This window comes from Ictidomys tridecemlineatus, chromosome 5, assembly GCF_052094955.1.
Source record: "Ictidomys tridecemlineatus isolate mIctTri1 chromosome 5, mIctTri1.hap1, whole genome shotgun sequence".
Taxonomy (NCBI): domain Eukaryota; kingdom Metazoa; phylum Chordata; class Mammalia; order Rodentia; family Sciuridae; genus Ictidomys; species Ictidomys tridecemlineatus.
This window is the reverse complement of record NC_135481.1, coordinates 136,130,015-136,200,104: the sequence shown is the minus strand read 5'-3', so window position 1 is coordinate 136,200,104 and position 70,090 is coordinate 136,130,015. Positions and strand designations below refer to the sequence as shown.

Genomic DNA, 70,090 nt, shown 5'->3' with positions numbered 1-70,090 from the left:
ACAACCACATGGAGGAGAAACAGTATCAACCTCCTTTGGGGAGGAAGAGGGCAAGAGTCCACTCCCTCTGCACAGTTCTGAGGCCCATCCACTTCCTAGGAGTGCCTGGTCCAGGAGGCCCCTCTTCAGCTTGCAGCTGTCAGCAAGGTCTACCCTTTGTGGATCCTGGCAGATGGATGTCTTCCTGCGGCTCTGATCAAAACCTGGCTCTGGATCCCAGAGATTGGGCCTCTTGGATGACACTAGGCAGAGGGAATAGGCAGTTGGGAATTGGCAGTGTGTGGTATGCCGGGGTGGGAAGGGGTGCAGAGAAAAGACCACGTGGGCTTGAGAGGTGAGATCTCTGTAGGCTCTGAGCACCCTGTTATTCAAGGACTGCCAATCTTCTGAATGTACCCCCCTCAATTATTATGGCCAATAATTGAGAAAATTCAGAGTGGCCCAGCACTCATGTTTTATTGTCTTATCTTTGTTTATGTGAGAATATAATAAGTGTATATAGTCATATCACTAGGTACAGAGGGCATAACAAGTCTCTTTACTAGACTGCCTTTGCAGCTTCCAATGGCCTGCCCCAGAGGAAACTGTCTTAACTAGCTTTTTGTCAGCAATGCTTTTACATGAATTTGTATTTTATTAAGCACAAAATCAACTGTACATATTTGGAAAAGAGACCATATGTGTGGGAGGTGCATTTTTTTTTATGTTGAAAACATAATACTTAAGATTCCTCATCTGAAACCTAATAGTTAACATTAATCCTGGACATGGAGCCATGGAGAGATTTAAAGCAGGAGAGGACACCATGAGTGGAACATGAGAAGATCTCTGGTGTCAAGGCTGAGGAGGATTAAAAAGACAAGGGACATGGATGAAGGAAACAACCTACCAAGATGGCTGGAGATGCGGTGGGACAGCAGGTTGGGAAAGGCAGGCAGATGGGAGGGCTCCAGCCCCAACCCCATCCCCGATCTTCAGCCTTGAGGCTGACAAATTGGAAATGCCACGTGGAGCCCCTCCCTTACCTGTTTCCCCTGGTCTCTGGGAAGCCCCCACAGGGGCCCAGCTGGTGTAGGCTGTGGTCTCCAGGCCTGCTGGAGCCACGTGGGGGGGACAGGGACCCCAACAGTGTAGCCATCAGCCGCCCTCCCTCTTCACTCTTCACTGTCCCCACGCCTGTCCCTCTTCCCTTTGATCTCCTTATCGTGGCCAGCCTCTCCGGTTGGTTCATTTGGGAGCTGCCCCAGTTAATGAGTTCTCCAGGCAGCAAGGCCCACAGGCCCTCCCACTGGGATGGGGCCTTCACACTTCTGGAGGCTGTGTTTTGACAAGTGCCGAGCTCCTGCTCCCCTGGACCCAGCCTACCCTTGCCTGCCAACGTGTAAGGCTGGGAAATGAGGCCCCTGGGCAGTGTCACTGGAGAAGAGGTGAGAGTTCAAGCCTTGGCGGGGTGGGGCAGGCAGGACAGGTTGGCCCCCTCTTAGCTCAGGTTGCAGCCAGCCTGCTCTCTCACACCCAGCCTAGGTCCTGGACACTGCATCCCAACCTGCGCCCAACCTCCATGCCCTCATTTCCCAGCCAGCCCTTCTGACATTGGAGTGCTAATCAAAGGTGCTATGTAAATACTCCCCTTGCAGACCTAATCCCAGACCCCACTGGAGCCAGAGACCCCAGGAGAAGGAAGCAGCACTACTCCTACTGCCAGCCTGCTTCGCACCAGAGGAAGCCCCTAATTTGGGTGTCATAAATAGCCAGAGATCTTCCTGTCATCACTCCACACCACTCTTTTCAGAGAAGGTTGTCATTTACCAAGTCTCCACCCATGAGCAGTGGAGGCCAATGTGGGTTAGAGTCCCTATCTTCTGTGCCCTGGGGTGAGGGTCAAATCATACTACACAAAATATGCATGTACACTGTTGTCCTCTGAGCCTGGCACTCTGCTGGGGCTTGGCCAGGTCACTGCTCACACTTACAACATGCTGTGACGTAGGTGTTGTTGTCTTACTTGGCAGTTAAAGAAATAGATGCTCATGTATGAAGACACGAATGGTGTGACTCTGCTTTGTATACAACCAGAGAAATGAAAAATTGTGCTCCATTTGTGTACTATGAATCAAAATACATTCTGCTGCCAGGTATAACAAATTAGAATGAATGAATAAATAAAAGAGATAGATGCTCAGAGAGTATGTCCCATGTCACATAGTAGAGGGGAAGAGCTGGGGTCCATTTGGCAGAAGCCCATGTCCTCCCCATCTCCTTTGGAGGACATAAGTGGCTCCTTTCATCCTGGAGGGATGCTGTGAGGTTGAAGGGGCCCTGGAACCTTCAAGCCCCCAAGAGCACAGAGGCCCGTGAGATATAAGAAGAAAATTTTCCAGGCTCAGCCTGGACTTGATGATCCAGAACCCTTGGAGGATAAAGCTGAACCATCTGGGTATAAAAAATAAGTTCTCAGGCTGGGGATGTGGCTCAAGCGGTAGCGCTTTCGCCTGGCATGCGCAGGGCGCTGGGTTCGATCCTCAGCACCACATAAAAATAAAATAAAATAAAGATGTTGTATTATATATTTATTATATTTTAAAATAAATATTAAAAAATTCTCTCTCTCTTTAAAAAAATAAAAAAATAAATAAAATAAAAATAAAATCTCCCCAGAATTATGGAAGAATAGCAGAAATGGCACTAGGGAGTAGTACCCAGTAGCCCCTAACAGATCCTAAGCCCTTGTCATGGATAGATAAAACAGTACCCAGAATGGTCCTAAGGCCCAGGGACAGAGGCCCACCTTCTTCTCTCCTGCCTGTACCTCCTTCCAATTAGCCCTAGCCAAGCCCTCCACCCCAGTGCTCCCAGGGGAGTCCCTTCCAACAAAGATCATCCCCCTCCTCACACCTTTAGCTCTTGGAGCCACTGAGCTGGCAAGCCATATGGAATAGATTATTCTGGATCCATGATAATCTGATTATCTGGCCATGGAGCAGTTGGATGCTCAGCAGTGGATGTGGCAGTCACAGGCATCAGAGGGGTGATAGGAGGGAGGGGGTGGGAAGGGAGGAGAGATTTGGCAGATTCCCTGAAAGGCTCAAGAGGAAGTGCCAGAAGCCCTGTGGGTTTGGGGGCTCTGATAATGCCCAGTAAATAGGTAGCACCTCTCTCAATAGAGCACCATATGTGAGTTTCTACACTTCCTCCAGGTAAGTGGGAGTGATCTGAGCCTTAGAGTGAAAAGTAGAGAAACTGAGGCATAAAGGGATTAAGGACTGAAGTAACACAAAACAAAGATGCAGACATGTAAAGGTGGGGAAACCTTTATCACTCACACCTCAGTTTCTCTGACTGTAAAATGGGGCAGAGACTCCTGTATTTCTTGGAGGAAAACAGCCCAAAGGTTGACCCTAGACTTTCCAAGGTCCTTGCATTCCCAGACAAAGCCAGCAGATGGCGCTGTCCAGCCGCCTGGGAGCTTTGAACCTGCACAGGACAGACCTTCCTCTACTAGTCAGGACTTTTTTCTGGAGCTAGGGCCATAACAGAGGCTTGGCCCTACCAGAGAATAAAGGCATCAGGACACTGGTAACTGTGTAGATGACCGAGGGAATGCTGGGGCTGGCTTCAGAAGTGAGTGCAGCTGGGCACAGTGGCGCACACCTGTAATCCCAGCAAGTCTGGAGGTGCAGGCAGGAAAATCACATGTTTGAGGCCAGCCTTAGCAATGTAGGGAGGCTCTAAGCAACTTAGCAATACCCTGTCTTAAAGTAATAAGGGCTGGGGATGTGGCTCAGTGGTAAAGCACCCATGGGTTAAATCCTCAGCACAAAAAAAAATGGGTGCAGCTTGGATTGGTGCAGGAATGTTGGACTGTGACCCCCAAATAGGCCACTATCCCTCTCTGAATCTATTTACTCATTTCATCTATCCACCAAGAAAAACATGCATTTATGTACAGAGAGGGAGCCCAGAGGAAAAGAATGAGAAGAAGCGAGACAGGTTCAGGAGGGTAGGGGCCAAGCAGAGTTTAGCACCCCCCTGACCTACTGCTCTGGGTGCAGTTAATGTAGAAAAGGTCAGAACCCAAGCCAACTGAAACTCTAGGTGGGGGGCTGCCCTGGGCTCTGTGCCCTGCCAACTGCTGCATGAAGAATTGCAGGGCCACCTCAGCTGCCAAATTGGGTCAGTTTCCAACCTGTTTGATTCTCCTCTCCCTCCCACACCAGTTCCTCCAGAAAAGCATGGATGGAGCTATATCCAGGCAGGAGGCCTGGGTCTCAAGCCTACTCTTTCCCTACCCCTTCTCTCACATACTGCTCACTACAGCACCGTGAGGTGCCAGGAGAGTGGTCTGCCTGGCAGGAGGAAGTGCACAGGGCTGGGTTCCTGGCCTGGGATTCCACACAAAGTTGGTGGGGTAGCTTAGGCCCTCAGCCAGCTGCAGGTCCTCTGTCCCCAGAGCAAAGGTACCTGACATTAAATCCCATAAAATGCAGAGTGAGGATTTGTACATTGAACTGTAATGTGTGGGCAGGACCTAGGGGAGGAAGGAGCCAGCAGTGTGTGCCTGTGGGTCTTTTGTGAGAGGCGTCCCTGGACAGGCTAGAGAACCCTGGGAAAGGGATGAAGCTCACACTGGTGATGTAACCTTCAAGGACTTATATGCACTCCCCCTTGTTGGCCAAAACTTTGTCATTTGGCTCTCCTGTCTGTACCTCCTTCCCATTGGCCCTAGCCAAGCCCCCCCACTCCAGAGCTCCCAGGGGAGCCCCTTCCAACAAAGATCACCCCCTCCTCACATCTTTAAACAATAGCATATTGATGCTGGGGATTGGAAAGAGAGACTTTTATCTGTTAGGTTTACATTTTTCACAAGGAGGCTGTATTCATGTATTATTAATATGCAGTTTAAAAATATTTTTTCAGGGGCTGGAGTTATGGCTCAATGGTAGAGTGCTCACCTAGCATACACGAGGCACTGGGTTCAATCCTCAGCACCACATAGTGTAAAATATATTGTGTCCACCTAAAACTAAAAAAATAAATATTAAAAAAATAATTTTTTAAGCAATGGAAAGCTGACAATGCACTTCCCAACTTTTTCCTTTGTCTTTCTTTCTTTTTTTTTTTAATGATCTTTGGAAACTTTTGTTAAAGAAGAAAATTGCATAAAAATAAATAAAAATGACTTTCAAATATACATATAAGGATGTACCTATGTGGAAAACTAAGGAATTTCAGTATATGCCTTTTGTTAAGTAAACCATTGCCATTGTACTGTGGAGTACCAATCATGACTTAAAAATCTTGTTGCAGAAATACACTCACTGATACAGAAAATACATCAGTGATTTTTTAAAAACATTTATCTTTTCTTTCTTTCTTTTCTTTTTTTCATTTTTTGCAAAACTCTTATTAATTTTCCACATTTTTATTGGTGCATTATAGTTGTGCATAATGATGGGATTTGCTATTACATGTTTGTACCTGTGCCCAATATAACAATATAATTTGGTTAATATCACTCCCCGGCACTTCCCCCACTCCTCCCTTCCTTCCTCCACTTGGTCCCTTTGATTTTCATGAGATCCCCAAGGCACCACCCCACTTCTTTTCATCTCTAGCTTCCATGTATGAGAGAAAACACAATATACACATTTGACCTTCTGAGTTTGGCTTATTTTGCTCAACATAATGGTCTCTAGTTTCATCAATTTTCCTGCAAATGACATAATTTCGTTTTTCTTTATAGTTGAATAAAATTTCACATTTTCTTTATCCATTCATCTGTTGATGACCACCTAGGCTGGTTCCATAGTTTGGCTATTGTGAACTGTGCTGCTATAAATGTAGTTATGCATGTATCAGTATAGTATGATGATTAATATTAGTATTAATTCTTTAGGATAAATACCAAGGAGTGGTATAGCTAGGTCATATGGTGGTTCCATCATTTGGGGAAACTCCATACTGGTTTCCATAGCAGTTGTACTAATTTACAGTCCCATCAACAGTGTAAAAGTGTTCCTTTTTCTCCATATCCTCTCTTCCAACATTATTATTTTTATTTTATTTTTTTGGTACCAGGGATTGAACTCAGGGGCACTCGACCACTGAGCCACATCCCCAGCCCTATTTTGTATTTTATTTAGAGACAGGGTCTCACTGAGTTGCCTAGTGCCTCACTTTTGCTGAGGTTGGCTTTGAATCGAGATCCTCCTGCCTCACTGGGATTACAGGCTTGTGCCACTGCACCCAGCTACTATTTGTAGTCTTGATGATTGCCACTCTGACTGGTGTGAGATGAAATCTCAGTGTAGTTTTGATTTATATTCCCCTAATTGCTAATGATGTTGAACATTTTTTTCTATATATTTGTTTGGCCATTTGTATTTCTTATTTTGAGAAGTGTCTGTATAATTCATTTGCCCATTTACTAATTGGGCTATTTGATTTTTTAGTGTGAAGTTTTTTTGAGTTCTTTATACATTCTAGATATTAATCCTCTGTCAGAAGAGTAGCCCGCAGATATTTTCTGCCATTCTGTAGGTTCTCTCTTCACATTCTTAATTTTTTCCTTTACTGTGCAGAAGCTTTTTAATTCGATGCTGTCCCTTTCATTAACTCTTGGCATTACTTCCTGAACTTTGAAGGTCCTGTTGAAAAGTTGCTACCTGTGCCTATTTTCTGGAGTGTGAGCCTACATTTTCTGCTAGGAGTTGCAGAGTTTCGGGCCTGATGCCTAGGTCTTTCATTCATTTTGAGTTGATTTTTGTGCAGGGTGAGAGGAAAGGGTCTAGTTTCATTCTTCTACAGAAGGATAACCAGTTTTTCCAGCACCGTTTATTGAATAGACTGTCTTTTCTCCAATGTTTTTGGCACCTTCATCAAGGGTCAGATGACTGTATCTGTGTGGACTTGTCACTGGGTCTTCTATTCTGGACCATTGGTCCAGTATTATGCAGGTTTTGTTACTATGGCTCTGGAGTGTAGTTTGAAGTCAGGTATTGGGATGCCTCCAGCATTGCCTTTTTGGCTTAGAATTGCTTTGGCTATGCTGGGTCTTTTCTTCTTCCAAATGAAGTTAAGGACTATTTTCTTTTCTAGTTCTGTGAAGAATGTCATTGGTATTTTGATGGGGATTGCATTGAATCAGTATATTGCTTTTGGTAGTATGGCCATTTTAACAATATTAATTCTGCCTAGCCACAAACATCAGAGGTCTTTCTATCTTATGTTTTCTTCAGTTATTTTTTTTTCTTCAGTGTTCTATAGTTTTCTTTTTCTTTTTTGGTGGCTCTGGAATTGAATCCAGGGCCTTATGCATGCATACTAACTGAGCTCTATCTCCAGTCCTATAGTTCTCTTTGTAGAGGTCTTTCATCTCCTTTGTTAGATTCATTACCAGATTTTTTTAGGCTACTGTGAATTTTGAATGGAGTTTTTTTTCTCCTAATCAGCAAATTCATTGTTTATATATAGGAAAGTTACAGATTTTTGTATGTTGATTTTGTAACCTACTACTTTGCCAAATTTGGGTTTTGGCTCTAGCAATCTTTTGATTGAGTTTTTTCTAATCTTCTAAGTATAGGATTATAGCATCTGCAAATGGTGATGATCTGATTTCTTCCTTTCCTATTTTATCCCTTTTATTTCCTTCTCTAGCTTAATTGCTCTGGCTAGAATTTCTAAGACCATATTAAATAGGAACGATAAGAGGGAACATCAGTGATGGTCTCAATAAGTCAGTGAGAGAAGCTGGTCACAAAAGAAGGTGCTTTCTGCATACCCACAGTAAGTGAAAGCAGGGACTCAAACAGATGCTTGTATGCCAATGCTAAGAGCAGCACTATTCACAATAGCCAAATGGTGTAAACAATTCAAACGTCCATCAATAGATGAATGGATAAACAAAACATGGGCTACCATACAATGGAATATCATTCAACCATATAAAGAAATGAAGTGCTGATGCATGCTGCCGTGTGGATGAACCCCCAGAAACATTATGCTAAGTGAAATAAGCTATACTCTATGAGAGGCATAACTCAGCACTTGCCCAGCATGCCCAAGGCCCTGGGTTCAATCCCCAGTGCTGCCAAAAAAAAAAGTATAAATCAGACACTAAGGACAAAGGTTGTGTGTTATAGAGATTGGAGTCATAGAGATTGGGAGCAGATTAGAGATTATCAAGGGCTGGGGTAAAGAGGTAAGAGGGCTTTATTGCTTAATAGATATCAAGTTTCTATTTGAGGAGATGAAGACATTTTAGAAACAGCAGTAGTAAGAGTTGCTCACATTGTGAATGTAGTTTATGCCACTGAATTACCCACTTAAAAATGGACATGATAGGGGCTGGGGATATAGCTCAGTTGGTAGAGTGCTTGTCTCACATGCACAAGGCCCTAGGTTCAATCCCCAGACTACCCCCCAAAAAATGGTTATGATGGGTGGGGAGGGGGATGTAGCTCAATGACAGAGCACTTACCCAGCATGCATGAGACCCTGTGTGTGAAAAAAAAAAAAAAAAGGCAAACTTTGTGTTATATATCATGATTTTTAAAAAAATTTAAAATATATGGGCTGGAGTTGTGGCTCAGTGGTAGAGCACTCGCCTAGCATGTGTGACTCTGGGTTCAATTCTCAGCCCCACATATAAATAAATGTATGAAATAAACGTCTATCAACATCTAAAAAAATTAAAATATAATGCACAAAAATCTTGACTTATGAATTCTGTCTCAGTAAAGCTGTTTTTAAAAAGAAAAATATGGGTTAAGGGTATACCTTAGTGATGAAATGACTGCCTAGCACTTGGAAGGCTCTGAGTTCAATCCCTAGTGCTACAAAAGAGAAAAAAAAAGGAAAGAAAAATATACCGGAAGCTTCAAAATACAGAAAAACAACTTTAAAAAGTGACATTCTCTGTCTCAATGCCTTTTTGTCCCGTGCAGGTATTAGGAAGCTGGTATTAGGAAGCTGCCTGGCAAAGGTGAACCCGCGCCCTAGGATGCTGCTCTCTCTAGAATTGAACCAGGGAGGGGCACTTTAGAGTCCCTTCTTTTTGCTTGTCTGTATCTTATTTTGGTAACAGGCCCATGTTACTTTGGTGAAAGATAAGAAAGGAGGAAAGGAGGACAAAAACACTTTGCAGCCCCCTCCCCAGTTAGTTTGCATCCCAAGAGGTGGGACCCAAGTTCCCTTGTGGCTGTTGGAGATAAGGCCAGGGAGAACGGCTCTTCCACCCCAGGTCCTGCAGCCCCTGTAGGGCGGGCCCCTCTCACTCTCCCCTTTGTCCTTCCCAACAGCAGCAGGGCCTCAGGTGTTATACATAGGTGTCCATCTGATCCTCACAGAGACACCCTTTAATGAAGAAGACCAAGCCTTAGGAGGGGAGACTGCCCCCAGCCTGAGCTGCCTCCCCTGGGCCTTGCTGTCCTAGAAGCTCTGGGGCCTCCTTGACTTAATCTTCTTGTTGGAGGAAGAGTAGAGGGAAGCTTCCAGCCTCCATGCTCAGCCTCCCGGGTGCTCCAGGGATGCCTGTGTCCCCAGCCTCCCTTACTTCCCAGTCAACAGTGGTCGCCTCCTTCCTCCTTTTCTTCTATTCTCTCCTGCTGGCTCTGGGGTCCCCTTGTGGCACCCCTGCCCCTGCCACTCAGCCCCTGCCTGCCCACCCCCTCCTTCCTGGGGCCCCAGGCAGCCCTGCCCTGATGCAAACACAGCCTTCTGCCTGGCTTCCTGCTTCCAGCTCTTCACCTCCATCTCCTCTTCTTCCTCAAAATCCCTGTGGATCCACTGCCTCCCTAAAAGTCCAAGCTCTGCGCTCAGCAGGACGTCCCCAGCCAACCCCTGCCCACCTGCCTGTCCACACCGTCTCCCGCTGCCCTAGTGGGGCTCCAGCCCCAGCATGGCCCCGTGAGCTCTGGGCTTTGGGACTTAGATTCACTACTTCTCCTCTGCAGGATCCCTCCATGTGAAGAAACCCACAGTTTAAGGCCGCTCCCTTCCCCCAGGGACTCATCCTGATGGCCCAGATAGGAGCATTCCTCCGATTCCACAGGCATCTGAACCCCAGGTCACCCCAGCTGCAGAGCAGTCTTCCTCCTCCCTCCACTCACTAGCAGGATGCTCAGACCTCCTGGGAACCTCAGCCCTGGCCCCACCAGGCTCAATGCATGGACTCTGACTCAAAGGCAGATACCAGTGAGAGAGAATTTTGGCTCTGAAGACTTTAGGCAAGTGACAGGACCTCTCTGGGCCCAGTTTCCTCATCTGTGCCATGCACAGGGTTTGAGAAAGGAGCAGGCTCCAATAGGCAGTGTTCAGCCCTGCTTTGTGCTGAAGTGCTCAGAAGACAGGCCAGTCTGAGGTCAGGTCAGGGACAGCCCCGGTTCCAGGGACTGCTTTGCAACCTTGCTTTGGTAGCTGTAAGTCTCTGGGCCTCCTGATAACACTCATGGTCCCCTGCCAGACAGGGCCTTGTCATCAGGCCTCCCTGGGACCTGGGGAGGCTGACTCAGAGCTCCTGAAGTGAGGGGCCCCTTTCAGACACCTGCCCCCACACTCCTTCCATCCCTGGCCCAGGGACACTTGCCCTGTCTTTACTTTGGCCTCCCACTCCCACCCCAGGAATACTTTCTGGGGCTTCTGAGGGGGCCTGCTGCCTGACTGTTTTGGAGGCCCCTCCACATTCTGGTTCCCAAGTCGACACCTTCTGCCCTGAGGGAGGCAGCAGCAGTGTCAACAGGCAGCCAAGAGGTGTGAAGGCAGCCACGGTGGCAAGGACCTCTGTGTTTGCTGGTAATGAGAATACCACTCGGCCCCTGCCTGCCCCCCCTTCCCTCCAGTATCCCATAGCTGACACCCCAGGGCCTGGAGAGGACTCAGGAGAAGAAAGGGATGGAGACCTGTGGTCAGGGGCCTGCTCCGGGGCCCTGTGTCGCCTTCCCAAGGGGGAATGCTGTGGAGGACTCTTGGCGCAGTGCTGTGGGCAGCCCAGGGTTGCTGGGGCCAGGCGTGAGCAAACCTGGAGACCTGTGCTCGGCTCCCACAGTCAGGCAGGACCTGGGTCACTGCCCTCCCACGCCCCTCTCAGGGCCAGGGCTGACTGAGCATGGGTAATGGGGGAGAATCTGGGGACCCTGCCCTCCCCATCTGACTGGTGGTTTGGGGAAGGGGAGAAGCGGGTGGTGGGATGGAGGCTTTGGTCTCCTCACTGGTCTGACAGGAACACCAACAGGCATGGCCGGCCTCACGGTACCAAGCTGACCCATACCACATGGACATGTCCATCCAGCGGTGAGAGTGGCCTTCTGGTTCCTGTCCTGGAAGCAGGCCCAGCTGAGCCACAAGCTGCAGGCACAGAGAGCAGGGGTGGAGGTGGTCTGAGCTGAAGGGCCTGGGAGCCTCGCTCTGCACTCCCTTATCCTGGGACTGGCCCCTGGATCTGGGATCTAGAAGTACCTCAGTGATCACCAGCCCCAACCTTTCTGCTGTGTGGTGTTTGGCAAGGGCCATCACAACTGCCCACTCCTGTCCAGCTTGCACCTAATGTGTAGTAGTGATGTGGCCTCTTCTCATCTGCCTCCAAGAACAGGCCACTTCCTCTCTCACAAGATAGTCCCTCCAACCCTAGAACGTTCTTCAGACTCTCCCTGGAGAGTTCCCCTAGGGCCAGGTCTCTCAGGATTTCTAACACATCCTCTTAGCTTCTTCTTTTTGGACTAAACACCCCACCAAGTCCTTGAGATGTTTCCCTGGTGACCTGGCTTCAAACCTCCCTCCCCTGAGCTCGGGTTTGTCCCCAATTCACTGTGGCTTCCGGGTTTCACTGCTTACTCTAGGTATCCACCCTGCCTAGGAATGGGTACCGTCACCTTCTTGGTTCAAGACCTGCTGCTTCTTGCCAGTTGGAATGCACCTTGGCCTTTCCTGCACTTGACACCTGGAAGACAATGACCGCCACGCCCTTCCCACCTGTGCTGCTGCTTACCTGAGGCCTCCACATCATAACTCGCAGGAGGGGTACATAGGGCTTTGTGGATTCTGTCTTTTTACACCTGATGGGTTTGTCCCAGCCCATCAGAGTCTCTTTAGATTCTGGCTGTTGCCCAATTCACTTCCTGGGTTCAGGTCTTACCCCAAATTAGATCAGTCCCCATCTTCACTCAAAATCACATTGCCCCCAAGCAATGTGATTTTGAGGCACTTCTCTCCAGAGAACATCTTCCAGGTGAACATCTGTCCATGCATCTTCTGGAAACTGTCTCTTGTGAATGCACTCAATAATTCATGAACTGTCACTCAGATCACTTGAGTGTCATTTGTTGACAAGGAAATCCTCAGAATTTCCTTATTAGATGGACAGGGATTGTGTTTGGTTGCTCATAGAATAAACTCACGACGACAAATGAGATGGTGGTTTTTCTTCCACATTAAAGAAATTCAGGGATGGAGAGTCCAGAGCCCCTGTGGTACTTCCATGTTGTCACCAACGCCTCAGGGTTTCTTTCTGCTTCACCATCCTTAGTGTGTGATTTCTGTCCTCAGGACTGCCTCAGAGTAAGAGGAGGGTAGCTGAATTTCCACCTATCAGGTAGGAAGAAAAGATACAGGACTGTGCCTGTCAACTCTCCAAGCTAGGCATTGGTGCAGATGCCTAGAATCCCAGTTACTTGGGAGACTGAGGTAGGAGGATTGGGTGTTTGAGGCCAGCCTGGGCAATTTAGTGAGATCCCAGCTCAAGATTAAAACAAACAAACAGACAAACAAACAAACAAACAAACAAAAAAAACAGTGGTCTCCCAGAAGCCCCAAACAATGACAAATGACACCTAATAACATCTCATTGGTCATTCCAACTTCGAGAAATGTAGGTTTGGGGCAGGGCATATCACCACCCTCAACAAAACAGAGTCCTGTTATTTTAAGAAGACAAGACAATCAGAGGTCATACTAGATGCAGTAACGGCAAACTAGCTGTGTCAGTCACACTGGTGAAATCCACACATTTCACAACCACGTTTCCCTGACCTAGCCACTGCCTCTTCCTGTCACAGGAAGGAAGAGGTAATTCTGGTATTACCAGCGCGCCCAGGCCCAGAATTCAGCCACCCTGCCCAGCAGCACAGCCATGCTCCCTCCTCTCCTCAACATCAGATGAAGGCTGGAGGGCAGGACTCAAGCCTAACTAGTTGTCCTGCACCTGGAGCAGGTTACAGCCCACAGTAAGTACCTGGCTCCACACCCATCATCCAGAGGAATAGCTTGCAGGGACGCAGGCAGGTGGGTAAGTTGGCTGTGCCAGGACCCTGCCCTCCAGGAGGAGCTGGTTCTGACCTCTGTTTCTAGTCTTCTGAGGCTGGTTGGCCAGCACCAGCTCTGAGCACTGGAGTTCTGCACTGCAGGTCTGGTGACTCTCGCCGTAAGACAGGAGGAGGCACCTGTGGAGGATGGCCCTGTGCCGAGTCCAGGCTGGAGATGGAGTAGCGGGTGGGGTGGATGCCCAGAGTCTGGTGCTGGACAGTGTCATAGAAAGACGGATTACTTTCCTTCTGCTGGGAACAGTGCTGGGGGTATCAGCCCCCTTACAATCCAATCCATTCCTTTACCCACCTCATTCTGCCACCCCCGAACTTGCTATCAGCATAACGTCAGCTCTGTGCTAGATACTATGGCACACACCGTCTGAATTATCCCGTGATCAGAATTTCTACTTTATAGATGAGAAAACTAAGGTTGAATGAGTTATCCAAGTTCCTAGAACTGTTCAGTGGTGGAACTGGGAGTTTAAACCAGCCCTTTCTGATGCCAAAGACCAGCACTAGCCATTTAGCCACACTGCCTCCCTTGCCAAGTGGAGTCTCAGGGAATGGAATGAAGTTGACAGTGTTCCCTATGCTTCAAGAGCTGGTGGAGGGGCCTACCAGAGGCCACAGCAAACCAGGTTGCCACCTTCCAGAACTTCACTCAGACACCCCACAGCCTAGGGCCTGGGCCTTAGGGCTACCCCAAACCAAGGTAAGTGGGCCAGGATAGTCCAGAGATGAGAGGGTAGTACGGACCATGCGCATGGCCTTGTGTTGGAGGCAGGGTCTCACTCCTCACCAAATCCCTCCCCAGGAAACCTTTATGCTGGTTCTATAGGATGCAGGGGGGTGGGAGGGTAGGGGGTAGAGAAATGATTCTGGAAATTCAGAACCTTCCTGGAAATTACAAAGTCATTCCACCACTGCCCATTCAGCTGTTCACACACAAGACAGCACTATGTGTCAAAAAACAAAAAATATAGTAAAGGGCATCAATAAGGGGCTGTGTGGAATATCATATAGCAGTTAAAAGGTGTGAGTCAGAAACATCAGTAAAATACATGGATCTGAAATTTCTGAATGCAGATTAAGATATCTATGTAAAAGGTGGAGCTGGATAAGAGAAATAACTTCTAATGGTCTATAGCACAGTAGGGATCTGTGGTTGATGACAATTAACTTTATGTTTTCAAATAGCTGAGAGAGGATTTTCAATGTTCCCAACACAAAGAAATGATGTTTTAGGTGATGGATACACCAATTGCCCTGATGTATCGTTACACATTGTACTGTGTATTGAAATACCACACTGTAACCCATAAATATATACAGTTAAGTGTTGATTTTAAAAAATTTAAAGCTATGTCTATGAAACTGGATGGATTTTATTTATAGCTGTCAAGTACATGTATGTAACTTCCTCATTAGACAATATATCGAGAATTTTATGTGGTCTTGGATCAATAAATATGTACTTATACTACATTTGCCATTATTTTAACCTAAAAAGTCTAGGATTGTCTGTTTTCTAAGTCTCCACTTCCATCAGTAAATGGTATGTGTGTGTGTGTGTGTGTGTGTGTGTGTGTGTGTGTGTGTTAATAGTGAATGAAATCAGGGTCTTGAACATGGTAGGCAATCACTCTACCACTGAGCTATACCACTAGCCCCCCACCTTTTTTAAACTTTGAGACAGGGTCTCATTATGTTGCTCAGGCTGGCCTTGAACTTGCAATGCTCCTGCATCAGCCTCCCACATCACTGGCAATTTTTAAATCTTGGTTTAAATCTTTTTACATCATTGTGTTAGTCTGTTTTCCATTATTATGTTTGGCTCACAGTGTTAACGGTCCAAGAGCATGGCACCAGCTTCTTCTTGGCTCTGGTAAGGGTTTCATGGCGATGATATCACAATGGCGGGAGCATGTGTGGAAGAAATCACATGGTGAGACAGGAAGCAAGAGGCTTGAGGAGTAGCCAATCTTGCTCTATTTATAACAACTCATCCTGGTAGGAACTAACCAGGGCTCTATGAGAGCTGCATTAATTCCTTCTAAAGAAATGCCCCCCAATAACCTAGCCACCTCCCTTTAGGCCCCACCTCTTAAAGGTCCCATGACCTTTTAACATTGCCACAGGGAGAACCAAACTTCCCACTCAGGAACCCTTGCGGGGGCACTCAAGCCACATCCACACTATAGCAGTCATAAAATGCTGCCTAACTGGCTGCTTCTCCCCTACCCTGCTCCCTGCAACAAGCAAACAAAATAAAACCAACCCTGTTTGAAATTGAGTTCATCTTTTTTTTCAAGTTATGGACAAATTTAAAAGTTCTCCTTTTCATTCATATCGGCTAGGATAAACAACAAATGACATGCCTGGTCCATTTTTTTTCTCCCCTTTTTGCACTGGAGATTGAATCCAGAGCTTCGAGCATGCTAAGTGCATTCTCTAGCACTTAGTTACATCCCAACCACCAGTGTTATTTAGCATCAACTATTACTTCATTAAAACAGAGCAGAGGGCTGGGGATGTGGCTAAAGCAGTAGCGCGCTCGCCTGGCATGCATGCGGCCCGGGTTCGATCCTCAGCACCACATACCAACAAAGATGTTGTGTCCACCGAGAACTAAAAAATAAATATTAAAAAAAAATTAAAAAAAAAGAAAAAACAGAGCAGAAATTTAGGCATATTTTCCCCCAATATACTTTAAGTTCTGTGAAGCAGAAAGTGATATAATTTCATCACTGAAGGTTTACCTGTATGTCCTGCCCTTTTACCATTTCTCCCAAGTTGACATTTTTTAAATGGATGAACATTTAAATCAATTATGGCCAGGGATTTGTTTTGTACATAATCAATAGTTTAAATCTGCATTCATAAGCAATACAAATTTGATTCATTGTTTTTAAAGAAAGAGTCAGCTAAATATGCCCTGACATGGAATGATCAAAGAAATGCTGTCTAATGAAACAAACAAACAAAACCCCTCAAAAAAACAGTCAGACAAGTTTCAAATTGATATATACAATGTACCATGTGCAGAATGTAATCTCATGAGTACGTAATCCATTATTCTGTTACCATACAGAATACCATGGACTGAGTAAATTTTTTTTTTTTTTTGTACTGGGGCTTGAGCCCAGGGGCCCTCTACCACAGCTACATTCCCAGTGTCTTTTTTTTATATTATTTTGAGATAGTCTCAAATGTCCTATGTTGCCCAGGCTGACCTTTAACCTGTGATTCTCTTGCCTCAGCTTCCCAAATTGCTGGGATTACACATGTGCACCACCACACCCAGATGACTGGGTAATTTATAAAGGGACTTTACTTATTTGCAGTTCTGGAGGCTAAAAGTCCAAGAGCAAGGCACATGCAACATCATAACATGGCCAAGGACATCTCAAGGTGAGATGGAGTGAGCAGCATGTTAGAGAGAGCTCCTTTCATAACAAAACCACTCTCCTAACACCCCATTGATCCAATCCCCCCAAAGTTCCCACTGTGAATCTTGCTGCATTGGGAAGCATTCCAGGGAGATGGACCCACACCATGGTAAGTACTGTGGGCTTCCTAAGAACACACATGTATGTAAATTTACTGACAGGGCTAGAAGGAAATATATAACCTAACAACTGCTATTACCTTTGGGGAGAGTTACAGTGGTGTTTAAAGGGACTCCAATTTTATCTATCATGTTTCCATTTCTCACAGTGAAACCTACTGGTTACATAATTTGTGTAATTCAAAGTTAATTTTTAAAAACAGTCATAAAAAAATTACAGAACCATTTACTACTCCAGCTGATGCAAGCTAATATATTCTTGAACACTGTCATAGTGTTGACCTTTAATTATTGATTGTTGGTTTTTTAACTGTGTCACCCTTCTGCTCAAAGTCTCTGTGGCTCCCCATGACCTTGAGAATAAAATCCAACTCCTTCAGCCTGGCCCCAGCCAGGGAGTGCCATAGCCCTCCACAGTAGTCCTCTAGCAGCATCCTGCTCCTGAAGCACCTTGGAGGGGTCCTGCTGCCAAGCCTTTGCTTTTGCAATCCCCTTCCAGAATGCTCTCCACACTCCTCTCTTCCCTACTCAAATCCTACTCACAGTTCAAGGCCCAATTGTGACCCGTCCACCTTTGTGGCCAGAACCCAACTGTCCTGGCCTTCATTTGGCTCTTCCTCCAGGCTCAGCCTTTTCTCTGGAAATCACAAGGGACATGGATACCTCCTAAACTGTAATTGCTGCTGAGAACACTTACTTTGCAATCTTATTATCTCAAAATTATTCCTTACAACAATCTGTAAGTAGATAATATAATTATTGCTTCTGTTTTGTGGAGCAGAAGGTCAAGATCAGACAGGTTAAGAACCATGCCCAAAGGCCCCCAGCTAGTTAGGGGTAGAGCTACTAGTTATATAGTAATGTGTCCACATGTGTTTCCCATTAGACTGAACCTCATGAGACCAGAGATGGCAATGGGGTGGTTCACCCTGGTATGCCTGACATTTACCAGTTGCTAAATAAATATGAATTAAATGAATAATGCTCATAAGTGATCTGAAATATTAGTATCTTCTTTATAGAGTAATAGTAGTAGCAAACATTTAGCCCACTTGCCAGGCCCTTTCTAAGTTCTTTACAGGGATGATTGCACTGCTACCAGCAACCATCCCAGGTGGGAGGTACCTTGTATTATTACTGGAATGATGGGGAGGAAAACTGAGGCTCCAAGAGTAGTGACTTGCCTAAGATCATTCAAAACAATAAAAAAGGTGGGTTTGGTAGTCGATCTTCATTGCTTACTGTACCCCATCCTTCTCCAGGCTGCTTGGTTCCATTTCTGGTCAGTAAAGACAGACCCTGGGCAGTAAAATGACCTTCTCAGTGTCATCCAGCAAATCAGCAAGTGCAGGTTCTAGGGTCCAAGAAAGGTTCACCTATGTACACCCCTAACCCCATCACTGTGGGCAGGTTCTTTGGGCTTGTCCTCGTTTCTTGTCCAGCACACAGGAGACACTGGGTAGAAGTTATTGGGCACAATCTCAATAAGGAGAGGCGGCCAATCCTCAAGGAGTCCATGAGGCACTTGAGGGGCAGCCTTCAGTCCGCAGACCATGGCATTACTCTCTAATAGGGACTCCTGGGCACTCAGCCCTGGGCAGTGGTTGGGGCGGGGGTGTGGGGTGAGAAGCTTAGCAGCTCCATCCAGATGCGAATTGTCCCTCCCACACTTCCCGGGCTGCGGGGGCCTCCATTAGAGCCCCTGAGGAGTCAGAATCCACACCTCCGCAAATGGGCCCGCTTTCCCAGGGCCCCCCTGCCCAGACCTTCCCTGGGCTCTGTGGGTTTTGACACCTCTCTGCAACCTGGTGGGGGTCCACCTCGCACCTTTGGTTCAGATAAAAGCTGAGGCCCCAAGGTGGCAGGTCCAGCCTCCCAGAGCCCACAGCCCCGGCATGGCCCAGTCGCCTCCTCAGCAGAACTTCCTTGGCTTAGACCATTGGATCGTCTCCCAGGGTTGGGGCTGGGAGGGCCACTCCGACTCCACGTCCCCAGCCTCTTCCTCGGATTCCTCGAGCTCGTGCCCCTGTGACAGCGCCCTCGGCCTCTCTCAGATCGCAAACCCAGCCCGCAGCGCCCGAGTAGCTGAGGCCACTCCGACAGTGCCCAGACGTGCACGGACGGGACCAGCGGGTGGACAGCGGCGGAGCGCCAGCGAGCGCGAGAAGCTGCGCATGCGCACCCTCGCCCGCGCCTTGCACGAGCTGCGCCGCTTCTTGCCGCCGTCCATCGCGCCGGCCGGCCAGAGCCTGACCAAGATCGAGACGCTGCGTCTGGCCATTCGCTACATCGGCCACCTGTCGGCTATGCTGGGCCTTAACGAGGACAACTTGCAGTGTCGGCGCCGGTGGCGCGCGGACGCAGTGTCTCCCCAGGACTGCGCGCTCTGCCCCGACGGCGGTCCCGTGCAGGTGCAGACCCGGGCTCCTGGCCCGGGTTTGGGCACTGCTTTCTGTACCGGGCCGTGCTGGGGGTCCCCGCCCTCCTATCCTGCCACCGGAGCCCTGGCTGAGAGCCCGGGGAGCAGGGTTTCCAACACGGATTCCTGGGTAACACCCCCTTACTGCCCCAAGATACAGTCGCCCCCGCTCCAGCCCCTAGGGAGAGTTCCTGACCCGGTTCTTTGGACGCCACCCAAAACCTGTCCCGGAAAGCAGACATCCCTGGAGCCTCAAAACCCCGCTTCACCCTGGACGCCACCAGCGGAGCTGGCTGCAGTGTACCAGGTACGCCATGGAGGCCCTTGCCCTTTCCCTGGTTTGATCCCCAGGTTTAATTTGGGAATGGAGTGGGTGGGTAGTTTCTAGTCTGCGGAGGATCTCATCTTTTCAGATCCTAGTTTATCTAATGGCGGGAAGGATGGAAAGAACCCTAACATCTGTAGGGAAAGAGATGAGGCCCTGGGAAGTGAATGACACAACTTCTGCTACCCAGCAATCTTCTCAGCGGTGGACAAGAGAGACTCACTTCGAGCTTGCTCAGAGGTGGGGGTGGAAGTTGGGAGATTGCACTCTCAGGAAAGGCCAAGTGCTTCTTCATTAAGGGTTCAGGAGGGGAAGGGAGCCCAAGGTAAAGGGCGGACCCTCGCCCGCGCCTTGCACAAGCTGTGCCGCCTCCTGCAGAGCCTGACCAAGATCTAGACGCTGCGTCTGGCCATTCACTACATCCTGAATAGATGGGCTTGCAGTTGGAGACAGTCATTTTTTTTTCAAGTTTCATTCATTTATGAGGCCAATGAATGAATCTTGGTTCATAAACGATCATATTAGTAACCAAACTTATTAAATTCTTATTGTCTGCTCCACACTATTCTGGGCACTTTCCATGTATTCATTCATTCTGCCCTTCAAACAATCCTATGAAACATATATTAGCATCCCCATTTTAAAGATGAGAACACAGACAAAAAGAAGTTACCTGAATTCCCACAGTGTAGCAGAGCTGGGATTTAAAGGTCAGCACTGAGTCTGCAGAACCAGTGCTTTTAACCACTTTGCTCCACTGCATCCATGGCACCAGGACTGTAAAGACATCATCAGCCATGCCCTGGGGAGCATCCAGGTTTTAGATTTCTGGGCAACAAGCTGTTCTTGTCTTTCTTACAGGATATCTCTGGGTCTTCAGAATCCTGTCTACCTCTGGGAAGTCCACCCCTTCTGCCCCGCCCTTCATGCCAGAGACTCCAGCCTCAGACACAGTGGGGGTGTTGGAGCCACAGTGCAGAGGCGCTGCCCAGCTCAGAGGACCAGGGACCTGGCCCTGTTTTCCAACTCAGTGAAGTGAGCCTCACCCAGAATTCAGGCCTACGGCTCAGTAGCTGCCCTGAACTTTGGCAAGAAGATTTGGAGGGGACCCACCTGGGCATCTTCTGATGGCCCTACCTGGCCTTTTTACATCCAAGAATCAGGCTTGCAATGTGGACGTCCTCCTCTTCTGTTTCTTTGGTGGTTTTAAAGCTTTCTAGCCAAATACTTATCATGAAAACAGTGTCTGGAACAGAGATAGTGGGTATCCTCCCAGGCTGGAGTGGGGTTATGACAGTGCCCTCTACATACACCATGTCTTGTATTTTGCAGAGCACAGTCTAAGCTGCTCTGAAAAGGGGGCTGCTTGACCCCCAAAGAGACCATGCTGGGACTGGTAAGGGAGTGGGCATGGAGGCCAGGCTCTTGCTCTGCTGTGTTTCTTGGTGACAGCTGTCCAGAATCCGATATGCTTAAGATGTTTTGTAACTTTTTAAAAAAGAAAAAATACCAATAAAATTTTGATACAGTCTGTTTTTCTATCAAGATAGGTTTTTCTTGCCTCTGGGGTGGTGGTGGGGGGATATTCCCATTCTTGGGGAACAAGGCCTATTGCCCTTCCACTCCTTGAGTCCAGGCCTGCCAAGATAGATGTGGGCCCTTGCTTATTATCTTGATGGTATTTATTGTGTCCTGGTTCCAGGGCTGAGAGTACTGCCTGGCCTCTTGTGCAAGGTGACCATAGGTAAGCTAAGACTAGGGCCTGCTCACTTGCCTCAGACACATCACCGCAGCTCATTTGCATTCTTCTGGTTGCAGTCCTGCTGACCCATGGGGTAAGCATATGCAGTTATAAACAAACAGGGCCTCCAGGGGAGGACGCCTGAGATACAGAGACCTGTGATTTAGGGGCTTTTTCACAATGATATAAAGTTTTTTCCAAAGGATGTGAGTGGCTCCTATGTGCGTGGCCCAGTGTACTAGTGTCTAGGGCTGCCATAGCAAAATACCACAGAAATGCATTTTTCAGTTCTGGAGTCTAGAAGACCAAGAAGTATAGGCAGGTTTGATTACTTCATGGCTTGCAGATGGCCTTCTCACTGTGTTATCTGTGTCCTAAATCTCTTCTTTTGAGGATATCAGTCATATTGGAATCAGACCTACCCTAAGGACTCCCCCCCACACACATCATTTAATCTTCCCCCCCCCCCAGTACTGGGGACTCATCCCAGCCCTTTTTATTTTTTGTTCCGTGACAGTGTCTTGCTAAATTGCTGAGGCTAGCCTGGAATTTGCAATTCTGCCTTAGCCTCCTAAATTGCTGGGATTACTGGTATGTTCCAGTGTACCAGGCCCTGTTTAATCTTAATTACCTCTTTAAAGGATTTATCTCAATATTCAGTCACATTCTGGGGAGCTAGGGGCTAAGGCTTGTGTTAACTTTCTGTCACTATAAAGAGAAAAGATTTATTTTGGTTTATGGTTCTGGAGTTTCCAGTCCATTCCTTTGGACCTCTGGTGAGCAGAGCACATTGTGCCAGGAATGTGCAGAGCAAACTGTTTACATCAGGAGCCAAGAAGCAAAAAGAAGAAGGGATGGTATCCCACAATCCCCTTTGGGAACACACCCACAAAGACCTAAGGACCTCCCACAAGGCCCCACCTGCCAAAGGTTTTACCACCTCCTAAGAGTACCACCTGGGATTAAGCCTCCAATATTCAACCTTTGGGAGACATTTAAAATCCGAACAATAGCAAGGCTTAAGCATAAATTTTACTGTTTAGCTCATAATGATAAGTGTCAGAAATTACTCCCCAGTTAATGAGATAAATTGCAAGGACATAAGTGATCAGAATTCAGGTCCTAAATGCAAGGATGAGAGTTTATACAAAAGGCATTAGGACCAGAGAGAGATAACAGGTTGGTGGAAGGCAATTGGCAGTACCTTTTCTTATTTTTTTAATATCTATTTTTTAGTTGTAGTTGGACACAATACCTTTATTTTGTTTATTTTTATGTGGTGCTGAGGATGGAACCCAGTACCTCATATGTGCTAGGTGAGTGCTCTACCGCTGAGCCACAACCTCAGCCTGGCAGTCCCTTTTCATTCTTGAGTTACCTGATCCATTAGTCTCACTATCTTGATTTGGGCTGTCTTACCTAAGAAGAGGCACTGTGAGAATCTTGAAGAAAGGATGTCATGATCCATGAAGGTTGCCATGGACTTGGGAGCCAACAGAAATGGTATCTTACTTCTGTATCTACTCTGACTAAGGCAGCGGGTATTGAAGAAGACGTAACCTTGGGACTGGGTGTTGGAAGATGTGTAGGAGTTTGCCAGGCAAAGGAAGAGAGACTTGGGAAAGAACAGCATGAGCCAAGTGAGGACAGAGGCTGCTGGTATCTCCAGTTGATGGGGAAAGTAACAAATTGGAGAAGGAGCCCAAGGTGTGCAGAGCTCTGTGGGGGTGTTATAGGAATTTGGCCTCTCTCCTGGGTGGCAGGAGGCACTGATGGTTTGGAGTAGGGGTGATCTGGCCAAGGGTACACTTGGCCTGTTGCCTGCTTCACACCAAAGGAGCAGGCAGGGAGGCCACTGTGACAGTTCAGGCTGAGAGAAAGGGAGGAAGGAAGTTGCCTGATTTCCTTAACCTGAGTTCTTGGCCACATTCAGGGCCTTGCATTTGGCTCTCATGACAGCCCATTGCTTGCTGAGATGCCCTGGGACATTGGGCACGTCACTTCCTCTCTGAGCCCATTTTCTCATCTCCTAAAGGAAGAACTGGCTTAAGTGATCACTGAGGTATCTTCTTCCTCAAAACTTTGAAGGAATCTGGTTTCTGGCCCAGGTCCCTCTCATCCTCAGGGACTGTTAGTCATCCTCAAAGGAAGAGAGAACCCTAATCAAGGTTAGAGCAGAAAGATGGAGACAGGCCTTATGGACCTAAGAGCACATTCCATTAGGCTTTTACTGGAAGTGTAACCATCAGCAAACTTTAAAACCTCCCCGAGGCTTGTTTTTTCCAACTGTGCGATGGAGCTAAGAGACCTTACTCTCAGAGTTCTTAGGCTTGGCACATAGTAAGTACTCAGTAAAATGAGTAACTAAGCAGAGTCCTGTGACCTAAGAGATGACAAGTGGCTTTGGGAAAACCTGGCTGCATACTGAGCCATCTAGGTCCAGGGTCCGTCTCTGAGAGCGTGATTCAATACATCAGTTTCCCAAGATCCTTTCCAGAGGATTCTGAGGACGAGCCAGGTTGGGAAGCAATAGATATTCTACACCTCTTAATTTCATTGCAGAGGAAACTGAGGACCAGGGAGAGGAGCAACTTCCCATAATCCCCCAACTAGGTGTGGACCTCAGGCCCCTAACTCCTTGCCCAGTGCTCTCTCCTTTCCCCAAAGACTCAGGATCTTGGCTCCACAGTCTCGCACAACTCTGCACCACAGGCAGAACCAGACAGGGGCTCTCACCAACCTGGGCTAGTCTTGCAGAGGCAGGGGAGGCCCTCCATGGCCATGTTTCCCCGCTCCCAGGCTGTGTGCAAGCCCTAGTGGAGTCCAAGAGGACCAGCCCCACAGCTGTAGCCCGATATAAGCATCTTCTGGAATTTGACAGCCTTGTTCTTCTAAGGCACTCAAAGGCAGAAAAGAGGACCCTAAGCCATCCAAGCAGGAAACATCACCAGCTAAAATTGCCTGGGAGACATCCAAGATGCCGCTGGATTGAGAAGAACTGGGCCCAGGAGGGCTTAGGGTAATTCTCTATCCTCGTGCTCCCTCACTGGAAGGAAAGGCTCAGTCCCACCTCTCAAAGTGGCAACTCTCATTGCTCCTGACCCCCATCTAGTCTCTTGTCCATGGCTGTGTCCTAGGCAGGTCTCCCTGGTCTGCACCTGTCTGCTAAGTGCCAGCAGGGTAGAGAGAGGGGCTGACACCTATGTCCTGCACAGGTTGACTAGTCCATCCACACCTTCCTGGCAACCCCAGTCCCCAGTCATAAGAGACTGGACACTGGCTGAGTACCTCGCTCAGGTCTTTCAACGACCTGCAGTGTAGCAGACACTCCAGTTTTGCACATGGACAGCTGAGGCTGGGAGCAGTGAAATGCTTGGCTCAGGTCCAGGGCTTTGCTGAAATGTCATCTCAGTGTCCAGCACTAGGTCTGAGAAGCCACTGGGCTGCCGCCTGCCAACGCCCAGCACCTTTCATTCTTGCTGGCCTAGGGCAGGCAGAGTGCCAGACAAGGAGCCAGCAGCCTGAGTTCTAGTTAGTTTCTACTTTGTGACCTTGACCAAGGCTTTGCAAGCAGATCTTTGGCTTCGGGTGTCCTCGCTATATATAGGGGACTGGTTTCCTGTATACCAGGGTACTGGTTTCCTCCAGCTATACGGAGCCTTTTGACTGTAAGCATTGTTAAGTGGACCAGTGACACAAGCATATCAGTGTGACTATCACAGATCCTGCTGCAGCTCTGAGTGGAGGATTTGCAAGATCAGAGTCAAGTGCTGGGTTCCAGTGGCACTGCCTTTTGATTTAAGCTCCCCGTGTCTCAGTTTCCTTATCAATAAAATAGTCAGGGCTGGATGTGTAGGACAAGGGGTAGAGTGCTTGCCTAGCATGCGAGGTGCTGGGTTCCACCCCAGAACACCAAAAATAAATAATGAAATAAGCTGGCCAGCCTCAATGGCGTGCCTGTAATCCCAGCAGCTCAGGATGCTGAGGCAGGAGGATGGAGAGTTTGAAGCCAGGGCTGGGGATGTGGCTCAAGTGGTAGCGCGCTAGCCTGGCATGCATGCGGCCCGGGTTCGATCCTCAGCACCACATACAAACAAAGATGTTGTGTCCGCCGAGAACTAAAAAATAAATATTAAAATTCTCTCTCTCTCTCTCTCTCTCTCTCTCTCTCTCTCTCTCTCTCTCTCTCTCTCTTCTCTCTTCTCTCTCTCTCTTAAAAAAAAAAAAAAAAGAGAGAGAGAGTTTAAAGCCAGCCTCGGCAACTTAGCAAGGCCCTAAGCAACTCAGTGAGACTCTGTCTCTGAAAAAGGGCTGGGGATGTGGCTCAGGGTTAAAGCGCCCCTGGGTTCAACCCCTGGTACCAATAAATAAATAAATAAAAATAAAAAGCTGAGAAAAGTTTTCACTTAGTGACAGATAAACAGCTCAGTCAGAGCCAGGCACAGAGAGTAATAGGATTAAGCTGACTCTTGTCTCTCTACAGGCAAACCCTCCCCTGCAATGTCCCTGAGCACAGAGCCCCCTAGGGACCCAAGATGGGGAAGCTGGCCCTCTCCCCAGTTGGTCCTTAGAAGGTCAAGTGCCAGCCATGACTGCTGGGTACTGGCGACAGGAAGGGCTGGCCCAGAGCTGAGGGGCCAAAGGAGTTAATTTGGAGCAGCCCAGGGAGCCTCCTGGACAGTCCCAGCACCCAGGCTGGCCTCTGTCCCTTGGCCCGCCCTACCCTTTGATGTGCAAATGGCAGTGGAGAGCCAGGGCCTCCCTGGTCTCAGAGGCCTGCTTCTCACTCCCTGGAAGAGAGGGTGAGAGGACAGCTGCTGGGGCCTCCAGCCAAGGATGTCACACTCCTTGTCATGTGTCAGGCCAAGTGCTCCCTAAATCCACAACAGGCTCCTTTATTGTCTTCATTGTGTGGAGGAGGAAACCGAGACTCAGGAGTTTAGATCCCTTGCTCCAAAAGAGTGTCTGGGCCACCATCTGAGGCCAGACCTTCAAGATTCCAGCTGGGGAGCTTGTGGGTATCAGTGGAGGTGACCCCCCAAGGAAAGCCTGCGGCTGTCTTGTTACTTCCTTCTTCCCCTCTCACCATCCTTTATGTTCACGGGGCCCAGTGGAGCTGAGGCCAGAGTGAGCGCCCTACAACCTGGCTCCCTTTGCCAAGAGATGCCCCACAGGGTCAGTGTGCACAGTGGAGCCTCAGACCTTCTCAGCATAGACCACCAACTGCCAGAGGTGGCCTGCAGATTGCAGCCCTGACTCCTGGTGAGGTATAGCTCCCTTGGTGGCTTGCCTGCCTCTACTCCCAACTCTCTTCTGCGTTCCATTCTACAAAACAGCCTGTTGACAAATTGATATCCCACCCCGCCATGGAGTCTGGAGAGGTGGTGGGACATGCCCTTGGCCAGTGAGTGGTGGTGCAGGCTTGGGACCCTGGGTTTTCTGCTTTCAATGCATTGACCCTTTCCCCAACTATCCCAAGGCCCCTGGTGTTGTGGAAGTGCAGGGAAAGTGGTGCAGTTGGCTTCCTGCTCCCTTGCCTCGTGTAGGGTGGGTGCTTCTAAAAAACCTTCCACTCTGCCAGGACCTGCTCTGTGCTTGGCACCACAGCTGCTCTAGCTCACATCACCTGTGGGAGCCACTGTGTCCACAGTTGTCCAACCTCCATCTCTGAGGAATTTCCTAGCACCCAGCACCTCAATCCTGCCAGCAGAATTGGGAAGAAATGCACCTGCAGGCAGACACCGTTGCACAGGTGTAGGGAGGGCTGGCAGGCTGGGCATCTCTCCTCTCCTTTGCTCTTTGGGGTCCCAGCCCCATAGTGCATCCCGTGCACCCCAGCGTCCTGCCTCCCAGCTAACCCACTCGTGCTCCTGCTTGGTAATGTCTGGAAGCTCATCTAGAAATCCTTTATTTACATTTTCGCTTAGAAAAAAATATACAGATCTGGTGCCCTGTTGATTCCTCAGTTTTGGGGTCTTGTGGGGAAGGTGAGAGAATGTTCAGGGCGGCTCCCTCAAGACCGTCCATTGTCCATCAAGGGCTTCTGCTCATCTGGCCCTAGAGCTGGGCTTCCCTGAGATCATCCCCAGGGCCCTGGGTGACAGGTGCCATGCCGGGCCTGGGGTGGGATTGGCACAAGGGGCAGGGGCTGGGAGGTGCTTGTGACAGCCTGGCTATTAGAAACTAGAGGCCTCACAGGCCAGAGACTTCGTCATTGAGGGGAGGACACTGGTGTCTCCGGCTCTGAAAATGGAGGCCCTGCCACAGACTGGTGGGACAGAGAGTCATGGGCACCTCACTAGGGGCCAGGTGGCTTGAGGACCAGGAACAATTATTGGCTTCTTTCTGTGAACCACTTGAGCACTGTCTCCTTGTTTTCCTTCACCCACTTGATATTGGCTTTCGTCTTCTCCAGGGCTTGCTCCAGAGCCCGGGTGCCTGAGCCAAAGCCAGTGTCCATGTTCTCCATCTTGAACTTCTCCAGCTGCCAGGAAAACAAAGATGGTCAGTTCCAAACTGGATCTTTTTTTGAGGGGTTGGAGAAGACTGGGGATTGAACCTAGGGGTGCTCTACCACTGAGCTACATCCCCAACCCTTTTTTTTTATTTTTTATTTTTTGAGGTAGGGTCTCACTAAGTTGTTGAGGCTGTCCTTGAACTTGTGATCCTCCAGCCTCAGCCTCCTGAGTAGCTGGGATTACAGGGAAGTGCCACTATACCAGGTTCCAATAGAGGTCTCTCAAACAGCCTGGAGGACAGGAGAGGGTCTCCCAGTCCTCAGGCTTCTCACTACCACCTGGAGGTAGCCTGGACTGGAGACTACACCCTGATCCCTGGACAGGGAGGGCCAGTCCTTCACCTCTCCTGGGGCAAAGTTCTAATCTATCCAGAGGTTGCAAAATGACAGCCTCAGGCAAAGCTTGGCTCGGGGAAGGGATCTGGCCTTCTCTTTGCAATATTTTATTGAGTTGATCCTCCTGTATAATCTCAATCCAATCAAGAAGGGAGAAAGGGACAAATTAAAAAACGCCACATGGAAGCAACAGTCAATTCAAACATGTGGAAATTTCTAAACCATAAGTGTTCCAGTTGCTTCAATAAATATGTAGCTTTAAAAAAGGGTGGGAGTGAGTGTGTCACTCAGTAGTAGGGTGAAGCCTTGGATTCAATCCCCAGTACCCTCCAAAACCAGACAGACATACTATTACACATTAAAGAGGTATCAGTACTAGAGACTCTAGCCAGGTCAATTAGGTAAGAAAATGGAATAAAAGATATCTGAAAAGGAACAAATAAAACTCTCTCTGTTCACAGATAACATATAACATGATTTTGTGTACACAGAACCTTTAAGAAATGCATAAATGAACTAGAAGGGTTGAGATGTAGCTCAGTGGTAACGCGCTTGCCTAGCATGATGGAAGGCCTAGGTTCAATCCCCAGTGAGCTACTAATCAATTTATCAAAGTTGTAAAATACAAGAACAATGTATAAAAATCAAATGTACTCCTACACACTGGCAATGAAGTCTGAAAATGAAATTTAAAAATTCCATTTATAATAGCATCAAAACCTAAAATACTTAGGAATAAATTTGACAGAAGCAGCACAAGACTTGAAACTTTGGTTAAAACTACAAAACACTATTGAAGGTAATTAAAGAACATCTAAATAAAAGGAAAACAGGACCAAAAAGTAAAATCTGTGTTCACGGGTTGGAAGATTTAATCTTATTAAGATGTCTATAAGGGGCTGGGGAAATAATTCAGTGGTAGGATGCTTGCCTAGCATGTGTTAGACAAAAATTAAAATTAAAAAAGTAAAAATTTAAAAATTCAATAATCCCCAAATTGATAAAGAAATTCAATACAATTCCTATTAAAATCCCAACTGCTTTTTTTTTTTTTTTTACAGAAATTGACAAACCAATCTTAAAATTCAGAAGGTAATGCAAGCAAGGATCCCAGAATAACCAAAACAATTTTGAAAATGAACAAAATTGGAGGACTCACACCAATTTCAATTTCACTCACATCAATTTCTTTGTAGGTCTGACCCACAATGATCAAGACAGTATGGTGCTGTCATCAGATAGAAATACATATCAAAGCCAGCCCATGGTGTATGTCTGTAATCCTAGCTGCTCAGAAGGCTGAGACAGGAAGTCTCAGCAATTTAGCCAGGCACTTAGCAACTCATTGAGACCCTGTCTCTAAATGAAATCCAAAAAAAGGGCTGGGGATGCACCCCTGAGTTCAATCCCTAGAAGAAAGACAGAGGGGGGGGGGAGGAAGGAAGGAATAAAGAAAGAAAGGAAGGTCAATGAAATGGAATTGAGACTCTAGCTGTAAATCCTTACATTTATAGTCAAATGATTTCAACAAGTTTGCCAAAAGTATTCAGTGGGGAAGAGTCTTTTAACAAATGGTGCTGAGACAAGGGCTTAGCCACATACATGCAAATAAATGAAGTTGGACCCCACCTCTCACCATGCAAAAAAAAAAAAGTCAAAATGATCAAATGGCTGCATATAAGAGTAAAAGCAATAAAACTCTTTTAAAATTCCATAGGTATAAAAGTTTGTGACCTTGGGTTAGGCAATTGTTTCTCAGATACGACACCTAGAGCACAACCAACCAAAAAAAATTGATTAATCAAATTTCCTGAAAATTAAAAACTTGAGTTTCAAAAGACACTATCAAGAGAGGGAAAAAGACAATCCTCAGAATGGGAGAAAATCTCTGCAAATCATGTGTCAGGTAAAAGAATTTAGTGTTCAAGATATATAAAGAGCTCTTAACAATAAAAAGACAAACACACACACATACACAAAAATTTTGTCAGGGGGGCCCCAGTTGAACCCAGGGGCTCTCTACCAATGAGCTACAACCTCATCCCTTTTTAGTTTGAGACAGGTTCTCTCTAAGTTGCTGAGACTGGCCTTGAATTTGTGATCCTCCTGCCTCAGCCTCTGGAGTCAGGGATCACAGGCCTGCGCTAAGTATCCCAGTTTTTTTTTTTTTGTTTTTTTTTCAGGGGGTGGGGTAGGGTTACCAGGGATTGAACTCAGGGGAACTTGACCATTGATCCACATCCCCAGCCCTATTTTGTATTTTATTTAGAGACAGGGTCTCACTGAGTTGCTTAGCACCTTGCAGTTGCTGAAGCTGACTTTGAACTCGAAATCCTCCTGCCTCAGACTCCCAAGCCACTGGGATTACAGGTGTGTGCCACCATGCTCAGCTATAACCCAATTTTAAAATGGGCAAAGGATTTGAATAGAAACTGCTGCAAAGATACACAAATGGTCAATAACCACACAAAAAGGTGCTCTACATCATGTTGTTAGTCACTAGGGAAATGCAACTCAAAGGCATAATGATACTAAAGATGGAGAGAAATTTAACCCACATGCATTGCTCCCGGGAATGTTGCAGTTGCTTTGAAAAACGTTTTGGCAGTTTCTAAAAAAGCTAAGCATACAGCAATTGCCTGAGTGGCAACCCCACTGCTAGGTGTATACCCAAGAGAAGTGAAAACACATGTGTTTGCACAAAAAAATTCCCATGAATGTTTACAGCAGTACTATTCATGATAACCCCAAAAGTGGAAACCACCCACTATCCAAGTGACAGAAGCCACGAAAATGGTCATCATTATATGATTCCATTTTACAAAATGTCCAGAAAAGACAAATCCATCATAGACACAAAAAGTAGATTAGTGGTTGCCAGGAGCTGGGGGGGTTTCTTTGGGGAGGGAATGATAAAAATGTTCTGGAGTTAGTAGCAATGGCTATATAAATCTTGCAAATATACTAAAAAAGTTCTTAAAGTGGCGAGTTTTATGGTACATGAATTATATCTCACTTTTTGGAAAAAAAGGTAGCTGGATACATAGTCCTGGCTACTCAGGAGGCTGAGGCAGAAAGATCACTTGAACCCATGAGTTTCAGGCCAGTCTGGGTTACATTATGAGACCTTGTCTCAATCACTCAGTAAAAAATATATATTTTTTTTATTAGCTACACATGACATTACAAGATCGTGGCAATTCATACATTTGAATATATATATTTTAATATTTATTTTTTAGTTATAGGTAGACAATATCTTTATTTTTATGTGGTGCTAAGGATCGAACCCGGTGCCTCACACATGGTAGGCGAGTGCTCTACCTCTGAGCTACAACCCCAGCCCCCAATAAATATATTTTTAAAATTCCAATATGCTTTTTTTTTTCTGACAGAATTGCCAGTATTTACAAAGTCTGGCTGCTCAGCCCGGGCTCCCTGTGACAGACACAAAGTCTGGCCATTCATCTCATAGTCCCTGTGATAGACATTGAGGCTGAGTGGTGGCTGCCACCTTAGGCTGGGAAGTGCCTCGGCTGAGTCCAGGCTGGGGGACAGCTTCTTACCTGCTGCAGCTCATACTCGGTGGAGAATCGCCGGGTCACCGCCTGGATGAGGTTGGAGAAGGAGAAGGAGCCACCGCCATAACTGCAGGGTGGAGAGAAGGGTGCAGTGAGCGCGGCCCAGGACGAGGGCGCATTACCTGGCAGCCAAGACTGAAGCCTCAAGACTGCCCTGGGAATCTTTGAGCATGGCTGAAATGAAATGATATGCCCAAGGAGGTGCCACAGGGATGTTGGGGAATTGGGACTTGAACACAGGTTTGTCTGCAGTGTCCCTGACTCTCCTCTTTCTAGAGACTTCTAGCAGTCACATTTTTTTTCCAAGTGGGAAAACGGACAACCCATACCTCACTGTCTTTCCATGCCTGCCTCCCACCCCGGGCCCCAAGCTGGGTTCATGGTGGACGGCTCCTGCCCAGTGCCCCCTCTTCCTGGGGCATCCCCCACACACTGAACACCCAGGCACCCCAGCCTTGATACTTGCTGCCCTGACACCCTCACCACAGACTCACTCCTCAAAGAGCTTCTTCCAGTTGCTCCTGACAAAATCCCAGACCAGAGTTTGCCCTATGACATTGTTGGTGATGCTGGTGATAGTGGAGACAGCGTCCTGCTTCCGGATGTAGTCAGGGTTCAGGGTGTAGCTGAGGTATCTGGAAGGGCAGGATGCTAAGATAGTGACCACTCCAAGGGCTGCAGTCAGACGACACAGAGAGAACCCCAACTGCAAAGCACCCTGCTCTCACACCCATCACCTTCTCCTGTGTCTTCTCAACATCCCCTTGTGGTGTCAAAGACTAATGGACCCCTTGATCCTACCTCTCTCTGTAGATAGGAAACTTGAGTCACCTAAGCAGGGTCACAGGCTCACTGGCTATGCCAAAGGTATGCCTGGTAGGGGTACTGGTGACTGAACTCAGGAGCGCTTTAACACTGAGCCCCCTCTCCAGCCCTTTTTATTTTTTACTTTGAGACTGGGTCTCACTAAGATGCCCAGGTTGGTCTCAAACTTGGAATCCTCCTGCCTCAGCCTCCCAAGTCACTGGGATTACAGGCACGCACCACTGTACCAGCTTGCAAATATTTTTTTTTTAAATGAATAAAGGAAGGAAGGAGTATTAGAGTCCTGAGCCCTGGCACAAGGTAGGGTGACACTGACGGTGGCTCTTCTTGATGGGGGTCCAGGTTATGACAGATGAGGCACACAGAGGGAGTGAGGAACCCTCATTCGAGGGCTTGAAGGGGTGCCTGGCTGGATGTCCAGGACAGGATCAGCCAGGCCAGAGCCCTTGACAGAGAGGAAGATGTGTTGTCATGTAAGGGCCAAAAGGCCACAGCTATTAAAAAAGCACAGGACATGGGCCCAGACCCGGGTTTGAATCTTGGCTCTGTCATTCATTAAAGCTCGTGGTCTCTGGGTCAGATGCTTTGCTTCTCTGAGGCTCAGTGTCCTCATCTGTAAAATGGGGGGAAATACTGCACAGGTTCGTGAGGCCAGTGTGAGGGCCCTGTGAGGACAGCAGAGACCTGGAAGGTTTTCCAGGTGGGGAGCAGCCCCGCCCTTCCCAGCTCACCTGTTCAGGAGCCACACCTCGTTAGTGCAGGCCAGGGCTGCTCGGAGTTTGTCAGCCTCATTTACCAGGGTGGCGTTTCTGAACTGCTGCCAGGCGAACTCCCACTCCTCCTCACCACCCTGGGAGATGGCGTTGCAGTAGACGGTGGACCGCAGGTTGGGGTGGATCCTGTTGTGGGGTGGGGGTGTCAAGTGCAGAGCAGCAGCAGGGAGGGGGGAGTGAGGGGCAGCTCAGGACAGGGCTGTGGGCTCCCAACCCACTTGAGAGACAGATAAGGGCTGGCCGAGGAGAGGCGGGCGAGACACTCACGGGTTGACGGCGGGGTTTTTCATCCACTCCTTGAAAAGGTTGGTGACCATTGTCTCACATTCCTCGATCCCATTGGCGCAGGCAGTGGAGATGGCATTAACCTCATTGTATCTGTCCCAGGGTAACATGATTAGCACATCTGGCCCAGACTGCTGGCGAGTTACTCCTGACATACCTCCCGGCCCACCGGACTTTCTGGGACTCTCCCTGTTTTCTTCCACCTTGGCCCTGAATTTCCTTGATTCTCAAAGCCGCCCGGGGAACCACAGGGGTAGGCACAGGCTCCAGTGCCAGTTTCAACACCTGGAAGCTGGTGACTCCAAGCTGGTGGGGTGACCTCAGAAGGTTTAGTCCAAGCCTTTGTATAATGAAGCCAGATTATACAAAGGATCACAGGCCACAAGGATCCCCGCTCCTGGGCAGGTGTCTCTCTTTGCTGGTGGCCTCGCCTGGGCCAGGTGTTCAGAGGTCCAGGGGAGAGCCCCGCCAGGCATGGCTTTCGACCCCCCGGGTCAGTCCTGCCTTCCAAACCCATGAGAGTCACACTCACTGTTCCATGAGGGTTGGTGGCCTCTGGGTCCAGAAGTCGGTGAGGTTTCGGTAGTAGTCGAAGAGGGGGGACACTTGCTTCTTCAGGTAGTTCTGAGAAAAAGAACACACGAAGAGCTCTGAAGAGTGGCGCTGACCAGTCAGGGCCCCCAGGACTTCAGTCGGGTGGGCAGGAGGTAGAGGGGAGGCTGGTAAGGAGAGGGGTCAGGGTTTTGCCCATAGCTGGACAGCCCCCAGTGGGCGAGCACATGGCTAGGTTTAGACCACTCCACTGACAGTCTTGTCACAGTCTTAGCCAGTTCTAACCCTCTTTGTCTAAGCAACAGAGTTCCCTCCCTCCCTCCCTTCCTGCCTTCTTTCCTTCCCTCTCCCCACTACCTTTCTTTCTTTCTTTGGTACTGGGGATGGAACCCAGGGACATTTAACTACTTTTTAATATTTATTTAGAGACAGAGTCTCGCTGAGTTGCTTAGGTCCTTGCTAAGTTGCTGAGCCTGCTTTGAACTCTCAATCCTCCTGCCTCAGCCTCCCAGATGCTGGGATTACAGCATGCGCCCCTATGCCCGGTGTGTCTAAGCAATGCCGTTTCTTAAAATAAAGGTCTGGGTTTTCCCCTCAGATACATGCTTATGGTGGGGAATTTAGAAAAGAAAGGAAAGCATTTGCAGAAAATAAAACACACCCAGAAGCCCACCAAACTATGATTTCCAAATTGGTCCTTTATTCCTTCTTATTTCTACATTATTTTTCATTTTGACTTAGTGCGTCTATCATTGTGCATGCTGCTCTTTTTACTTAACCTTGTAATGTCAGCCCTACACCATGTCATTAAAATCCTTCGCAGACTCTGGTCCAACATGGCTGATGGACGTCTGGGCCAAGCGGAACCCACACCCAAAGGTAAAAGGAAGCAACCCTCAAAGAGGACAGCAGACTCAGTGGTGGGCACGACATCGGCAGAGTTGAGGCAGCTGAGAAGCTCAGAGGGAGATGAACCAGGCATGACAGAGAGGGAGAGTTTGCAGTTGGGTGGCTGCAGTAGGGGAACTTGCTCAGAATCGAACGGACTGTTCTGAGGAGGCCTGGGAGCTGCATGTTAGGGACAACACAGGGACGACCAACATGGAGACGGGAACTAAACCCTGCAGAAGGGGTGGGTCAACCTCGAGGCCCCACTTCCCTTGTAGCAGGTGACACCTCTCCACTCTCCTTATGAAAGACACTGGGCCAGAGGAGCTCCAGATGTGGGGTCACGAGACACAGTGGGAAGGGTGGCAAAGAGGGTCAGAGGTATATATATATTTGTTTGTTTTTGGTGCTGGGAATTGAACCCAGGGTCTTGCACACTAAGCACATGCTCCCTCTCTAGGTTAAACCCCCAGTCCTTAATTTTTGAGGGTTCCCAATTCCACCAGGTCACCCTGCAATAAGAACCTGCCCAGAACACAAACTCCTCTTCTCCATGGAGCTTCCAATCTCTTTTCAATTTTTAAAAACATGGCATGCTTGCTTGATGGGCGCAGTGGCACATGCCTGTAATCCCAGGGATTTGGGAGGTTGAGGCAGGAGGATCACAAGTTCAAGGGCAGTTTCAGCAACTTAGCAAGACCCTCAGCAACCCCATCAGAAGCCCGATCTCAAAAGAAAAATGAGGATGTAGCTCAGTGGTAAAGCACCCCTGGGTTTAATTCCCAATATCAAAATTAGAAAAGGAACACTTAATGATTTCACAACCTTGTGCAGGGGCCCCCATGAGCCTTCTTCATATTGTTCCAATTTTAATATTTGTGCTGCCAAAGCAAGCATGGCTTCCAATCAGCTTTTATTGCCTCACTCTGAAATCCAAAGGGAAGTTCAGCCTCCAACTTGAAAGGAGACCAAAACAAACAGAAAACTCAGCGGAAATAAGGGAAGAAAAAGAAAACTTCAAAAAGACGACAATAAATATCCTCCAAGAATGAACAGAAGGCATCACATCACATAGGACACTGGAACCAGAAAAAGCACTCAGAAATTCTGGAACATGAAAAAAGATATGGAAACTTTCTCTAGGTGAAGGGATGTGCAAAATCTAGGGGAACCCTCCCAGAGGGTTCAAGTCAACAAGCCGGAACAGAGAAGAGATCAGAAAGCTAGAGGCCAACGCAAGAGAAGTAAGAGGTATTGACGGGATGCAGAAAGAGACAACTGGAAAACAAGGGAAGAGAGTTTAGGGAAGTGATGCAGGAACGTTCACCGCAGGACCCGAGAGTCCATGTTGGAAAAAAAAAGGAGAATGAGAAAAGACCCAAACCAAGGAGCACCAGGACAGAGAGGGGGGAGCCCAGAAGCTTCCAGACGATGGAAAACTGGCCACATTCCAAGATCTAGAAATGGGAAAGGTTCTGGGCTCTTCAGCAGCAATGAGGGGAACCTGATGTCAATAGGGCAAGACCTTAAACATTCTGAGGAGTAACTTCCAATCTAGAAATTTCTAAACCTGGCTGAACTCTAAGCTGGAATAAAGATGTTTCAGACAAACTACCCCAGAAAACCTGTTCTCATGACCCTTTCTCAAAACTTCTGGAAAATGTACTCCCCTAGGAAAGAGAAAACCCAGGAAAGAATCCATGGTGTTCAGAAAGCAGAAGGTGCAACCCTGGAGAGGGGTCCTCTGAGCAGGGGGGCTGACCAGGCCAGGAAAAAAAAACACCCACAAATGACCTGACAGGTCTGTGAAGGTGTACAGAAAAAAAGAAGAAGAAAAATACAAATATAGTACTCTAGGTGGCTAGGCAGAGAATATTTAAATAATTTTAATAAACCAAATGCCAAATATTGATTTCACCAAGGACTGTAACGCAACTATGTTAGAAGGACAAAAGAATCCCAGGGAAGGCAGGCAAGAGTTAAAACTTCATTTACCAAAACAGGATGTTAAGAGATTATTTTAAAAATATTAAAAAAAAAAACTCTTCAAGAATGATCTCGTGACTATGTAATACTCCTTCAAATGGATATTCTAGTTTATCTGAACCAATGCCCAACTGAGCTACCAGCCCTTTTTGTTTTATTTTTGAGACAGAGTCCCAAATAACTGGGATTACAGATGTGGACCAACGTGTCCAGCCGTTCATTTTTTCTTTTTTTAAAATAAGCAATGCTGCAATGCTGTACCTTCATCCTGAACAAGCTCCAGTTTCTTTTTTCATGTCCTAGGTGGGAGAATCAACCCTAAAGTAGGCCCCTGTGTTCTGAATTAAAATATATCAAAGGCTGTTAAAACCAGTGTGCCCTGCTGGCTGGGCAAGCAGGGTTGCTCACCTTACAGAGGGGTTAACTGGGGCTGAGAAAGGGCTGCCAAGGCCACAGGGGTCTTCAGTCTCCCAGAACAAAGGCTAATTCTGTGCCTTCCAAAAGCAAGCTTTGCTAGCAGTCTGTCTTTCCTGTGCCCCACCCACTCTCGTTCACCTTGTGGCCAGGCCTGCTCTCAGGAAAGACCGTGACCAGGTGATACTTCTAGTAACTTCTTTTTTTTTTTTTTTTTTTTTTGGTGGTGCTGGGGATTGAACCCAGGGCCTTGTGCATGCAAGGCAAGCACTCTACCAACTGAGCCATATCCCCAGCCTCTGAACTGGTTCTTGAACCCCACCCTTCGACTCTGTACCTTCATGGGACCGTAGACCTCGAAGCGGTCAAACATGAGCTTGAAGTAGTTCAGGCTGCTTAGGGCAGCCTCCCAGGGCATGTACTCTGTCTCTTGAATCAGGAAAAGAGTGTTGTCCAGCGCTAGAGTGACAGGGATCCTTCCAGCACTGTGGACCAAGAGAAGGGACCAAGTAAGCACCCCTACCCAGCCCAGCACACCTGGAGAACCATAGCCCAAGCTCTCAAGATGCATCTGGACCCTGGACCCCTGCCCTCTCCCTGCCCCCCTCCCAGGGTCCCAGCTAAGCCAGCTCAAGTACTTGCCATGAGGGAAGGAGTGATACGGGAGTATAAATCAGACCCTCACACTGACCCAGTGCCATTCACATTCCCTTATCATCCCCATTTTATAGATGAAGAAACTGAGGCTCACAGAAATAAACTGACTTGCTCAAGGCCACACAGCTCATAAGAGACAGAAGTGAGACAAAAAGCACCAGGTATGGTGGTGCACACTTGCAATCCCAGCAACAGGGGAGACTGAGGCAGGAGGATCATAATTTCCAGGCCAGCCTCAGCAATTTAGGAAGGTCTTAACCAACTTAGCAAGATCCTGTCCTCAAAATTAGAAATAAAAAGGGCTGGGGATAAAGTTCAGTGGTAAAGCACCCCTGGGTTCAATTCCCAGTACAAAAAAAAAAAAAAAGGACCAGAAGTCAGTGCTTTCTCTTCTGCCCTCCTCTAGGCCCTCATTGGTGCACATTGATCCACAAATGTCCATGTCTATGGGTGGCTCAGGTCAAAGAATTAGCAACCCGCTGCAAACAGAGTATAAGCTAAATAAGTACTTGTTTATCTGTGCAGTATCCCCGCTGTCCCGCCCACCTCAGGTTTACTTTAGCACCTAGCATAGTGGTCTGGCACACAGTCAGTGCCCAGGAAAAGCTGGGTGTCTGGGAGTAGGATATGAGCAGAGCACTGCACAGGCCTGAGTCTGGCCACCCTGGGCTACCATGTGACCTGCAGCCAGGTGGTGTGATTCTAAGTGTCAGATCCTTCATCTGTGAAATGGGCATGTGGGGACAGAGGGAGGGTGTGCAGGGAGCCCTCTGCACAGTGCCTGGCATGCGTCCAGGGCCGTGGAGGAAGCCCGGCTCCCATCCTATAGTCAGCCACAGGGCCTCAGCCCAACGGAGCCCATGAGGACACTCACCTGGCCAAATTGAAGGAATCATGGATCACCTGAGCCCGATTGATGACAGGGATGGCCTGGAGGGAAGACAATGTGCCCCCTCAGTGTGCACTGCCAGCTGCAGGGGGTGGGGCAGGTCTGGTGGTCCATCCTGGGGCGAGGGCGGGGGAGATACCCACCGACAGATTTGTCTGCAATTGAGTCTGAATCTTCTTCCAGTTGCTTTCGTCGTAATTCACCAGGTAATAGCCGGTCACGTTGAGGTTCAGCAGGACCCATTCATTGTCTGAGGACGTTCTAAACTGCTCGTGCTGGTCTGTAGGGAGAGAGCAGAGCTTGCAGGGTCTGATCCCTGGGCCTACCTGACCCTCTTCTTCTTCTACAACACAGCTCACCTCTTCCAGGAAGCCTTCCCCAACCTCCGCAGGAAACTGAATCTCTCTGTCTCCATATTCCTGACCTTATCCCTGCAAATCCCTGAACACAGTGCCAGGATGTCTTTAACCGCATTTGCCCTCCCTTTACCTATAGTTGGCTAAGGCTGAAAATGACATGCCTTGACCTTCACTTCCTTAGTGCCTGGCCAAGTAGTGCTGCTCATTCCATGTACCAGGCGTTGTTTATGCATTTTATGTGAATTCTCTCTCTCTCTCTCTCTCTCTCTCTCTCTCTCTCTCTCTCTCTTTCTCTTTGCAGTACGGGGCAAAGTACTCTGTTGAGCTACATTGCCAGCCGTGAATTCTCATTTAATCTTCACATGACCTAAAGGAATAGGTACTATTCTTTTTTTTTTTTAGAGAGAGAATTTTAATATTTATTTTTTTAGTTATCGGCGGACACAATATCTTTGTTTGTATGTGGTGCTGAGAATTGAACCCAGGCCGCACACCAGCCAGGCAAGCGCACTACCGCTTGAGCCACATCCCCAGCTCCTAGGTACTATTCTTAGCTCCACTTTATAGACAAGGTAATGGAGACCAGTGAGAGATGGTAACTTAACCAACGTCACACAGCTGGACAGCAGCGAAGTAGACATTACAACCAAAGAAGTCAGCTCCATTTGTTGAAATAAGAATGGAAACCACTTTAGTCGCACTCCAATCCCTGGAACGTGAGCCAGGAGCTAGAAGTATGGGGTGGGGCTCCTCCCACTGGGGCAGGGCTGGATTACCTTTCTGGACACTCTTTAGCCAGTATGTATCCTGCTCTACGCCATTTCTGATAGATGTGATGGGCACAATCCACAGGTAGCTGCAGCAAGAGAGTCAGAGGTTAGGGGCAAGAGGCGACAGCTCTCGATATTGCTAGCAAACAGTGGTCCTGCCCGGCTTCCAGCTTCTGTGCAACTCTGGCACAAAGTGCTTCCATCTTCTTGTCCCTAGAGAGCGAGCCTGTGTCCAGCCACCAGGGCTGGGAGCACAGTAGGCCAGGTCCTACGGTGGTCAGGAGGCCTTCCCAGCAACCTCCCTCTGCCCCGCCCACCTCACTTCACTGGGCCTGGGCCTCGGGGCTCACTCGAACTGGGAGGGGCGGGTGACATTGGACTCAGGGTCAAGGAGGAAGTGCTCCTGGGAGATTTCCCCTTTGCTGGTGTCCACGGTGATGACTGGAAAGCCCATCTGCAGGATCCAGCGGTCCATGATATTGCTCACACGGTCAGGGAGATTGACTTCTGACTGATTGTCCACTGCCTGTGGGCAGAAGGCAAGAGCATGGCCATCAGTGGACTGCCGTTCTTCAGTCCCCACCTACCCAGGGTAGCCCCTGCAGATTCCAGCCTCTACCCCATGGTGCCACCTGTGTGGGAGGCAGGAGCTAAAGTCCCCATTTGGTTCTGCCTCTCCATAGCTGGCCCGGTGCTGGGCAAGCTGGAGAACCTTCCTAACTCTGGTTCCTTTCACATCAGCGCAGCACATCTACACGGCCCCCACTGTGGGCCCACACTAAAGCATGTGTGTGTGTCAGGGAAGGGTGCCCAGGGTGCCCACAGCTTCTTCTGAACAACATGGAGAGGCTGAGAGGGAAGAGGAGATGGAGATGGAGGAAAACCAGCTCCCAGGCCGGGGTGAAGGACAGGACGACGGTGGGGTGGGACGTGCACACAGACCAGAGGGAATGGGAGGAGGTTAGGGGCCGCTGGGGTGTTGTCTTCTTGGGTCTTTCTAAAAAACCTCTTTCCCTGTTCATGCATTGCTCTTACAACCACAACACAAAGTGGTAATCTGTGTTGATAATCAGAAGCACCTAGGAGCAGGGCAGAAGAGCTTTTCAGAAAGAGGAAGGCTGAGAGGGGAGAAGATGCCTAGAACCTGCAGAAAGGGACCCAGGGAGAAAGGGAGCCAGAGGGAGGGAGCTGGACAGGGCCAGGCGTGGAGATGTGCTCTGGAGGGGAGGAAGGCATAGGGAGGTGGAGGGAGGACCTACAACTAACAGTGGCACCATCTTGTCAACAGAGTCAGGGGATGAGGGAGGGGGACCACGCTGGGGCCCATTTCTTTCAGGTCGTAGACTTGCCAGGACAGAGCCAAGCTGTGACTCTGTGGCCAGATCCTGGGTCTTCCCACTGTGGTGAGACTGACCATGGGGACTAGAAGGACAGCAGCAACCATGGGAGCTGAAGGAAGCCCGGGGTCTGGGGTTCTGGAGGGGATGTCGGTGTGGGGACAGGCCTTGTCCTGGGGCTGAGGAGGCTACAAGGGTGACAGCTGCAGAGAAGTGGTGGGGGCAGTGGTAACAGAGAGGAAATGATGGGACAATGGAGAAGAAGGACTACAGCACAAGGAGCGGCAGGACAGGAAGCAGTGGCTTCTGGGAAGGCCAGAGGGTGTGGTGGTCAGAGTTTGCCCCACAGATAGGGGCTGCTCAGGTTTGGAATGCAAGATGGGTAGGAGCACGGGGTCAGAGTTGTGCTGAGGGTGCTGATGCATGCAAGATGCACCGGGAGGGGCCCACGGGGCACAGTGTGGGCCCACACTAAGGCACGTGTGTGTGACTCCCCCCAGGTAGAACAGCAACGCTTCGTTAGTTGAATGGCTGGCTCCAAAGTTCCAGGGGGAGGAAGGTCCAGACTTGTGAACTCTGAGGGCCCAAGTCCTCATCAATCATTAAGGATGGGGGAACTTGAGTCTCCCCCCATGGAGCTCCACAGCTGGAGCCTGAAGCAGACTGCAGAGGAGGGGTCATGACCAGTGACATCACAAACCTCCTTCAAGAAGCCATCAAGCCACCCATTTCAGAGGTAAGTAACTGAGGCTCCTGTGACCTGTCTGGGCTGGAAAGCAGGGGATCTGGACACATTCTCTCAGGCATGTGCTGTCCCCAGGGACTTTGGGCAAAAAGAAAGGTTTGGGAGGGCTGGCAGGTACCTACCTCCTGCAGGTGACGCCACAGGTCCTGGTAGACAGTGTTCTGGTACTCAAAGGTATGAAGGTAGGACTGTGGAGACAGGCCACCGTGAGGACTGGACCAGTGCCCCCAGGCTCCCCTCTGGTTGGCTGGGGCACTGGGGCTGATGGAAACCCACTCCAGGGGCTGGCCAAGGGGTGCCATACTCACCGCCAGGCCTTTCTTGAATAGGTTCTCTGTCAGGAAGCTGGAGAGCATCCTGAGGACCGAGGCACCCTGGGGTAGGGGCGGCAGGGAGAATCAGAAGGCTGTGGGCTACCAGGACCCTGTGCCCCAAGGGTGTGGGACAGGTAACCCCAGGACCCCAGGTGTGGAAAGGCCCTGTGGAGGGTGAATCCCTGTCTCTCTCCCCACACCCCATCATGTCTCAGGGTCCAGAGGGAGGCTGGGGCAGCACCTTGCTGTAGGAGATGGCATCAAACAGCTCACTGATCTGGGACGGTGTGTTGATCTCCTCGGCAGGGGTGGACAGCGGGTGGGACGAGGCCAGGGCATCCACAGCCATCACACGGTACACGTCATTCAGTACTATGAGGTCTTTCTGCAGATGGCCAATGGCCATCAGGAGATTGGCCTGGGAGGGGGTGACCCAGGCATCCCTCTACCTCCCCCCCAGTCCCCAGGGCGGCTGGCTCACCAGATTCCAGGTGGGCTCTGCATAGTCGGCACCGAGGTACTCCACGTAGGAGGCAAAGCCCTCGTTCAGCCATAGGTCATTCCACCATTCCACAGTCACCAGGTTCCCAAACCACTGAGTGGGGAGGGAAAGGGGGTTCATCTGCGTCGCTCCCTAACAGCACTTTACCAAGCCCCAGGCAGCTGCCAGGCACAGGCCGGGCACTCTACTGGCAGCATGGTGAGCCCCTTCTGCCACTGCGCCAGGTGCTACCCTCTTCCCCTCTCAGCTACTCAGGGCAGAGTTGGAACTGTGCCATCTGCTCCCAAAGCCCCTGATCCCTTCTCTGCCCTCTCTGTGCAGGGTCTGGCTACCTGGTGGGCCAGCTCGTGAGCAATCACAGTGACCACCCGCTCCTTGTTGGTGCTGGAGGAGGACAGAGGGTCAAACAGCAGGGAGTTTTCCCGGTAGGTCACCAGCCCCCAGTTCTCCATGGCCCCAGCGTTGAAGTCAGGCAGGCCTATCTGGTCTGCAGAGGAGAGGCGGTTGGTGGGGTGGCCTCGGTGTGGAGCTGCGCCCACTGCCTCCCGCTTCAAGACCCCTGACTCACCAGATTTTTCAAGTGGGTAGGGTGTGTCATAATGCCCAGCAAAGAAGTTTAGGATGGGGCCTGTCACGTTCAGGGCATAATCACCATGACCTTCATCGATAGCACTGGGTCGAGCCCAGATCCGGATCTGCAGAATGGGAGGGTGGAAGGCGGGAGGCTAAGTGCCCTCTTGGATCTTGGTGCAGAGGGCAGAGTAACAGGACCCAGTGGGCTGGGGGGTCTCCAGACGCCAATCCTAGGTTAAACTGAGAGGCCTGGTCAGCAGGGGGACAATTAGGGTGCTCTGAGGGCCCTAGGTCCTAGGGAGGGGCCTTTGGGGATAATGAGAGCCATAGCCATCATCTGTCTGGCACCTGTGGTCGGGAACTTTCTTCATGATGAAGAACTATTGTTCCCATTTTTCCGATGCAGAGACCAAGGTTCAAAGAACTTAAGACACTTGCCTGGGATCACTCAGAGCTGGGACTCAAACAGTGGCCTAACCATTCAGAAGCCGGCAGAGGGATGAGGAAACGGAAATATTCCTCCAGCCTGGGTCAGTATGGGCCCAGAACACATGGGCACAGCTTCTTACCAGGACATTATTGGGCGACTGTGTCTCCACTTTTGTGAATTCGCTGACAATGTAGGCCAACAGGTATGTGGACATCTTGGGTGTCGTTTGGAACTCAGTGATAGACCAGTCGGGCTCTCCCTCCAATGGGACACTGTCACCTATGCAGGGGTCATATGAGTGTGGGACGGTGCACCCTCTGCCCTGCACCCCAGCCCCATGTTGCCTGCTCCCGGGACCAATCTGCTCACCTTTGGGAAGCATGTTAGACAGAGCCACGTAGTCCTTGGGGTGGATGAGCGTGATGCTAAACCGGGCCTTCATGGCAGGTTCATCAAAGCATGGGAAAGATTTCCGGGCATCTGCTGCCTGCATCTGTGTCGTGGCCACCACTCTGCCCAAACCAGGGTGTTAGAGGGTATTCTGGGGGGCAATGTTGGGGTTTTTAGGGTGCTCTAGGACATACCAGGGAAGGGGTGCATGGCAGCTATTCCAGCCTGGCTCCTGCCCTCGCTCTCCCCCAGGGGCCCTGGCAGGCCAGCAGGCTGAGAGATCAAGGTTCGAGGACTCAGTCTAAATCCCTGTATTAGCTGGGGGACTGCAGCAAGCTTCTCTCCTCTGAGCCTTGGTTTTCCTGTCTGTCCAAGGGACCCCTCTGTCCCTCATGCCTGGCTCCCTGAATTGGGGTAGGCAAGCCCTCCCACTCTGTCACATGGTATGTATCTGATCCACACAGCTGGAGATAAATGTTGGGCCATCCCAGGGCTCCAGAAGTTTCTAAGGCCTTGAATGCAAACCCTCTGGTGGGCCTTGGGACCCAGGTCTGCCCCCAGGGGCAGCCCAACCCAGGGAACTTACTTTTTCACGTTGCCGTCCATGTATTCGCTGCGGTAGAAGCCTGCCAGGTCATCGGCCAGCTCCCCCTGAAACTCGGTGTCCATCTGATACTTGTGGCCCACCTCCAGGTAGCCCTTGAGGTGTACCACCAGGTACTCGGTACGCTCCACCAGCTCAGTCCTGTCGATGGCAGGGGGCTGGGAGTCACCCACGCCCCGCAAGACCACCATGTGCTCCTGTTTCCTTGTGTAGTTGAGCTTTTTGCTGTGGATGATGATGACGTTGGTGGCTTCCTTGCAGGTGAAGACGACGGAGCTGGAGCCCTCAAAGATGTACAGGCCGTCTTTATTGGGAGTGAAGTAAGGCCTCAGCTTCACCTGGTAGGAGTCAGGTATCAGAGACGTGGGCAGGCGGTACTGGTTCCATGGAAGGTTCTGGTCCACAGTGGTGGCCGAGGCAGTAGTGGAGACCACAGGGATTTCGGGGGCTTCGGTGAAGCTCTCAGCATTCCGGTTCTTCTCCTGAGCGTACACCACAGATAGAGCGACGATGGTACACAGAGCTGCCACGCCCAGAAGGATGCCCAGGATGCCTAGGGACTTGGAGATGTAGAAGCCCTTGGCCATGGTGAGGGTGGCAGGGCACTCAGGGCGGCTCAGTCTGGGCAGAGAATGGAGCAGCCTTGGGCCAGACTTATATCCTGCAGAGGGAGGAGCCCCACCGCCACAGGCCTGGGCAAAGATTAACCAAGGCTCAGACAGGCGAAGGTCACTGGCCTGGGCAGGGGCACGCTCTGCCCAGGGCTCCAGAGAGGAGATCCAGGAACCTGTGCGGAGCTGGGCTCAGGGGTGCCTGTAGGAAGCAAAGGGTGTCTGGTTACAGGCTGCAGGCAGTTGGGAGACGGGCTGGAGGACTGAAGGACAGGCGGTAGGCTGTGGGCCCAGCAGGAAGAGGGAGCCGCCAGGTGGCACTGATCTGCCTGTGAACAGAGATGGTGGGCACAGCATCAGGATTGAAGTCAGAGTCAGGGAAGGACTTCCCAGAAGCAAGATCAGGAACATGCACAGAGAAGAAGGAAGGCTATTCCCAGCTCCCTGTCACAAACACTCAGAAACCTCCCTTTAGGTCTGATCCCTGGAAAGACCAGGGGCTCCTTAGCGACAAGGTCCTAGCCTCTCTTGCCTTCTTCCGATTCCCCTCCCTTTTCTTTTCTGTCCAAAACCTTCCCCTCAATTAGCTCCCTGAATAAAGTGCAACGAGTTGTTTTCCTGGGTTTTTTGTTTGTTTTTGTTTGGTTTGGTTTTTTTGTTTGTTTGTTTTGGTATTGGGGATTGAACTCAGGGGCACTCAGCCACTGAACCCAATTTTTGTATTTTATTTAGAGGCAGGGTTTCACTGAGTTGCTCGGCACCTTGCTAAATCGCTGAGGCTGGCTTTGAACTTGTGATTCTCCTGCCTCACCTCCCAAGCCTCTGGGATGACAGATTGACAGGTGTGCATCACCTGGCTGCTACTGTAAGTAAGGAAGTTGGAGGGCTGGGGCTGGGGCTCAGAGGTAGAGTGCTCACCTAGCACATGTGAGGCTCTGGATTTGATCCTCAGCACCACATAAAAATAAATAAATAAAGGTATTGTGTCCATCTACAACTAAAAAAAAAATTTTAAAAATAAAATAAACAAGTTGGAAACTAAAGTTCTTCCCGTATGTGACCTTTACAGTATCGATATCTCAGGTTTGTACAACAGATTTAAGGAGAAATCATTAAACACCCATAGTAGAACATAGTAGACATTTCCATCCTTCTCACCAGAGCTCAGTGCTGCCTTTTTTTTCTATTGTTGTTAAAAATGAAGAGATTACTTATACTTAATAAAATATGCCCACACAGGAAAACTATGTTCACTGATTGTCCTTGTCATCCACCAGCTGGGTCTCTCGACACAGCCCGACACTCACCACCATGTCCACTTTACCCCCAACTAACCACGTCCTTGAGGTGGACCCTGCTTTACCCTCATGGACTCCCTTCATCTTCCAGGGTCTTCAAAACTCTTCACCACACACATTGGATAATTTTCTTCCACTGCTTAAAGTCTTCCTTTTACCCAGACCACACCTTTTCAAGGGGCCCACAAGTCCAGAAGCAGTTAGCCCGACCACTTCCCAACCTGGTTCCCACCACTCTCCCCTCCAACACTATTCCAGCCACTCTGGCTTTCATCCAGCCCCACCACCACAGGGCCTTTGCACATTCTGTTCCAGCTGCCTGGATTGAATTTTCTTCCCTTTTGCTTGAATTAATCCCTGCTCATCTTTCAAGTTTTCCTCAGAGAAGCCATGCCAACCTCCCTGACAAGCCATTACCATCATAAATCTCTTCTTCAAAGCCCTAAAACTCAGCACAGGTTTCCACTTGATCTGTGTGATGATGACTTGAGACATGGACTACAGGCCCTGCAGAAGCAGGACCTTGGCTGTGGCCCCCAAGGGTGGCCTCATGCCTAGCACGCGGTAGGTGCTCAGGATACATTTATTGAGAGAATGCACATGTGGAGAAGTGAGTATGTGAATGGGTGGGTGGATGGGTGGATGGGTGGATGGATTGGTGGATGGATAGATGGATGAATGGGTGAACGAATGACTCAATCCAGGGGAAATTTCTTACTGACGTCTTTGGAGCCTTCACTCCACCCTATCCCTGTCTGACACATGCTCCAGGAGAAGGGTTCACCCTCTTGAGCCTTCCCCAGCCTCCGTAGATGTGCAGAACTCTGGGCAGGCGCAAGCATCCAGGGCTCGTGCGTCTGTCTGCTCCTGAGGGTCTCATTCATCTCCCACCTCCTGCCAGCCCACGGCCACACGAAGTCTTGTTAAATAAACATGTGCATTAGTTGAAAGGCCACCTAGATTAACTCATTCAGGCCCAAAATGTGGAGTGAACAGTGAATGATGGCCATTCTCATCTGGTCCATGGAGGCTGGGGTCTGTGCGCAGGCTCTTTGGGGGGAATCCTGAAGGTGCGCATTTCAGACTGAGGGTGCTCTGAACATTTGACATTTCCCTTTCCCTCCAGAGACCCGTCCGCGGGGCCTTGGTGTGGGATTAAAGTGGGCTTCCCACTGCAGGGACCTGTAGCCACTCCCACGAAGCCTGGGCTGATGGTCAAGGGGCAGTGACAGGAAGCCAAGCATCTGGGGTAGTGCTCTGGTGTGGGCACAGTGACAGAGGGCATAGTGGCCCCCAAGGGTGACTCATTATGTGCTCAGAGTGGAATTTGCCCAGGGAAGGCCATCTTCACAGTGCCGACAGGCTGGCTGCTGAGGGGCCACACATCCCCCTGCCCCTCACTTCACTCTGAGAAGTGACTGGTCCCACTGCAGATCTTCTGTCCCCACACTCCTTCCCGAACTCCTAGATGGTGCAAAGCCCTCCCACCTTTGCAGTAGAAACACCCACAAGTCCATTCAGCCTAATCCCTTCTCCAAACAAAGAAAAAGGCCCTGCCTGGCCCACCGTGGTCTCGTGGTCTCTTCCTGTTTGCTTTGGACACAGACCACGGGCCCAGCTGGCTGCAATCTTCTCTCTTGGAAAGGGGCCTCTGGTCTTCCAATCTGGCACAGCAGGAAGCCCTGAGCTGGCCCCCTCTTGAGAGGTCCCTGCTCTGGGCACCATGCCAGTCCAGGCTAGGGGCGCAGTGAAGGAGGGCAGGCTTTGCAGCCCTTCCTCCAGCCCCCCGCCTGGGCCCAGGCCTGGCCACCTTCACACCCCCATCAGGCAGAGGTGGCCCTGCTGCCTCTCACTGTCACCTCAACCCTGCCACCACATTTAGTAGAGGAATCTGCCTGAGATTCTGGGTGTGACTCTCCCACACAAACTATGTCCCAAGGACCTCAATGCCTTTGGAATGAAACCTCACTCTGGCTTGGGCCTCATGATCTTCTGTGAGCTTGACCCTCCTGCCTGTCTGTCTTTCCATTTCCCACTGTGGCTCCAGCTGCCAGCATTTCCCCAAATCCTCTGGGCATTTTTTTTTTTTTTAAACCTCTGTACCTTTGCCAAGAATGTCTTGCCCTTTCTTCCTGTCAAACTCCTATTCATCCTTCAAAACCCAGTTCAAATGTCCCTGTCTTGTCGTGTATGGCAGCCCCTCTCCCATCTGTATTCCCTGGCCTCCAGTTCACATCTCTATCACAATACTTACAAAAAAGGCCATCATTGTGTTCAGAAGCCTGCCACGAGACCTAAGCATCCGTCAATGCTGGCTAAATGAACAACAATACCCATAATCCTTGCCATGGCCTATGGGTCCAGTGATCCATCCCAGATGATTCTTTCGACTCATCTTGAGCCCTCACCCCCATCTCCACCCCACTGGCCTCTTTGGGTTCCTCAAGCCTACTAAGTTCTTTCCTCCTTGAACCAATGTGCACACAAGCTGGGCCCTCAGGGCCTGAAAGCTGCCAGCCCTTCCCACATCACCTGCCTACGGGTCCTGGAGTCTCCCTTCAGTGGTGCTGCCCAACACAGCCCTCCCCATGCCCCCATAGGGGTAGCAGGGTGTGCATCCAAGCCCCACCCAGGCAAAGCACCTAGCAACAGCAGACAGGCTCATAAAATGGAGGCACCGATAGGAAAATAAGAGACAGCAGTTAAAGGTGGAGCTCCAGCCTAGGGCAGGTCCTGTCACCACACTCCTTCCCGAACTCCCAGATGGTGCATGTGAACCACTTTTTGTGATCTGTCTGCACATTGTTTACTTAATATTTTCTTTAAATCAATTCATTTTTTTCTTTCTTAGCTTCCTTTTGAGTAACAATTACAATGAAACCATGGTTGGATGTGTTAAATTATATTTCTTTTCTGATAAACATCAACTCATGACTATTAACTTAAAAAATGTTCATCTTAGTGAGGCATGGTGGCGTGTGCCTGTCATCCCAGTGACTTGGGAGGCAGAGGATCGCAAGTTCCAGGGCAGCCTGGGAAACTTAGAGAGACCCTGTCTCAAAGCAAAAATTTTTAAAAAGAGCTGGGAGTGTAGCTCAGTGGAAGAACACCCCTGGGTTCAATCCCTAGTATCACAAAACAACCACCACAACAAACCTATTCACTTAAAGTAATCTTCTACAGCTACACCCACTTGGCAACCACTGCTGTGCCCTTTATGATTTGGGGGTGCTGTCACCTGAGGGCTGTCTTTGGCATGAGATCTTTCTGCAGGTGAGTAAAATGCATGCCTTTTTTTCCAAACTGTTCATTTCTTGCTGGAGTTGAAGCCAAGACCCCCAGCCCATCTCAACTAAGACCCCTTCTCTATAGGCTTACATTTCCAGCTTGCTGATATTTGAGATCAGAAGACAAAAAACTAACAAAACAAAACAAACTAAAACACTCATACTGCCAACAGATGTGCTACAGAAGATGTAGGCATGGTCACATGTGCAGAAGATGTCATCTGAAAGGAAGAAGCTGCCTTGTCTCAGATGAGAGGGTAAAGTTGCACAAAGACCCAGGAGCTGGGAAGGGCTGTGGCCTGAAAGCGGATGGGTAGTCAAGGAAACTGCTGGGTGACCCAGGCTGCATCCTAGACCACTGTTTCCTTGGATAGGCCCCCGGCCACTCTCCCTCAGTGCCTCCATTTGTGGAATATGGGGCTGGGCAGGCTGGGAGTGAGGGGACAACCTGAAGTCCTAAAGGAGCAGTCAGGGGGGGGGGGGGACAAGCACAAGGCTGGGCCCCATCAAGGTATACTCTGACTGTGGCCTTCTCCTGCCCTGCTCCAGCCTCTACCACAGCTGCTTTGGCTGGGCCTGGGCCAGACCCCAGGGTGCTTCCTCTGGGAGCTTTCGACATTGTCCATCCTGTGAGAACCCCATCAGACTCCATGGAGCCCCAGCAGCCCAATGCAAGGCACTTGGGAGGGAGGGAACAGAGGGGTCCTTGTGGGCTGGGGGGAGTACAGAAGTCATGGAGAGGCCATGCTGGGCTGAAGATCCTTCCTGGCAGTTCTCATCAGTATGAAAGCATCTACTAGGTACCACGCTGGGATAATTATCCTTTTTTACAGATAAGGAAATGGAGGTCAGAGAGGTTAAGTGACTTGTCCAAGGCCACACATGTAGTTAGCATCAGATTCTATAAACTTATATATGCCTACCAAAAGCATCCTCCCATACAGCCCATTTCTAGTGGCAGAGCCCAGAAGAGTTAAAGACCTAAATAGAAGACACATTCTTTTAGTCAGGCCAGGACCATGAGCAGGGCACAGTTCTGAGAAGTGAAACTTCCTGTAAGCAGGGGCTCACACAGGTTTGTGGAGGACCCTGGCCCTGCCTCTAGAGCTATGGCTGGGGGCACTGTAGGGCCTCTGGTGACAGGAACCCAGGATTGGGCTCAGGCTGGGGATAGATGGCTGCTGGCCAGTGTGGATAAGGGCACTAGGGCCTCAGTGTGAATAGCTGGCCTGCCATACATGCTGGAGGACTTGCTTTAAATGTTTGTAGGCCCCAAGGCCTAGAAGGCTCTAGGGGAGTATGAGGGCAGGGGACTGGGCTGCCTCAAAGAGTGTAGCCGGTCTTTTTCCATCTCTGAGTAGCTTTGTTGTACTCAAAACAAGTCCAGGTCTAGTCTCAGACTCCCAGGCTCTATAGGGAGGCCCGCTAGAGAGGATGAGAGCTGGGCCTGGGCCCAGGCAACTGGGAGAGAAAGAGCATCCTCTCTCCTCTGCCCCCCAGGTCCTCTCACACTGGGTAACGGGGCAGGGCCAGTCCTCTTGTAGAATGCGAGCCGATCCCCACTTCTTCCTGGACACCCCCACCCTGCATGTCTACCTCCTCTCTTCAAAACATGACCTGAGGGACCACCCGTCCAACTTTCCCCTTGCATAGGAGAATCAATGAGGCCCAGGGAAGCCTGGGGACACTTTGTGACTCTGGGATATGACACCATGAGACCCCGGGTCCTAGTGTCAGTCCCAGAAGGTACCCAACCTCATGACTCCCGTTTGGATCCTAAGGAGCTCGGGCAGAAGGAGGGATTTAAGCACCCTGGGGACTTTGGAGGTGACCGGGTTAGGACCCCATGAGTCCTATTTGGGGGACACCTCCCTAGAACAAGCACCGTTTGCAATGCAAGCCTTCACCTGTCTCGGCTGCTCCCCAGGGAGGGCGCTAATACTCAGGGAGGGCGCTAATACTCAGTTCCGCGTCCACCTGCTTGGGGTTGTGATTCGAGCAGGGGACACCAGGGTTATAAAATGGGCATTTAAAACTGAGTGCCCTTCCTATTGGTCGAGGGCTGGGGCGGAGGGCTTCCGAAGGAGGCAGGAAGTCAAAGTTGGCCCAGGGGCCTCCCCTAGCCCCGCCCCGGAGCCACCGCTAGGAGACCCCGAGCGCCAGCTGAGGGTTCCCCACGCCTTTGGCTCCGCCCACCTACCGCTGCCAGCCCTCCCAGCGGCGCCCCGCCGGCCGCTCGGCGCTCACCTTGCGTCCCCACCCTGCACTGCCCTGCCCTGCCCGTTCTCCCTCGGCTCCTACCGAGACTCCGGATGTCCCCACACCCTGGAGACCCTCCAGGGGGAGGGCCTCTGAGCCTCTGAGAGCCCGCTGGGGAACCCACTTGGCCATGAGATCTTGGAGGGAACTTGGCCAAGAGAATCCTTGGCGCTCCCTGGCCCTCAGTTTACCCATCTGAGAAGGGGGTCGTCCGCAGCAGCTGTCCGGCTCTGCGCACGCGGCGTCTCAAGCTCGCTCGCTCGCTCGCCCCCTCGGGCTCCCGCCCACCAACGGCCCGCAGCTCCCCCGCCCCGCGCCCCTCTCCCACCGCCCCCCACTTGCCTGGGGCCGCCACGCGCGGGACTCGCGGCTCCGAGCCTCCTCCCCAGGCACCGAGCGCGGCCCAACGCCGTGCTGCACGGTCACTGCCTCGCCAGGACGGGACTCCTCCTTTTCAGCCCTTTTAAAGGGAAGTAATCTGACCCGACCACTACTCCGCCCGCGCTAACCCCTAGCAGGCGGTCCCCGAACCGCGGCTCCGCCCGGACTCCTCCCGGGCCTCGGGGCTGAAGGCAGGGAGGCCACTGCTCCGACGGCTGTCGAGCGGGGCCTGAGATTGCTATAAGGCTGCTGACCGCCTCCTTTCCTCCGACCAGGACCCCTGTCACCACAGTCCCAGGTCCCCCGGCCCTCCACATCTGGACTGCATCTGCCACTAGGGAGGGGCAAAGTCTCCGCTCTTCCAGGAAAAAAAAAAGCTAGCTCATCTTTTGGAGATAACTTTTGGAGATAATTGAAGCTCACCAGGACATCCTTTAACTGACGTGTTACCTCGGGCCGGTCCCTAAGAAGTCACGGTTGCGCGGGGGAGCGGTTGCGGGGGCGGGGAGTGACCGCAGTCTGGAGTATAGGCTTCTTACCCTGATTCTACTTCCAAGCACTGTGCGGTCTCTGACAGGGAATTGCCCGTCTCTGGGTATCTTTTAATTAAGCAGTACCAAATGACATTTGTGTTCATTTTCCATGACTGCTGTAATTGATTAGCACAAACTTTAAGCGACACAGATTTATTACTAACAGTTCTGTAAACCAAAAGTCCAAAATGAGTCTCATTGGACTAAAATCTTGAGTGGTGGTGGGTTGTCCTCCTTCTGGAGGCTCTCTGGAAGCAGGAGTTTTCTTTGCCATTTACTCTGCCACTCCATGCCCTGCTTCCATCTTCAAGCCAGGAGTGAATGGTCCAGTCTCTGGCATTGTATCACCCTGACACCGACTATTCTGTCTCTCCCTTCTATTGTTAAGCGCCCATGTGATCACATTGGGTCTACCCAGATAATCCAGGATGATCTTCCTATTTTAAATAAACTGATTAGCAACTTTAATTCCATGTACAGCTCTAATTCCCCTTTGCCATGTAGCACAACATTATCATGGATCCTGGGCTTTGGGATGAGTGCATCTTTGGAGAGATTTGTACCTAGCAAAATATTCAAGACAATCCTCAGAATCTCAGATTCAGAAGCAATGTAGAGATTGAATCAGCTCTTCCTGTTCCTTGCTGGAACCTATGAGACTTTCAGCCCTGCTGTGCAAGTCAAGATTCATTTCTTTTTGACTGTGTTTATGGTCACACTTGAACTTGCACTTCCTTGGAAACTGCTGTGGTCCAGGTGCTGCTGAGACACAGCCTTGCTTCCCCTTCCTAATGTGATGCTGTGGGCTTAAAAACCAGGCCAAAGTTAGTGGAATATAGAACTGTGAACAAAGTAAGAGTCAGTGGGCTCTGACTGAAGCCCAAGTATTCTGGGCTTTCTCTCTTCTTCTAGTCCCAGGCCTGCCTACCTACTCCATCATAAGTGGCATAAACTTGCCTGTGCTGACCAGCAAAGAAAAGGTTAAGTCAGGCCTTCCACCCTGGTCTCCACCTGTCTCACCTCAGCACTTCTGGGATACTGGGAGGAATAAACATCCTGCTATGGCAGAAGTGCATCCCAACTTTCTGGAGGGCAATTTGGGGATAGGAACAAAGGTCACTTTCAGGAATTTAGCCTAAGTGAGTCTTTATATACCAGGCTTTTTTTCTGTAATATTTTTGTAATACTTGAAAATTAGAAATAGCTTAAGTGTTCAGCAGTAGGAAACTGACTAAGTAAATTATACTCCTTCTATATGATGAAACACTATGCCACCATTAAACATAGTTCCTGTTTTGGCTGGGGGTGCAGCTCAGCTGTGTCTAACATTCACAAGGCTCTGGATTCAATCTTCAGCACCAAAAAGAAAAAGGAAAAAAAGGAAAAGAAAAAAAAAGTGTGTGTGTGTATGTGTGTGTGCATATTATGTTCTATAATTGGGCACAGTGGTACAAAAATTAAATTATATACATTTGCAATTGAAGTATATTTAAAGTGACCAGCCAGATTTAGTTGGACATACCTGTAATTCCAGCAGTTAAGGAGGCTGAATCAGGAGGATCAAAAAAGTTCAAGACCAGTCACAGCAATTTAGCAAGGCCCCAAGCAATTTAGTGTAACCTTATCTCAAAATATAAAAAGGTGCTGGGGGTGTTGTTCAGTGGTTAAGTGCCTCTGGTTCAATCCCTGGTATTAAAAAAAAAAAAAAAAATAGTGGGCTGGGGATGTGGCTCAAGCTGTAGCGCACTCGCCTGGCATGCATGCGGCCCGGGTTCGATCCTCAGCACCACACACAAACATCTGTGTCTGCCAAAAACTAAAAAATAAATATTAAAAAAATTCTCTATCTCTATCTCTCTCTCTTTCTTTAAAAAAAAAAAAGTGGTCAGGCAGATCAAAAATTCAAGGCCACCCTCAGCAATTTAGGGATATCCAGTCTAAAGAAGAAAAGGTTTGAGATGTAGCTCAGTGGTAAAGGGTCCCTGGGTTCAATCCCCATTACTCCAAAACCAACAACAAAATGGAACAAAACAAAAGTGATCCGGTGTGGTGCCACACACCTACAATTCCAGCAATTCAAGAAGCTAAGAGAGGAGGACAAGCTTGAGGCCAGCCTCAGCAACTTAGTGAGACCCTATTTCAAAATAAAGGATGCATTCTCAAAGCTCAAATGGTAGAGCACTTGCCTAGTGTGCACAAGACCCTGGGTTCAGTCCCCTGGACAGAAAATAAATAAAAGCATTCTGTAGCTACTTAATGAGAAAACCATGGGAGAATTAAAAAGAACAACTCAGTGGGCAGGGCTTTCTAAATATTTTAGAAAACCTGAAACCTCCAAAGAAAAAAATTTAAATTTCTCATCATGCACTGTGACTCCCAGCTACTCCCAGCTACTCAGGAAGCTGAGGCAGGGGGATCAGGAAAATTTAGTGGACTGTCTCACAAATAAAATCAAATAAAATTCTGCATTGCCAAAACTAAAGACAAGAGACAAACTCTTATTTGGTGAGGGTTGGAAGGAGCTACAGCCCTTAATGTAAGCAAAAGCCTAATTTTTCTAATATGTAGAGAGTTTCCATGGATCATTAAAAAGTGAAGCAATGACTCAAACTGGGGGAAAAAAGGGCAAAGGGTATAGAGAGACGGTTAATAGGGAAATTCAAATGAGCCCACAAAGATGTAAAAAGATGTTTAACAACTTATAATGTAAGTGAAAATTATTACTATAAAAGATACTATTTATCACTTATCAGATCAGCAAAGATAAAAACAATTTGATAACCTGCTGTTTACAAGGACTCCAGGAAGATAGCCCCTGGCTGGTTGGTGATTGGTGTGTCAACAGATTAGACCTCATTGGAGGCAGTTTGGCAATACTTACCACAAGTTTAAACATATCTTCCCTTTGATTCAGCACTTTTAGAAACTTATTCTACTGAATACTCACACATAATTGAGATGAGGAATTGCTTTTCACTACAGTATTGTTTGTAGCTGGAAATAACCTAAGTGTCCATCAGTAGAGACAAGATAAATGAATAATTATTGTTTGCCCTTTCGAATATATATATCAGAATGCAAAATATATACATTGTCTTGGAACAATCACCAAGACCTGTTAAGTAATAAAAGCTGGATGCAGAGTAGTGCTCAGGCAGATTATCAATTGTACTTTGAAAGGGAAAAAGCACACAGGCACATAATTCGCTTTTGTATATATGTATAAGGACTCAGTGATGCTCGAGAAACTGATACCCAGAGAGCAGGAGGAGAAAGAGATTTCCCAACGTATCTTTTTATTCTTTTGAGAGTTGTGCCATGTGAATACCCTGTCTAGTCAAAATGTAAATAAATTTTAGATAAATAAAAAGACTAGAAGATTAACATGTTTTGGAATATAAAAATTTAAGGCTTTTATATTTATATAGGACATAATTTCATGACTGGAGTCTGTTTGACATAGTCCAAACAGGGTAGAGAAGTCAGGGATGCTCTGTATGGCATGATTTTAAATAGGAAACAACCAGATATTAAGTATTTGGGAATTTGGTTTAAAAAATTATGATGTTGGGCTGGGGATGTGGCTCAAGCGTGCGTGCGGCATGCGTGCCGCCCGGATTCAATCCTCAGCACCACATACAAAGATGTTGTGCCTGCCAAAAATTAAAAAAATAAATATTAAAAAAAATTCTCTCTCTCTCTCTGTCTCTCTCTCTCTTTCTCTCTCTCTCTCTTTAAAAAAATTATGATGTTCCATATGAAAAAATACTATGCTATGATTTAAAAAGTAATAGTGTATTTTTTTTTTTTGTACCAGGGATTGAACTCAAGGGGGACTTAACCACTGAGCCATATCCCCAGCCCTTTTTTATATTTTTTATTTAGAGGCAGAGTTTCACTGAGTTGCTTGGGGCTTTGCTAAGTTGCTGAGGTTGGCTTTGAACTCATGATCCTCCTGCCTCAGTGTCCCTTGCCACTGGGATTATAGGCATGCAGCACCACACCCAGCATAGAGCATGTTTAAGAAGTACTTGAAGAATATATTTTTTGTTTTGCTATTACTAATCTTGGAGTAGGAAAACCCTTCTAAGTATGATACAAAACCCAGAAGTTGCAAAAGAAAGGCTGATGCATGTGCCTATGTAAAAGCTAAAATCTCTTCACTGCAAAAATTGTCACAAGCAAAATTAAAAGCAATACTTCACACAGCCATATATTGGTAATTGTTTAAACTCAGAGATAGGTGTATTGGAAATTAACTATACTGTTTAAATGATTTTTGAGTGTATTTTCTTTCTTTCTTTCTTTGAATTGAACACAGGGTTACTTTACCACTGAGCTGTATCACCAGTTCTTTTTATTTTTTAATTTGAGATAGGGTCTTGTTAAGATACTTGAGGATCTTACTAAGCTGCTGGGGCTGACCTGGAACTTGCAATTCTCCTGCCTCAGCCTTCTGGGTCGCTGGGATTACAGGTGTGAGCTACCATGCCTAGCTGAGTATATTTTCAAATATCTGCAATAACAGGTAAAGAACAAGTTACATTCTGTATATACAAACGTCGACTTCAGTATGGCAGAAGACAAATATTACTTTGGATAATAATATTTGTACCTGGGCTGGAGGTGTAGCTTTGTGGTAGAATACTTGTAGAGTATATGTGATGAGGCCCTGGGTTTGATAATACTGATAATGTTCAAACAACATGATTAAAACTGAACAAAGGATTAGATACAAAAATTCACAGAAGAAGAAATAAGAAAGACCAATTGACACAGAAAAAGATGTTGGTCCTTAATCATATTCAGCAAATACAATTTCAGAACAACAAGATTTTGCCCACCATCCTGACAAAAGTCTAGACACATCCAGATTAGGCCAGGTTTGAGGAACATTTCCCTGTACCTCAGGGGAACTTAGCTTGAGAAAGTAAAATGGCAAGACCTATTTAATGCATATGCCCTTGGACCCAGTGACCCTATTTTGAAGAATTTGTCCTAAACCCAGGAAGAAGGAAGCCAATACTTACAGACTGTATAGGAGGAGGTTTATTGCAGCATTCTTTGTTACAAAAGATAAAAAGACCCAATTGTCCAGAGAATGCCCCTAAGCTATTGGTAGCCCACAGGGAAATTACAGCAATTAGAGAATGAGCAAGGCTGTATAGATCAACCTGGAATGATATCCATAGTATATTTTTTTTTAAAGAGAGAGTGAGAGAGGAGAGAGAGAGAGAGAGAGAGAGAGAGAGAGAGAGAGAGAATTTTTAATATTTATTTATTTATTTACTTTTTAGTTCTCGGCGGACACAACATCTTTGTTGGTATGTGGTGCTGAGGATCGAATCCAGGCCGCACGTATGCCAGGCGAGCGCGCTACCGCTTGAGCCACATCCCCAGCCCCCATAGTATATTTTTTAAGTTTAAAAGGCAAGTTCAACAACAACACCAAAAAAAAAAAAAAAAGCATGTTCTGACATTATACATTTCCTATTACCCCATTCTTATAAGAAAGGGCTCCCTCCCTCTGGGGCTTGTGGTTACCGGTACAAAATGGAAACATGACACACTGTGAACCCGCTTTGTGGGTTTGGTATAGAGGTTGGGTTAGGTGAAGGAGAGAGGGGAGAGACTACCAGCTGTTTCCTTATACACCTGTGTATTCTTTGAATTGTTAGAACAATTATGCTATTTTGTAGCAAACAGGTACACCACCCAAACCATTAAAATACTACTTAGAGGGTTGTGGCTGTAGCTCAGTGGCAGAGTGCTTGCCTAGCATGTGGGAGGCACTGGGTTCCATCCTCAGCACCACATAAAAATAAATAAAATAAAGATATTGTGTCCAACTAAAAAATAAAATATTAAAAAAATAAACAAAGGCATTCTGTCCGTTTACAACTACAAAAAATAAATAAATAAATAAATAAATAAATACTATTTAGGAAAAGCAGGGCTGGGTGTGTACTCAGTGGTGGAGCGTGTACTCAGCATGCATGAGGTCCTGGGTCCCATCCCCAGCACCAAAGTGAAAGGAAGGAAGGAAGGAAGGACTGACGGATAAGGTATTGGGGAAGGGGAGAACGAGTGGGTGATGGGGCTGGAAATGATACCTGCTCATTCTACATGGGGCCCCTCAGTGCCACTTGATCTTGGCCACAGTGCCCTGAGCCAAGCGAGGTGAAACCTGCAGGGGTACGGGGGGAGGGGGGGTGCCAGATATCAGTGTGTGACAGGGACCAGCTTTGAGAGGTACTCATGAAGAAGTTTCCCCACAGTCCCCTGTCCCAGGCTGGAGCCCCTTAGTAGACACAGGGACCTCCTCCCCTATGAGTTAAGAAATAACATGGTGGGTGCAGGAGAGGGGTCTCCCCTCCTGGGCACCCCCAGCCTTAGGACGCTAAACCCTCACTTTCTCCCCCATCTCTGTCCCTTGCCTACACATACCTCCCTCTCCCCAGGGTCAGGAGTTCCTCTCCTAGAACTGAGCACTTGCCTCATGCTGATGATTCAACTCAAGGCTGCCACTGCCGCTGCTGCCCAGGACCAGAGACAGTGAGGAAGAAGAGGGTTAATTAAAGCCGCTTGGTGGTGGTCAGTCAATCCCTGAGCATTTAGGAAGCCCTAACTGCGGCGGGCTCTGTGCTGGGCTCTGTGGATGCAGGTGGTAGCTATCCTCGGGACCCAGATCTACCTGGCCACAAGAGTAGGAATAATAAATCAGAAAGCTCGGGGACTCTGTCTGTTCTGTGTCCCCCAGACTTGACACACATCAGATCAATGAACCGAGTGCCACACAATGGTCATGACAGCAGAAGAGGTCCCTCACTGTACCTAGTTGAGTCTTGAAGAACGAGTTGCATTGACCAGATGAACAGGGAGGAACAGCTCCATCTTGACCTGCTACAGCCATCTTGGTCCTAACTGCCATCTTGCCCACCAGTTGACCCTGACATGTATCCCAAACCTCATGGGATAAACAAAGGTGTTAAGATAGTTGGCAGAGTGTGTTTGCAAGACTCAGACACACTGCTGTTGGACATGTTGGTTTTTGAGAAAACCCAGGTATGTTCCAGTTGGCCACAGTCCACCTTTTTCTATCTTAGCATATAAACCCCTTCCTTGTGCCCTAGGGTAAAGGTACCTTTCTGTCTTCCTATTGCCCAAGATACACTTCTGTTCATAAGCTCCTAATAAATTGCACTCTGTAATCCTGGATTTGTCCACGTCTTACTTCAATGTTTCTGCATCTTCTGCCTTCAGTGGCCAGCTCTCATGCACCAGCTTTTTCTGAAACAGTGTCTGGAGCAAAGGGACCAACATGTGCAAAGGCCGGGGGGTCAGCTGTGTGGTAGGAAACGAGGCTGAGATGGTCAGGGGCTAGATGTTGGAGCCTTGAATGCTGGTCTAGGAAATACAGGCTCTATCCCTGGAGAACACTGGTAGATTTTGAGAAAAGGACCCTCATGAGTCAGATTTGTCTTTTAGAGAGAGCCCCTGGGGAGAGTTTGGGACCAGCTTATTAGGGAACCAGAGAGAAGGCAGGCATGGGTCAGGAAGGGGCTCTCCAGAGGGAAAAGCCTCAGCAGCCAGGCCAGGCCATGGAAGGGGGATTTAGGAAGGTACAGTTTGGGGATATTTAGGAGACAAGAAGCCCAGTGACCAGGAACTAGGGGAGAAGCAGAGAGGTCCCTAGGGTTACTTCTGGGCTAGGAGGGGAAGGCTGGAGAGTCAGTGTTTCCTGAGCTAAGTTTTTTTTTTAATTATTTTTCATTGTTGTTTTCAAGAACTTGGTTTGGATTTTATTACAAAATTGATTAAAAACACATTTTTTCAAAAAAAAAAAAAGGACAAAGAGCATCTCTTAAAGGACACACTCTCTAAGAGGCAGGAAGTGGGAACGGGGTTGCTGTCCTGAGCTGGGGAGGGGATAGAATGGACCCAGAACCCAGTGGGAGGGACAGTCCCTGAGGCTGGCACGACAGGACAGAAAGGACAGGAAGGCAGAGCTGACCCTGGAGCCCTGGTGGGCTCCCTTCCTACAGAACGCTCAGGACCCCACCACTGCACTGGGCACAGGCTCCCACAGACTGTGGCTCTCCCAGGGATCCAGTGGCAGGTCAAGGAGCCCCCAGGATGCTTAGTAGGAGGCCAGTTTTGCAGGAACACAATTGTGGCTGTGTGTGTGTGTGTGTGTGTGTGTGTGTGTGTGTGTGTGTGTCTCACTGGGGATTGAACCAGGGGTGCTCTGCCACTGAGCCACATCTCTAGCCCTTTTATTTATTTTTTATTTTGAGACAAGATCTCACTAAGTTGCTCAAGCTGGCCTCAAACTTGTGCTCCTCCTGTCTTAGCCTCCAGAGTTGCTGAGAATTATGGGAGTGCTTCACCACGCCCAGCACAGATGTGGCTCAGGACAATTAGAAGCTGGGCAATGTGTCTTGGGTCATTACTTACATTCCTGGAGCTCCCTCAGGCTTCAGCTTCCTCCTCTGTGAAATGGAACAAAGCTTCACTGAACTGTTTTGAGAATCAAATGAAATAGATTGTGTAGTGTTTATAAGAAGCACTCATCTCAAGGGAAGAGTCTGTCTTTGACCAGCCTGGCATGGCTCACACCTCCAAGGCATCTGTGCCTTCTGGGGAGGGGGCTGGGCAGCAGGCTCCAGCTGGGGCCAGGGTCAAACCTCTATGGCGGTGTACCTGCAATGACCTTCCAGGGTTAAGGTGTTGGCTTTAGATGGAAGGTTCCTCAGAGAGTTATAGGAGGACCAGTGCTTGACAGTGACTGCCAAACTGGAGTAAAAACTGTGGGGAAGAGTCTGCAGCAGCTATTTCTCACTGTCTTGTATCTCCCACACTGAGGCCAAATGGCAGGCCCACTAGGCTGTCTAGGCTTGGAGATCATCCATCACAGAGAAAATTAAGCCTACAGAAATCAAGTGACTAGCCTGAGGTCACTGGGGGAGGGCCAGGAGGCTGACCTCACAACCACAATGATGATTCTATTAACTCACATTCACCAGACCCTTATGACACCCTGGCACATGCTATACCCTGCATGCATGATCGTGATCTCTCCTGGCACTGCTGCAGGGTCAGGGCAGCAAAGCCTCTTGGGTATTGGGGAGGAAAACAAGGAAGGACTGACCATGCACACTCGCCTCCTGGCCCAAGTATGGTTTAACACTGTGCACTGTGAACTTGAAATTCTTCACATTTTTTGAACAAGGGGCCTCATATTTTTATTTACACTGGGCCCTGCAAATTATGTAGCTAGCCTTAAGATGAAGAGCATCTCCCCAGGCGTTTAATGTGCACTTGAGCAATACTAAAGGCAAACAGAGGAAGGTCATGTTTCCTAGAAGGAAGACCCAAAGCTCTGGCATGACGGCAGGAGTCCTGCCCCAAATGACCCAGTGAGCAGAACAGAACCCAGCCTCTTCCTGGGACAAGACTGTCCCAGGAAGACTGGAACTGGCCTAGTACCCTTCAAACACACCTGTCCCTGGGCTTGACGGCCTCACTCCTCATAAATCCACAGTGCTGGAAGGTTCCCTACATGCCTCTTCCTGCAGCCCTCAGCCCCTTTCAGGGACCTGCCATCTCCTGCAACTTCCCCAGCTCTGCTGCTGCCCCTCCCCAAGGTCCCACCCAGCCCTTTTCCTCTGTCCCCTCTGAATCTTTCCTTCTGCCCACCCTGGCACTCCCTGAATACACCCACCTGGGTCTGTCAGTGCCCTTCTCCCTTCCTGCCCTAGCTACCCAGGGCTGCTGGAGGAAGCTCTGTAATATACTTATTTTCATCCCTGTATTTTTGGTTTCCTGGGCCTTTAGGAACAAATGACCACAAACTGAAGGGGTTTAGAACAACAGGAATTTAGCCTCCCGCTGTCCTGGAGGCCAGAAATCTGGAATCCAACTGTCTGCAGGGCTGTACTCTCTCCTGGGGATCAAGGGAAGATCCTTGGGTAAGTCTATCTTCCAATTCCTGGTGGCTCCAGCATTCCTTGGCCCCAGTCTCTGCCTCTGTGGTCACCAGGGCTTCTCTGTATCTACTGTAAGGACACTTGCCATTGCATTTAGGACTCACACAGATAATCCAAAATGACCTTATCTCCAGATCCTTGATTCTACCAGCACTTTCACCAAGTCAAATTAAGATCAGGAAGCAGACATATATTTTGATGGGCACCATTCAGCTCACTATCCCCAGGAGAGTGTTATGGCCTTCCTCAGCCCCCTCAGTCTTTGCCCATTTCCACTGTGGCTCGCCCATCCCCCTGCAGCCTCCCAGGAGAGAAAACTCCCAGGCATCCTTCCTTGTTTACCAGGAGACTTGCGCTCCCCTCCATGCTTCCTCCTCTACTTCTGGCAGTCTGAGACCTTTTCTAGAACTCCCTCCTCAGCCCACAGACCTCTCCACTCCCCTGAGCCACCTGGGGCCTCATTATCTGGACTCCCCTGGAACATCTGCTTTGCTGGCCACTCCTCTGAATTCTTTCCCCCACCAGCTCCCTTGTCCCCACTGTTCTTGCTCACTGTCATCTCTCTGTCATGCCCATCAGAGCACCCCTTTCATCTTGCCTGGGTGGAGTCCCCTCTCTTCCCATCAGGGATGTCCCAACCCCTCCCAAGGGCTCGCTGCCCCTGGAGACACCATCCCCCTTCTTCATTTATGACCCGGTATATCCTGCCCTGCCCCACGCCACCCCTGGAACCAGCTTCCTGAGACAGAGGAACACCCCGGACGCTCTGAAAGTACATGTCCAAACAAACCTTGTCATGTTCCTGCCCTTAAGCTGACTGTCATCAATCCTCATCCTTGGCCAATGAAGCCACCAGCTGCCAGGTCTTTCATTCCCTGTTACCTGTTCAATCAACCCCTGACCTGCTCAATTCGGCATCAGCCACCCCATGCCCTGAGCCCCACCTTAGGGGAGGCCTTGGCACTTGGCACTCCCTTACTGGCCCTTTTGACCTCCATGGTGGCCCCTCTCCTCATCACTACCTCTGCCCACTGCCCCTGGGTGGACCTTTTAGAGATATCTCTGTCTCTTCCTCCCTTAGTTGTTTATAATCCTTCAGAGCAGAACCATTGCCAGGGTCAAACTCCAGGCAATGAATGTGTCTGCTTCATCTCCCACCTTTGGTGCATCTGTCACTTTCTGGACCATAAGTGGTTCCCTGACAGAGGGCTGATGGGCAGGCACCACACACTGCATCTAGTCCCTCCCTGGGGTGGGAACAGAGAACTTGCTCAGCGAAGAGTCTGGCACATGCCTGCTGCCAGGCTAGATGGCTGTGGCGGTACTCAGAGGGTTCCCGTACCAAATTCCCTCAGGCTTCTGAGTTCCAGGAATTTCTCCTCTTCACAGTGTTCAGGTGACTGTGGAGACTAGCAGATGACTCTAGGTAAATAACATCTCTATGTCTCAGTCTCCTCATCTGCAGACAGCAATAGTGCTTTGCTTCATAGGGTGGAGCGACTGCACAAAGAACTCATCAGGCATAGCGCTCAGTGTGCACCAACCATTCATCATCAGGGTTACAGGCAGCCCTGGACAACCAGGCCACTGTCTCTCCCTGTCCTTCCTCTCAGCTCCAGACTTGAACTTCCTGTTCCCCTATCCTGCCACCACCCTGGCAGGTGGCTCAAGATGTAATGGCAAAAATGTTTAACAGGCAGGGTGTGTTGTGAGGGGTTCATTCTCTTAGCATTTGCCCAAAGCTACTGCAGGAAGTGGAGTTGAAGAGGGCTGCCAATAGCACACCATTGTGTGGAATCCCCACTGGACAGAGGTAACAGGCTGATAATCTCAAGGGCCTCAGTAAGTGTCAAATGTGGCACGATAATTATAAGGTGATGTCTTTTGAATGTTTTTTTTTTTCAGAATAGAAATTAGAAGTTTATTAAAGGACAGCAGAAAAGACTCCTTCTGGAGGAAGAAGGGGACCCAAGAGGTGGAATCCCTGTTTTGAATGTTAATTAGCCTTTCTTGGGGTGGGGGTGCTGGGTTGAACCCAGGACCTCCAACATGCTGAGCTACTTCCCAGCTCCACCTTTACTTTTTTTGGTTGTGTGGATTGAACCCAGGGGTACTCAACTACTGAGCTACATCCCCAACCTTTTTTGTTTTGTTTTGTTTTGAGACAGCATTTCACTAAATGGCTTAGGGTCCCACTAAATTGCTGAGGCTTACCTCAAACTTTTGACAATGGCTATGTTTAATAACTGGTGAAATTCCTGATTTTTTTTCAGTACTGAGGACTGAACCTGGGGTATTGTACCACTGAGCCACAACCCCAGCTCTTTTTATTTTTAATTTTGAAAAAGGGTCTTGCTAAATTGCCAAGGACAGCCTAGAACTTGTAATCCTTCTGCCTGAGCCTCCTGCATAGCTGGGATTACAGGTGTGTGCCATCTCACACAACAAATTCCTGAAATTTTAACTGTGTTTCCCCCCCAGCAGGTAGAAACTGGGCCTAGCACCCAACTGTGCCATGCTACACCCTCTTTCTGGGAGATCACCTCAAAAGTTTCCTTATGCCCCTTTGTAATCTTTCTTTCCTGACCCTCCCTTCCCCACTCCATCCCCAGGCAGTCACTGATCTCCTCTCTGTTATTAGAGATTAGTTTGCATTTTTCATAAATGGAATCACACAGTGTATACTTTTTTGTGTCTGGCTGCTTTCACTCATTGAGTTGTTTTGAAACTAACAGAGGAAATCCATTCCTTGCACAGTGCACTCCAAATCCACAAGCTGCTGTATCAGTCAGTGGAAGCTATATTGTGCAGCAGTAACAGAGTCCTTCGTCTTAGTATCTTATAGCAGGATTATTTCTTGCTTACACTACCTATCTGTCATGGGTTGGCCACAGGTCCAGCCAAGATACAGGTTGAAGGAACCGTCCTTATTTGGAGCACTGCCCAGCTCCAGGCAGAGATGACGTGAACCCTGCCGCATCATTCTATGACTCCTAAGGTGTCTTTTAGAAGCTGCACACCTCATGCTCACGTCACTGACCAAAGCAAGTGGGCTGAGCCTGATGTCAAAGGTATGGGGTGTGCACCCCTCCCCCAGAGGGGCAATAACAGTTCTGGGCAGTGATAACATCTACCCCAGCTGCCTTGCTATTATTGTTGTTATTACTCATACCTTCTATGAGGTAGAATTCATGCAAGGGGCTTCCACGCTGTCCCAGCCTGTTGTCCCAGGCGCTATCACCCCAAGCTGGGCTGGCTCCTCCCCAGGGGCAGAGGCCTCCACCAGCACCTTGTGATATGAGTGGTTAATGTGTTAGACATTTAGGGATTAGCTAAAGCCACTGGGCCCAAGACTGTCACTCTTGACCATGGCACACTCTGCATACCTACTCCCTGACAGCCCTTTCCCTTCCCTTTCCACTGAGCCCACCACTCCCATTCCATGGTCCCACACTCTCCTAACTGAGCCTCTTTGAGCATGCTGCCCCCAGTATTCTCCACAGACTTGGCTTCTCTGGCCTCTCTAATCTCAAGTAGCCCCCCCGCCGCTTGACCCCACCTTCCACAGGCCTGCCCATGGCTGTGGTGACCTCTATGTTTCAGTCCCTTCTTACTCTGCTCTCCAACTCAGGGCATCCCTCACCCTGCTCCCCCTAGTGACCCTCTCAGTGCAGGGGCCCATTATCCAAGCAGCCACCAAGGTCTCTCCTGCCTCTTCCTCTGCACCTCCCTCCATGCCCAGTGGTGGTCAAGGTCCTGCCAAACTCACTTCTCTCCATCCCCATGTCTCACCCTGACCTGCTCTAGGTCATCATCAAGAGTCTACAAATTGGGTTCTGAGAACTTTTTTTTGGTGTGGGGGGGCAGTACCAGGGGTTGAATTCAGGGGCACTCAACCACTGAGCCACATCCTTAGTCCTATTTTGTATTGATTAGAGACAGGGTCTCACTGAGTTGCTCAGCGCCTCACCATTGCTGAGGCTGGCTTAGCACTCGCAATCTTCCTGCCTCACCTCCTGAGGCACTGAGATTTTAGACGTGTGCCACGGAGCCCAGCTCTGAGAATTTTTTCTTTCTCTTTTCTCTGTTCTTCACACTGAAACCAGATACCAAAATGAAAACATAATCATTCCCTCAACCCCCCAAAATGCAGACAGACCTTTCCAGGGCCCACTGCTGCCCTCGGGGTAAGCTCCAAATCCCTCACCTCCCCCAGCCTCAAATTCCCCACTCTTGCTCTCGGCTCCTTGGGGACCCTTAGTCTGTGCTGTGGTTGACTGTGTCTCCCAAAGTCTGTGAGATGGAAACTTAAAACTCTCGGTGCAATGGTGTTGGAAGCAGGATCTTTAATAGGTGAAATGGTCACAAGAACTTTACCTCCTGGATAGATAAAATCTTATCAAGATGGGTTTGTTTTAAGAGTCAGTGTGTCTTTCCATCTTCCTCTGTGGATTTATGCAGGGTGAAGGACTTCCCTGCCTCCAGGATGGTGAGAAATAAATTTGTATTCTTTGTAAGTTATAGTCTGTGGCAGTCCCTTACAGTAGCACAGACAAGACAGTAAGCTGCACTGTCCTCTGGCACCCCAACATCACACCACAGCCTGTTGGACTGGTGAATCTCCTCCATGGTCCAGAGATATACTTTCTCCAGAAGGTCTTTCCTCATTTCCCTGGGAAAAGTAAAGCGTAAGGATCCCACACACAAGCTTAGAGCCACCTGTACTCAGGGCATCCATTCTTTCTGCTGTTGAGAGTTTGAGAATGGAGAACACATTGGTCTCTTCCAGCCTCGTGAGAATGGTGGAGGGGGAGTGGTTGGGGGAGAGAACAAACATGACAATGAAAACAGTGATAAGAATATCAATGACCAAAAAAAAAATTTTAAGGGGGGGGTGCTGGGGATTGAACTCAGGGTTTCTCTACCACTCAGTTATCCTCCCAGCCCTATTATTTTTCTCTTGAAGTTGCCCAGGCTGGCTTGGAACTTATGATCCTCCTGCCTCAGTCTCTCCAGTTGCTGGGATTACAGGCATGCGCCACCGCCCGGCATGTCAACCTGATGCTTATCCAGCTCATACCATTATCCTGGCTGCTTTTCATACACTATTTTTTTTCATAAACCTGCATGTTATTTGCTTTAATGAAGTATAGCATGCCTAGAGAAAAATACAAATGCTAAGTGGAGAACTCAATAATGCTTCACAAAATGAACACACAAGGGAAACCACCATGCAGATTAAGAAAGTGAGCCCTCAGCACCCCAGGAATCCTGCTTGCATCCCCTTCTGTCTTTATCCTTCTAAGGGGGCACCACTATCCTTGCAGCTAATGCCACAGAATCATTTTGCTCGTCTTTGAGTTCCAAATAAATGAAATCCTACAATTCCCTTTCTTGTGCACCTGCTTCTTATGCTCAAGGTTGTTGATTTATCCAAGTTGCGGTGTGTAGCCCTGGTGTGTTCTTTTTCTGGCCTGTGAGGTATTCCATTGTTGGTGGCACTTCGGTAGTTTATAGGTTTTGGTGAGTATGCATAGTGCTGTTGACTCTTTATCCACATCTTTTGGTGGACAAAAGATCTGGACACATGCACTCCTTTGGTCTCACCGAGTCACAGGGTCAGCAAGTGTTAATTCCAACAGGTTTCACCAGACAACTTCTTAGGTTTTCTACCAGCTGTGCATGAGAGTTCTGGATCAACACTTAATTCTCACAACCACTCTCTGCATGCAGTGTCAAGGAAAGCTGTCCTGTTTCTTCCCCATTGTGTGATCCTGGGGCTGAGCCTCCCTCTCCTTTGTCACCAAAAGGTTTTGTCCATGACCCCAGCTTCACCAGAGGTATCTGCTAGGAGTTTGCCTCTTGGCAGGTTTGTGGCCCTGAAGTCCAGTGTAGGCAGTGCCAATAGAGTGTTCCAGAAGATTTTTTACTTGTGACCTGGCTAGATTTGTTGTAGGCTTTCTGCTTTCCCTCTGAGTTTATGAGAACTTCCCTTTAATGTCATTTCTGGGTTGGGTCAATGGTTTGCAACTCATACAAGGATGCTATTTTGTTCCCATGTGGAAACAGAAGCACAGAAAGTTTGGGTCTGTTGTTCAAGGTCACACAGCTGAAAGCAGCAGAACTAGGATTCAAACTAAATTTGCATCTCATTCAGAACCTTGTGTCTATAAAGCGATTTCTCATAATTTTTCCCTAAAAATTAGAAATACATAACTAAATGACTTGCTCCTGGTCACACAGTGAATCAAGAAGCCAGGCCTACGCTGGGGATAGAGCTCATTGGTAGAGAGCTTGCCTAGTATGTGCAAGGCCCCAAGTTCCATCCCCAGTACCTAAAAACAAGAAGATAAGTCAGGCCCTGTGACTCCCCACCCTACAGAAGTTCTTGCCCTGGAGGGTGATTGTGGAGCCTCAAGATGCCTGAGAGAGTACTAGGGTTGCATTTTTTCATGTATTTGTTGAACAATTCCTTATTTACTGACAACATGGGTCAGACACTATATTAGGGACCAGCAACACAGTAGGAAAAAAAAAAAAGAGAGAGAGGAAAAACCAGAGCTGGTTTTGCCTACAATGTCAGGCAATAGGGCCTCGAAGGATGAAGTGAGGCGCTGGACAGAGTGCCTAGGGAAGAGTGGCATGTTAGTCAGA

The 70,090-nt window shown here is 48.9% G+C and overlaps 2 protein-coding genes and 1 non-coding gene across 3 annotated transcripts; 1 reads left to right on the top strand and 2 right to left on the bottom strand.

The window, feature by feature from the left end:
• The first annotated feature begins 18,558 nt into the window (after positions 1–18,558).
• On the top strand, positions 18,559–21,123 carry Mesp2 (mesoderm posterior bHLH transcription factor 2). The gene is made up of 2 exons (XM_005320228.3): positions 18,559–19,592; positions 20,472–21,123. The coding sequence occupies exons 1-2, from the start codon at positions 18,762–18,764 to the stop codon at positions 20,736–20,738; spliced, it is 1,098 nt and encodes a 365-aa protein (XP_005320285.2). The 5' UTR covers positions 18,559–18,761; the 3' UTR covers positions 20,739–21,123.
• Positions 21,124–27,243: 6,120 nt separating this feature from the next.
• Positions 27,244–45,823, bottom strand: Anpep (alanyl aminopeptidase, membrane). The gene is made up of 20 exons (XM_040275109.2): positions 45,061–45,823; positions 44,454–44,596; positions 44,224–44,363; positions 43,650–43,776; positions 43,414–43,568; positions 43,061–43,174; positions 42,821–42,964; positions 42,574–42,639; positions 42,388–42,453; positions 40,534–40,709; positions 40,190–40,269; positions 39,198–39,334; positions 39,040–39,095; positions 37,846–37,993; positions 34,201–34,292; positions 33,651–33,761; positions 33,342–33,509; positions 32,280–32,420; positions 31,771–31,852; positions 27,244–27,835 (listed from the first exon to the last, which is right to left on the bottom strand). The coding sequence occupies exons 1-20, from the start codon at positions 45,663–45,665 to the stop codon at positions 27,683–27,685; spliced, it is 2,904 nt and encodes a 967-aa protein (XP_040131043.2). The 5' UTR covers positions 45,666–45,823; the 3' UTR covers positions 27,244–27,682.
• Trnaa-ugc (transfer RNA alanine (anticodon UGC)) lies at positions 37,730–37,802 on the bottom strand. The gene has a single exon. It is a non-coding gene; the product is annotated as a tRNA-Ala (tRNA).
• Positions 45,824–70,090: the final 24,267 nt, after the last annotated feature.

Bases quoted from the DNA above. Each gene is read 5' to 3' on its own strand.
- Anpep (XM_040275109.2), bottom strand. From the start codon at position 45,665: ATGGCCAAGGGCTTCTACATCTCCAAGTCCCTAGGCATCCTGGGCATC. The intron at 44,597-45,060 runs GTAAGTTCCCTG...TGGTTTGGGCAG, and splicing joins ATGGACGGCAACGTGAAAAA to AGTGGTGGCCACGACACAGA. The intron at 39,096-39,197 runs GTGGGTATCTCC...TCTTCCCTCCAG, and splicing joins AATTGCAGACAAATCTGTCG to GCCATCCCTGTCATCAATCG.
- Mesp2 (XM_005320228.3), top strand. From the start codon at position 18,762: ATGGCCCAGTCGCCTCCTCAGCAGAACTTCCTTGGCTTAGACCATTGG. The intron at 19,593-20,471 runs GTACGCCATGGA...TCTTTCTTACAG, and splicing joins AGCTGGCTGCAGTGTACCAG to GATATCTCTGGGTCTTCAGA.